Genomic DNA, 72,089 nt, shown 5'->3' on the forward strand with positions numbered 1-72,089 from the left:
GGTGGTACTGCGGGGCTGATCTGCAACCGCCGAGTCGTGCAAAGGCTGAGAATGCAAAACGTTGGCTGATTTGGAGTGGAATTGCAAAACGCTGGTTGTCTTGGCTGAAAACTGAAAACGCCAGGTTGATCTACTGAGTACCCAATGGGTTTCTTATATAGGAATTACATGCTGGGTAGGGCAAGCTTCCCAACAAACTTACAAAAAAGAATTCCAAAATTCACTGTTAATAAAATGACTTATAAGAGGTGGTTCATGTGATAAATTGCCGCCTGCATGATGAAATGACTGTTCTTGTGCAAGAGAGGGTATGCAACTATGACCGGCCTAGAAATGCACGTCCTGCTAGAGGCTCACAAAGTGCTAGGCTCAGTCCTAAGCTAGGCTATGACTGATGCTAGACTATGGTAGCAGCATGTCCACGTGTCGCAAGTGAAGTGTGCACGTGACATAATCTTTGAACAAGTCTTAATCAACCCACACGGCTTCGTGGGTTCCTCGATCTTTGAACTTCAAAAAGAGCCTGCAACCATTGCTTACCAAACTCGGAATCTGCATACTGATTCTTCATGTTGTCGAAAGAGACAGTCACAAACTGATGATGTGGTTGGCCCTCGGACACTGTAGCAGTGACACGTGGCAGACTAGATGGAGATCCCCGCATAATGCGCTGACAGGCTGACGTGGCCAATGGTACCGAATTTCGGGATTTGCGGTGGAAAACGCGTTGACATGACATGTGGCAGTTTTACGGATTTTCGTAAACTGCACTGGCTGATTTTAGCAGCTTTTGGGACAATTACTTTTTAAGATTATAAGCTTTTGAGTTTAATGCTTTTGGGGGCTCTGCTTTTGGGCAATCCCTTGTACTTATAGATAAGCAGGCAGGGCTTCACTTATCAGAGCATCTGGACGCAGAGTCTGAGAGTGAGCACCTACCCGCTCTCTTGTACTTTGAACATATATTAATACAAAAAGAAATACCGAAAGGGGCGCAAGTCTTTGGGGCCAATATCTCTAGGCACGGAACTACGCCGGGCCGTGTCGACCTAATTGTGAATTGTGAACTGTTTTGAAGTGAATCTCTGCTGTGTCGTGGTAGAATCTTGACTTGGGGTGTCCAAGTTTGTTATAGAGGTATCAGAGCACGATCTATTTCTCTTCTACCGGCAAAACCGATCCTTTTCTCGCAACACTTATGGATTCCAACAAAAATAAGTCGACTTCTTCTGCGTTTGCGAATGCGGGAGGAGATCACGGAGAAGATTCTCATGAGCAATCAGAGGAAGAGTACGGCCCACCTCGGCCTACTCAGTTCAAGATTGAAGAGATGGAATGTCTACAATTGGTTGACGAGGCAACAAAGCAGATGATTAAAATTGCGAAGGATCCAAAATTTGCAAAATTTTTGACTCTACAATCCCTCGCCGAAGTACACACCCAGTGTGGCAGAAGGCCACAAAACCACCCATCAAACCGGCAATCAAGAAACCTCCTTCTCCGAGGATGTTTACAAAGCAAGAATTACAAGAGGTGGTTTAGACACAGATTAGCCGGCTTTTGGACGCAAACAACAAATCCAGAAAGCATGAGAAAAAGCACAAGAAAGGAACTGACTTCTCGGGTTATTTGGGTCATCAATCTTCTTTTGCATCGGCGAGAAAGCAGAAGAAGCGTGTGCGATTTGAAGGACTACCCAGTTCTTCTTCTTCTTCTTCTTTTGACAGTTCTTCTAGCTCTTCTGATTCGAGCGAAGAAGACAAAAAAGCGAAGCAAAAAGCAAAGCTTCGGAAAGGGCAAAAAAAGGCAAAGAAGCCTAAATTTCGTTCAGTTTCTGACAGTTCTACAGAGGACTCATCCTTAGACAGTCCTGACTCCGACGATCACATGTTTTATGCAAAGAAGAAGCATTTTTATTAAGCCAACCAATATGACTTTTTCAAAGATAAAAGTAAGAAAGTAAGAGAATTCAAAGAAGGTGGACAATCAATTAAATTTGACTCTTTTTTTGGATTCCGAGATGCTCCGAGGGCTTTGGCTTTCATACAGCAGTTTGACAAAGCTTTCTCTGGAGGGCATTACTCAGAGCACTCCAAGATTCGAAGGGCTACATCTTTCTTCAAGGGAAATGCTCGAACATGGTGGTCCACCCTTTTTTTGAGAAAGGAAGCTCCGGTTAAATGGTTGAAATTCAAACAGCTTTTTATTTCTTCTTGGCTGACTCGAGAGTATGAACGAGATATACAAACTGCTTGGAATCATCTTCGGATGACCAAGGGAGATTCTCTGGACGCTTATTGCGAGAGATTTTGGAGCTCTTTTCTACTAGCCTCTTCATTTAAGAAGGTCTCGTTTAAAGAACAGATTGAGCGGTTTTGCTGCGGACTTCCTACAGAGATCCGAGACTACTGCTTGGAACAAAAGTCAAATTCTATTCAAGAATCGATGGGTCATGCGAAACTAGGTTTTGCGATACATTTAGGCAATTTGACTTACCCCACTGATGAGATCTTGACTCAGAGAATCCAACAGACTTCTAATAATGAAAGTAGAAAGAGAAAGAGTTCCCAAGAAAAGAAAGACAAGGATTCACGACCCCGGCTCACTCTTTGGGAGAGAGCCAACTACATCAAAGAGGGGAAGTGTTTTGGATGCGGGGAACATGGGCACGTCTCCGCAAAGTGCCCTAAAAAGGCATAGCAAGAATAGAATGAAGACAGGCCAGAGAGTTTGAGAGCAGCTGAGGAATGTGACAGAAAAGGCAAGATGAAGGCAGGACTGGTTCTAGATTGCATGGGTACTGACGCAAGCACGATTGATGAAAGTACAGAACTTTGTCGAGCTTGGGGCAAAGTGAAAGATCAAGAAGCCCTGATTTTCTTTGATGAAGGAGCCAAGGCCAACTTCATTTCACCTGAATTGGCGGCGCGGCTCGAGATTACACCCGATTGGATGGGACCACAAGCAGAGGCAGTTCTAGCGGCACCCGAACGGGACGTAGCCATTATACCTGTCATTGGCAAAATTCGGTTGCATTGTCAGGGGTATTTGGGGCACGAAGACTTTTACATAATGCCCTTGGAAGGTTGTGATGTCCTTCTTGGAGTCCCTTGGTACCATAAGAACAATACCGTGGTCGATTATCGGGCGAAGAAAGCGACATTGACAAATGAAAAGGGTCGAAAAATTTACTTGAGTGAAATTGAAGGGCAAGTCTGTCTCTATTGTATCGGCTTTGGCCGTTTCGAAATTAATGAAATCCAGTCTGTTTGTTTACTCGATCTATTTGAAAGAGTTAAATGATGAACACAGGACAAACATGTCTGAACTTGATAAAGAACGCCAAGATTTTCTCCACACTCATGCCGATTGATTTTCTGAGGGCTGGCCAGGTGAGTTGCCACCATCTCGTTCTGAGGATCATGCTATTGATTTGATACCTGGAAGCACACAACTGAACCGGCCACCTTATCGAGTGAGCTGAGCCCAGAATGAAGAGATTATGAACCGAGTGAAAGACCTTTTGGAAAAGGGTCTACTGCTCTCCGATGTCGTTAGTTTTTAAAGAAAGACGGATCTTGGAGAATGTGCATTGATTATAGAGCTCCCAATAAAATCACCATCAAGAACAAATTTCCGATTCTGAGGATCAATGATGTTGACAAGGATCCTCTTGTTTCAGCGGGATCAATTTGAAAAGCGGATATCATCAGATCCGAATCGTGCCGGGAGATGTCCACAAGACAGCTTTTCGGACGAGCTTCGGTTTATATGAATTTTTGGTGATGCCTTTTGGCCTTACCAATGCTCCAGCGACTTTTAACCGAATGATGGACAGGATTTTCAGAGAGTACAGATCTTTTGTTGGCACTTTCTTTGATGACATTATAGTCTTCTCCAAGGATGAGGTAGAACATAGACATCATCTGCTACGGGTCTTTCAAGCCTTGCGAGATCACAAGTTGGTGATCAATGCCAAGAAGAGTGAATTTTCTTATTGGAGATACACTTTCTGGGACACATCGTCTCAGCAGCAGCAATACAGATGATGGACCTGGCCAAGATTGAGACTATACATGATTGGCCCGATTTGAAGAATGTTCATGAAGTAAGAAGCTTTTTGGGCTTATGTTCTTACTACCGGCGGTTCATTTGAAAGTTTGCAAAGGTTGCTTCCCCATTGCATATCTTAACACAGAAAGGAGTCCCTTTCTTGCGGGGACCCATAGAGGTGACTGCCTTTCAGATTCTAAAAGAGAAATTGACTACGGAACCAGTTTTGACTTTGCCGGATTTGCAAAAGTCATTCGAAGTATATTGTGATGCTTGTGGTCGTAGTTTGGGTGTGGTCTTAACGCAAGAAGGCCATGTCATTGCCTATGAGAGCCGATTTTTTTTAAGGCCGGAATTGACAACACAGATTTATAAGAGCTTTTGGTGGTTATCCATGCTCTTACTCGGTGGCGACATTACCTACTCGGAGCCGATTTTATGGTCTTCACTGATCATCAGAGTTTACGCTACTTCTTGTCACAGAAGCAGCTTTCGGAAAAACAATTGTGGTGGACTAACATCTTGTCACAGTTTCACTTCCAGATTGTGTCACAAAGTGATGACGTGTCTGCCCGAGAGCATGCGGGAAACCCTAACCCTGATCGCTGCTGAAAACCCTAATTCTGCAAACGCTAACCCTAAAACCTGCAAACCCTAAAATCTGCCAGAAACCCTAACCCTAACCCTAACCCTAAAACCTGTCCTAAACCCTAACCCTAAAAAGCAGCAAATGATTTCCGGATAATGCGTTGGAATGCTGACGTGGCACCGTACGAAAAAAGCGGAAATTATGGCGCTGAAATCTCAGCTTTTGGCGATGCAAATTGGACGTGAGAGAGAGAGAAAGAGAAATTCCCTTGCTTTATTTTATTAAAAACTCTCTTGTGTGAGAGAGAGAGAACACTTTGCTTTTGATTTGGAGCTTTTGGGGCTCTGCTTTTGGGCATCCCTTGTAAGAACTTTAAATAAGTGGTTTTGGGTTCACTCTGCAGAGCATCTAGACGCAGAGTCTGAGAGTGAAACCCTTACCTCTCTCTTGTACTTTGACATTGATTAATGTATAAAGAAATACCGAAAGGGGCGCCAGTCTTTGGGGCCAATATCTCTAGGCACGGAACTTCGCCGGGCCAGTGCAAATCTATTGTGATCTGTGAATTGTTTTGAAGTGGTTATTTGGTGCTGTCGTGATTGATTCTTGAGTCTTGACTTGGAGTGTCCAAGTCTGTTACAGTGGTATCAGAGCACGACCGATTTCTCTTCTACGGGAAATCCGATCCCCACTTTTTTTTCCGCGGCACCTATGGCTCCACCCCACTTTTTTTTCCGCGGCACCTATGGCTCCACGCAAGGATCAGTCGACTCCCTCTGCATCCAGAGATGCGGGCAGGGATCACAACGAAGATTCCGGCAGAGAGTATGGCCTGCCTCGGGCTACTCAGGCGGAGGAAAGAGAGATGAAGCGTTGTCAATTGATCGGCGATGCAACAAAGATGATGCTCAGTTTTGCGAAGGACCCGAAATTGGCAAAATATATGAGCGAGACTTCTTTTCAAGAAGTGCATGCGCAGTGGCAGAAAACCACTACACCACCCCCGAAACCCGCTCTCAAGAAACCTTCTAATCACAAGCAATATTCAGAGAAGAAATTAGAAGAGGTGGTTGATGCACGGATTGCTCAGCTTTTTGACGTGCAGAAGAAAGCCAAAAAGCAGAAGAAAGGCACTAACTTCCCGGGTTATTTGGGTCGTCAGTTGACATTTGACAAAGCAAAGAAATAGAAGAAGCGTGTTCACTTTGAAGGAGTACCCAATTCTTTTTCTTCTTCTTCTTCTGACAGTTCTTCTAGCTCTTCAGATTTGAGCGAAGAAGACAGAAAAGGCAAAAAGCGAAGCAAGTAACAACGCTTTGGAAAGGGCAAGAAAAAGGAAAAAAAGCCTAAATCTCGCCCAGTGGGCTGACAGTTCTACTAAGGACTCGTCTACAGATAGTTCAGACTCTGATGATGGAAAATTTTATGCGAACAAGAAGAATTTTTATAAAGCGAACCAGTATGACTTTCTGGAAGATAAAAGCAAGAAAGTCCGAGAGTATAAGGAAGGTGGACAGTCCATCAAATTTGACACTTTTTTAGGATACTCAGATGCTTCGAAGGCTTTGTCTTTTATGTAGCAATTTGACATCGCTTTCGAGGGAGGACGCTACTCAGAGCACTCCAAGATTCGGAGAGCTGCCTCTTACTCTAAGGGGAATGCTCGAACTTGGTGGTCCACGCTTCTTTTAAACAAGACTGCGCCAGTTAAATGGCTGAAATTTAAGAAGCTTTTTATTTCTTCTTGGTTGACGCAAGAGTATGAAGGCGATATATGAGCTGCTTGGAACCATCTTCGGATGACCAAGAGAGATACAATAAATGCTTACTGTGAGAGATTCTGGAGCTCTTTTTTACCCGCCTCTTCATTCAAGAAGATCTCGTTCAAAGAACAGATTGAGCGTTTCACCTTGGGTCTACCTACAGAGATCCGAGATCACTACTTGGAAGAGAAGTCAGCTTCTATTCAGGAGTTGATGAGTCATGCGAAGCGGGGCTTTGCCATTCACTCTGGCAGTCTGACCTATCCCACCGATGAGGCCATGACACAACGAGCCGAACAGACTTCTGGGAATGAAAGTAGAAAGAGAAAGAGCAACCCAGAGAAGAAGGATGCACGACCCAAGCTTACTCCTCAGGAGCGAGCTCGCTTCATCAAGGAGGGGAAGTGCTTTGGATGCGGGGAACATGGACATATCTACGCGAAGTACCCTAAAAAGGCACCGAAAGTACAGAATGACAAGGACGACGACAGGCCTAAGAGTTCGAGAGCAGCTGAGGAATGTGGACGAAAAGGCAAGATGAAAACAGGACTGGTTCCAGATTGTGTGGGTATCGATCCCAACACCATGGACGAGAGTATAGAACTTTGCCGAGCTTGGGGCAAAGTGAAAGATCAAGAGGCCCTGATCTTCTTTGATGGAGGAGCCAAGGCCAACTTCATTTCATCGGAATTGGCGGCGCGGCTCGAGATCACTCCCGACCGGATGGGACCACTTGCGGAGGCAGTTCTAGCGGCACCCGGCAGGGACGTAGCCATTACACTTGTCATTGGCAAACTTCGGTTGCATTGTCAGGGGTATTTGGGGCATGAGGACTTTTTCATAATGCTTTTGGAAGGTTGTGATGTCCTCTTAGGGATTCCTTGGTACCAAGAACAACGCTGTGGTCGATTATTGGGCGAGTTAAATCAAGGTTTAAAGTAAAGTCTACCGCCCTTTTTGAATTGAACAGGCCGGTTTCAGCAATCGCCTCCCAAAAGGTGAAAATGTTGTCAAGGATGCGTTGCTCCTTGACAAAGCGTGTTTGTGTCTCATGTATGTCGCTCTCTAATAGCGACTGAATTCTCAAACTCAGAGCCTTCCCTAGAATTTTGTGGGCTGAGTTGAGAATGGTGATGGCCGCCACTGCCGAATCTTGCCCAAAGAGCTCTCCTCCTTGGGGATAAGATAGATCGAACCCTCACTCATGCTATGTGGCATCTCTCGAAGTGTGCAAAGTGTGTTGGTAAAACCATTCTTCCCTAGGCAGCTACCATGGGAAACTTGGGACACACGAGTGTTCTCATTTATGGCATTAATAGAGGATGTGGGTTCTGTGGGTTCTTTAGGTTTGTTAGATTCAATCTTAGGACTTGTTTTCTTTAAACGACCCTTGACGTGACAATGATAACATCGACCTTCTTTGAATAAATGACATGGTCTTCTGACGTGATGTATCCTCCTATGATTCCTTGTGCTGCTTTTTCATCTGGGGAGAGGTTAGGTTTAGCAAGTGTGTTAGCTTTACCCTTAGATTCATTTTGAGTGTTCTTTTCCGAAAGACTAGAGTCAGATTGGTTAGAAGAGTTACCATTCTTACCATTCTTACCGTTCTTACCGTTTTGAGGAGTCTAAGAGGTACTGTGAGAAGCCTTGTTCTCCTTAAGCTTTCCTTTGTTGTGCTTCATCTCTTGGGAGAGAGCAATTGCTACCGCCTTGTTGAGATCTACGGGGTCGAAGACTTCTACATCAAACTTGATATAGTCGTCCAACCCAAAAAGGAATGCCTCTTGCGCTCATCGTCCGATTTGCGTAATTGGCTGTCGAGCTGCAAAACACGGTTAGAAAAAGACATGACTAGCATACCATTTTTCTTGAGATTGCGCCAATCTTCTTTCAACCGCGCTAGGTATTGGGGTGGCATAAACCGTGCCTTGAGCTTGTCTTAGAAGTCGGCCCAATTGAAAGAAAGGGGCACGCCATCTTCGGCTTCCTCTAGGTGCGCGGTTAACTGTGCCTCTTGCCATGCGTGGTACCAATTAATGGCATCACCGGCAAGGTACATGGCTGCTGTCAAAACCTTGCTGTTTCCTGTCTTCTTAGTTGTCGCAAAATAAGCATTAAATTGATGCAACCAAGAATGAATAACACTAGCATCCATCTTACCATCATACTTACTGAATGTCAACTTCTCTGTGACGGGGTTGTTGGAGTATGAATCTCTGCTTGTGCCACTTGATGAACTACCAATATCTTTGACCTGCTCAGGCTTCGAGGTAAGTACCTGTAGGACTAACTCTTGCATGCGTTGGTCTCTCTGCGCCTCACGCTCTAACACCAAGGCCGCTCGTTTGTCTTTGGCCGCTGTGCGTTGGGCTTCACGTGCTTGCTCACGCTCAAGCTCAATAGCTGCCTTTCTTTCTTTGGCCGCCAAGTGTGCTTGCTCACGCTCACGCTCCAAGGCTACCCTTTTTTCTTCAGCCGCCAAGCGCGTTTGCTCGCGCTCACGCTCCAAGGCTAACCGTCGTTCTTCGCGCTCGCGATCCAATTCTGCCTTTCTTTCTTTGCGTTCGCGATCCAATTCTGCCTTTATTTCCTCGGTAGCCAAGCGCGCTTGCTTACTCTCGCATTCAAGGTTGCCTTTCTTTCCTCGGTTGTCAAGCGCGCTTGCTCACGCTGGCGATCCAAGGCTGCCTTTCTTTCGTCGCGCTCGTGCTCCAAGGCGGCGCATTGCGCTTCTTGCTGTAACATCATGTCCATCATCGTCTTGACCAAAGCCTCCATAGGATTTGGTGCAACCCTTGGCGTAGATGGGGAGGGGGGAGGGTCGGAAAAACCTCTTGGTGGGGAAAGTTCTTCTTCGCCACCTCCATGCTCCTTACCGTCACGCGAAGTATCCATTGCTTCAAGTGATGACCATATACTGAATTCTTGGTACTTAAGTCCACAAGGAACTTGGGTTCTCGAGGTTCTTGGGTTCTTGAGTCCTTGAGTCCTCGAGTTCTTGAGGTTCTTGAGGTCTTTCTTTAGCTTACAATCTATGTTAGAGAAGGATCTTCTCTTACCCTAGCTCTACTCTTCCCTGCGGGCGCACCCCTTGGCGGCCTTGCGCTCACACCAAGGTTGCTTTGTCCCACCTCACGTCGATTGGCCGGCCGCTAAGTGCACGGTTCGCTCTCAATGAGTGAAAAGAGGAACAAGGGGAGGCTGGACAAGCCCTTCTTTCTTGGGATTCTTGTTACTCTTCAAAAACACGATTAGGAATCGACACGCCCAAGTGGACTTGGGTTACGTGCGACTGCAACAAGCAATTTTTTTTTTTGTGGTTCTTTCCTTGAGTGATACAGAAACACTGCCAAAGCTCTGATACCAATGTAAGGTGCAGCGGATGTGAATGTTTAACTTTGCTCAGGATGAGTGCTCCGAGCTGTGCCCAAGGGTTCCTTTTACTTACGGAAGGAAGAGCCTTCTGTTCCTTTAATGAGAGAGTGCAAATGATCACAAACAAAGTGTAAGACACTGTGAATGAAGGTGCTGAGACTGAGAGATAGAGAGAGAAGAGAATCCGACACCAGAATGTTGTCAAACCCTCCTCCAAGGGCCCCACTCTCTATGGCGAGAGAGGTCTATGCTATTGATTGCACAAATCTGGTACAATGGTCTAGATGCAATGGACTTGCCGACGATGTCGATGACAATGATGACGGCGACGAGACGGGCTAAAAACTAAAAACGCTAGGGGTTGAAATCTGCAAATCTGCTATCTGCTGAATATTGACTCTATGTCAGTGACGACGGCGATGACGACGACGCGACGACGATGTGCTGAAAACGCAGATGCTGAAATCTGCGAACAGCGGGCTGAATCTGCAAACGCTGGCTGAACTGACCGTGCGGCGAGGATCTGTTGTGAGAAGGTGAAATCTGCGAGGTTTGGGGCTGCTGTGCGGAGTCTTAAGTGCTGAAAATGGAAAACGCTGATGCAAAAACTGGTTCTGTCGCCAAGAAACTGCAAACGCTAGGGGCAATCTACTGTTCCAAAAACGCTAGGCCTGATATTGTATCTGTTGCAGAAATGCTAGGCAATTTGTTGCAAAAACGCCAGAGGTCTTGATGGTTGGAAAACGCTAAGAGATCTTGCCGGTCTTGCTGAGAAGGTGCATTGCCAGATGTTGTGTATCCGCTGCCTCTTCTGCCAGAAAGTGCTAGCTTATATATTACCTTAGCCGATTTGCCCTACCTAGTTTCGCAACAAAGTCACTTATTAATAATAAGTGAAAAATGGCTAAAATAAGGAAAATGGGTTCTGTGCACTGTAAAATGCTCATGATGGTTTCTAAATGTAATGTTGATGTGTGCAACCGTAGGATATGCAACTACTCTTAAGTGCCTGGACATGAACGGCCTGCGAACAGACTCACAAAGGTGTCAGAACACTTCCTAAGCTGACTTGAACCCTAGACCTGAAGTAGCTTGTCCACATGCACATAGGATTAGATGTGCACGTGACAATCTAGGTCTTTGTCTGCTGTGCCTGGCAGCCTTGGGAGGTTGAGTGTGTGGTGCGGGTTGGGTTCTCTTGCAAGGACAAGCCTTCCCAAGATGGTCCATTTGTCTGCATATGAAGCATTGGTTTGTTTGGGAGTCCCGAATACTCCACACTTTGGTGGAACCATCCACCACTCACCTTAGGTAGGTAGGACTACCTTTGGGGGAAAGGGGGGGTGTCCCAAACCGAAATGCGTATGGTAGGTATACTTGCTGCCTTGGCAGTGATTGTACGCGGGGTCTACAAGATTGTCCCAATCTCGAAACCAATCTTGGATATAAGTGGGAGGTACTCTCTCCTCAAGCTGGGAAAGTAAACTGAAATGGGCAAATGTGCTTCCTCGGCAAGAACATCAGAGCTGGGTCGAAACCATGGCGCCACTGTCGAAAATGAGCTTTGACTGCCTGGATGGCCAGTGTCATCGAGATGACCTTAGAAGCCATCTCGGGAGTCTCAAACTCAATTTGGTAGTCCGAGGAGCTGTGTGTCGATGATCTTTCCCACCTCCCCAAGAAGGCGGGCCTGGAGGAGATTGCGCACCTCGCCTCTTCTGGCCGGGTGTCGACAATCTTGCAAATAAAGAGGTGGGCTGAAGGCGCTCTACCTTTGCTACAAGGCTCGCTTGCTCCGTTGGCGCTACAGCAAGTTGGATGGTGGGCTCCGTGGGGTTGGCGGAGGGGGACTTCATTTGAGTCCCTCTTGGGCGGAATAGGAGCCTCCATCTGCATTTGTTGCTGAGGAGTGTTTACATCCACATCTAGGGAATGAGGTTTCTTTGTAGCTATGCCTGGCATTGTGAGGCCAAACTTTGGTGATTGCAAACTTCGTCCAATCGGACCTGCTTTGGTCTAGGGTGCCCACATATAGTGTGGTGACTTTTCATATTTTCAGCCTTTCATCATATGGGTTGTGGGTGATATTAGGGAATGAGTTTTCTTTGTAGCTATGCTCGGCATTGTGAGGCCAAACACTGGTGATTCCAAACTTTGTCCAATCGGACCTGCTTTGGTCTAGGGTGCCCACATATAGTGTGGTAACTTTTCATATTTTCAGCCTTTCATCATATGGGTTGCGGGTGACCATGGACTCCCCTTGTATTGGGGGGGGGGTTGGTTTGTTTAGGCATCCTCGATTTCTGACTGGTTTTGATCAAGTTTCCTTTGTCAGTCATGACTTGGGAGCCGGTGAGGTCGCTTAAGAGTCACTTACCTTTTACACAACTTTGTGGTTTTTACCTCTGTTTCCATAACTCAAGGGAAACTCCCTTTTTGGACTTAAAAAGCTCAGTCATTCTCTATATTCCTTACGTTTCCATGGTCATTATTTGTTTCCCAAGGAAATTTGTCACAAGAAACTGTTTCACCCTACATAAAATGTGATTATTTCTATTGTGTCATGTGATTGTCTGCTGCTCTCACTAGCTGCAGACTAAGTACCTCCTAATGACTCTAAATTCAATACATAGTATTAAGAAATACCTAGAAAGGCCAAAGTGCAAGGGAAAGATAAAATTTAAACATTTTGAAAATGTGATTGTTTGTATTGTGTCATGTGATTGTCTGGCTCTCACTAGCTGCAGATTAAGTATCTCCTAATGGCTCTAATTCAATACATAGTATTAAGAAATACCAAGAAAGTCCAAAACGGAAGGGAAAGATAAAATAACGATGAAGGCTCGGAATTAGGTAGAAATACCAAATGTAGAATGTGAAAAAGGATTGTTGTCACATGTGGAACCTTTCTCGAATCTCATGAAGGGTTGCAAAGTCTTTTTGACTGTTTTAAATTTCAATGACATTGCTACCCACCATTGATTTTGAATCTCCATGTCATTGCTTTTGTTTATTAAGAATCTCCATGTCATAGGAGCTCCAGTGGAAAAAGACACACAGATACCATTTGATTTCTTGCATTGTGCGTGTGGTTCGAAATTTAGTCGCTTTTTCCAGTTATCTATGGTATTGCATATATCAACACAAAGTAGTGATAGTGTAAATGTTTTTTTTACAACAGGCTATCTGAGTCAAACCATGCTTAATAGAGGAGCCTGCTGAATCCTTCTTCTGCAACTCTTTGAACTTGCCTGAAGCTCTTTCGTTCTTTCAAACAGTGGAACAGATAATTAAGCGAGGGTAGTTCTCATGTGTGTTTTCTGGATAAGCTGGAGACATGCAGCTGTATCACCATGCTTTTTCGATGAACAGCCAAAAAGTAAGATTGGCCTTGGAAGAGAAGGGCATAGATTACATCTCACACAGTTTGAATCCCATAAAAGGCAAAGACTTGAATGCTGATCTATTCCATGTCAGTCCAGATGGGAAAATGCCCGTCTTTCAGAATGGAAATCTCATTTTGACAGATACGCTTGCAATTGTGCAGTAAGTGTTCAATGAGTTGCAAAAGTTTTGCACATTTTCTTTTCATACTAATTTGCTCCATTTAACTTTTTCTTTGCTTGTACTTGGCTTCAAAAATGAGCCAATTACGAGTAAAGTTGCTAAATTTTTTTCCCAAGCTTTTTCTAAAAGCAGTTTCAAGTAAAATGGTTCATTTTTATCTATTTTTTGTTTAAAGAGAAGTAAGGCGATTTAGTTTTTGTCCTTGACTCTTTCTCTTGTGTGTTTTGCTTTTGCCTCTTATAATTTGTAAGTTCGGACTTTTTCTAACTTCATGAAGGCATCTCTCTCTCTCTCTCTCTCTCTCTCTCTCTCTCTATATATATATATATATATATATATATATAGTGTGTGTGTGTGTGTGTGTGTGTAAAAATATATATGTAAATAAATAAATGTATATAGATATATATGTGTGTGTGTGGATGTATACGTATGCTACTGAATACGGCACTCTGCTTGCTCCAGGTTTATAGACTCCCTCAATGAGCCATTGGGGGGTTATGATGTGAACAAGGAGAGAGTGCACGAGTGGATGCGTATAGTTGATGAATGGGAACCAAAACTTTTTACCTTGAGCAGTATCCCGCTGAAGGTGCGGACATACTTTGGCAGGTTCAAGCGCCGAGTCATTATCTCCAAAATGGCTCGGAATCCTTCATTGGCAAGCAATCTCCGTGCAAAATTGCAGAGAGCCTATGCAACGGACGAGATGATGAAAGATACGGAGGCATTGGAGCAGAACAAAAGGCAGCTGGAAAGGTTATTAGACATGGCTGAAGAGCAGCTGGAAAGCTCCGAGTATTTGGCCGGCGAGTCCTTTACGATGGCGGATGTTATGTTCTTGCCTTTACTGGGGTGGATGGAGCTATTGGGGGTGAGTAGGGAGTACATCAACAAAAAAAGGAAGAATTTATCTCGTTATTGGGCGAAAGTAAAGCGACGGCCGAGCTATTATGCAGTCATTGGAAAGTATTTTGGGGGGGTAAACAGGTACAAGACATTGCTGACAAATTCCATCATTGTAAGCTTCCAGACTCTCATCAGAAGATATTAAACAGAGGGACAAGTGAGATAAGAGATTCTACGGAGTTTTACAAACCCTGGATTTACTCATTAGAATGAGAGAAAACTCCTTCCCATGGAACGGGTGATGATATGTAGCGAGCTGGGAGACTCCTTTGGTGTACACGTAGAGAGAGAGAGAGAGAGAGAGAGTGTGTGTGTGTGTGTATTTCCTACCTTCATAAATTAAATTAAACAGGGTAAATCTTTTACTCTCACCAAAACAGGGTTCTTATATGTTTGTACCCATTTGATTCTTACAGGATTTTTTTGAAACAGAGTGAGTTGGCAATACTCTTTCCTTTTAATGTTCCCTACGAGCATGGTCGTATAGCGCTTTGTTTAAAATAAAAGACACAAAAAGGCTGCAAACGCTTTTAGTACAGCAGAACCTGGTTTTGCTAATTCTTTTTGGGGATATGAGGCTGGTGTGAGCGTCTAGCACTCTAATAGACCATTGAGAAAGGAATGACCACATGCTCATCAATCTTCAAGAAATAGGGAGCAAAGGAAAATGTCTCTCTATTTCTAGCAATGATTTCTTTAAATTCTGTGCCCGGCTCTCACAAGAAGATTTAGAAATTTTCTCATGTAGGAAAATGGAGTCTTTTCCAGTGTTTTTCATACAATGCATAACATCATGAGCTTCTGCTCGGGAGGCACCCCATACCTAGCTAGGTATGCGGTGCCTCCCTCACAGAAGCTCATGATGTTGAGGTAAATCACAATGTGTGAATTGTTGTGAGAATTTGTCCAAAACTTCTTGTGATCTATAGACGACAAAAATTTCAAGTATTCAGCTCAAATTTCCCCTTGATCAGCATGTGAGCAAGGAATGCAAATAGGCTCCCAAAAATTTCCATTCTCAATGAAAGCCAACCATATCCTCTCTTCTAATGGCATTTGTTAATCAACTTCTCTAGTCACATCATTTTAGGCTCTTTATGATTGCACACCTAGGCTCTTCATGGTGAGAACTATTGAGCCATTAAGCACACTAACAAGTAAAAGCTCTCTTTCTTTCCCTTGCATTATATTCTCTTTCTAGTGTCCTACATATCAAATCTCATCCTCCCGATGTTTGTCAGAGTTGGGAGGCAGAACATCCTAGCTGTCTATTTGCTTGCCATTCCTGGCTGGAATTTAAGCTTGGAGCCGATTGATGATCGCCACATCAGCTTCCGTAATTCCCTTCAGCCATGACCAACACCTAACGCCGCTTGAGGGCTTGGAGAGAGCAGCACATCAGCACGCAGAATTTCTCGGCCACCAGCCAACAATTTGCTCCCTATTTGTCACTTGTTAATATCAATACGTTTTAATGCAAAACATGAAGTAAATACATCAATACTCCCACATCTTACTCTCAAGGTTAGGATTTTGAAAGTAATATTTTAATTGAGCTATTCTTGCGAGATGTCTAAAAAGTAAATACAGGGGTAATTTTAGAGGAAGATAGCATTTAAACATGAATTGATTCTTACTATCAAAGTATGTAGTGCAATTTTCTACATGGCCACCTAATCATGGTTGCCATCAAGACTTTTTGGTCATTCGCTTCCCGATACATCGTGCTTTTCCATTAGCACGGACTTGTAGATTCCAATGAGGTTTTACATGTGCCTAACTAATAGGAAAGACAACAAACATCTACATTGATCAAAAGAAAGCTAAAAGCATATACCATACTCATAAATGAACTTTTGCAGACATTTAAGAAAACATTTTTTTGTTGGACTGAACAATGACCAAGGAAAGAGCACCAACATTGGAAATGTGCTTTTGTTTTTCTTGGTAAACGTGCCTGCAAAGGGCGTCGAAGCCTTCAAAAGTAAGCCATTATTGTGCACACCATATATTTAAACATTCAAATCTTTCAAATGGCTCTTTTGCTTCTCAATACATTATCGTTTTAAGAATTTTCAAAGAGGGAACATGTTGCCCCTCTCTCTCTCTCTCTCTCTCTTTCGGGGCGTGGATAAGAAAAGTAAGAAGGTGCAACTTTTTTATCACCAAAATCAATTGTAGAATGGCAGCTTATTCCCAGATGTAAAACTTGATTTACAAGACCCGAAGATTGCATAACTCATATTGATCTTTGACAATTGTGCTTTAGAAAAAGAAAGAAAGAAATAATTTATGGAACATTGCCAAGAGAGAAGAAGAGAAACTTTAATATCATTATTGAACAATCCCTTAGAGACCTCATAGATATATCCCACGAGTCTTGAACTCAAGCCGTGATGATTAAGAGGGAAGCTAGAGAATTAAAGGAAACATTGTTTAGTCTCATTCATTTCTAATGAGAGTCACCCCACCCCCTGTTCGCCCCCAATCCCCCATAATATGTACGTGTGTATGTAATTTGACCAAAACAAAAGGAGTGTGAAGGTGATGATGGGTAATGATGGTGCTTCAAATGGACATGCCCTCACTCACATGTACTTCAACGGCTCTTAGCAACAGGGATTTAATATCTACATACTTACTTAACATTCTGTGTGATCACAAGGTCTTATTAACATATTTACATAATCACACTTAACATGATCACAAACAAGCTGGTTCGGAGCAACCTGGAAACCTACAAAAAGCCCACTGGGGAGATCTTAAAGCCCGGAAGGGCCGCAACTAAATATATATAGGGCCTCGAATGGGCTCGCTGGGTGGTGTTCTTTGTTGAGCCACACACACACACACACACACACACACACACACACACACACACAGAGAGAGAGAGAGAGAGAGAGAGAGAGAGAGAGAGAGAGAGAGAGAGAGAGAGATGACCACCTTCGCACATACATTGAGAGGAGAGAGGGGGTCGTGTGGGAGCATGCTTTGCGTCGCAGTGCACGACAACAACGAAGTATCTGCCCACACGGCCCGGGTGTGTGTTGTGTGTGTATGTGTGTCCGCGTTGTGAGGTAACGTGCCTTTTGCTGTAAATATGGTGTCCTTGTGCGGTAAGTATTGGCTCATTGTTTGGGTACTACATCGGTAACGCGGTGATATTAATATCTTTATAGTGAGTCAACTTCCCTTTCCCTTGCCAAAAAAACATATGGGTATCGATCGGTAACGCGGCCATATGATGTTCGTACAAACCATTATTGCTCTTTAGATTAGTGCAACACTCGGTTGGTACCACGGCTAATTTACTGCCTTTTGCTAGAAGCATTTGTTTTTGCATAAATGTGGCGTTCAAGCCGTTAACCCGGCCATATGAACACCATACAATTTGTATATGTATGTGCAATTTTTTTAAAAAAAGTATTAAATATATGGATATTTGATCTCATTAACGCGACCGTGAAGAGTATTTTATATACAAACGTTTGAATTGTCTGAAATTGTCATTTTTTAGTGTTCTTGTGAAAATATATACTATTTAACCATATTCAAAAGAAAGTTTTATTCATCAATCATTGTTGCTATTTTTAATGCTACTTTTATAGAAGTCATAAAAGATATAACATATATGATATCACTTTTATACAACCTCATCAGTATCTACAATAATGAATAAGATTCTTGCAAAACCAAATGCTACATTTTCTATAAAATTCACACTATGCTATTTCTCTATGTCTAAAAATAATATACTTTCAATTTGAAAAGGTATATGCACACATTTTGCATGTAAGACGTTCATTTTAATCTTTTTAAAGAGCAAGACGATGTTTTTGGTTTTAACTTGTATTGTTCGATCTAGATAGTTTTCATAAGAGTTACTTGTTTTTTTATAAATTTTATATGATTAAACATAATATTTTAAAGTGAAAATGGTTATCAATTTGTATTAATATAATGGTGCACATTTTTTGAAAGTCTTCAAGTCACGGTTATGGTTTGTTTGAACTAGTATGAGAGTGCAACGTATAAAATATGAATCCATGTCTTATGGTTTATCACAATATGCTGCAATGTGTTGAGATTTTAACCTGTATTGTTCGAGCTGTGGATGGTTTTCTTAAGAGTTACTTGTTTCTAATGCATTTTACACGATGAGACATAGCATTTCAAAGTGAAAATGATTATCAATATGTATTAATATAATCGTGCACATTTTTTGAAAGTCTTCAAGTCACCGTTATGGTTTGTTTGAACCAGTGTGAGAGTGCAACGTGTAAAATATGAACCCATATCTTATAATTTATCACAATATGCTAGAATGTTTTGGGTTTTTAACCTGTATTGTTTGATCTAGATGGATTTCTTCAGAGTTACTTGTTTCTAATGCATTTTACACAATTATACATGACATTTTAAAGTGAAAATAATTATCAATATGTGTTAATATAATCGTGCACATTTTTTAAAAGTCTTCAAGTCATGGTTATGTTTGAACTACTATGAGAGTTTCGGTACACCCATGAAACTGTTTCTGATATGTTGTTTTTTATTGTGCACTGCAAAAGTGACGCTAGAGCAAAACACAATTATTATGCGTGCCATTCGTAAAGAATGTATTTTGAAAATATCTTCTTGTGCAGAGGGTCGCATATAGTAGATTAATGAAAGTGATGTCTTCATTAAAGATCTCACTAGCGCTATTTGGGAGAACACATAGTGCAGGCTGCGAGGCGAAGGCCAGTATGATTTGCTGATTCCTACAGGGATTCAAGAATTTGACCCCCCACCACAAGGTCAAGACAGTGCTCGCACTATGAAAGTGTCCTGCAAAGACTTAAAAGAAGATCTTCCTCCCCCTTTTGATATTACAAAAATAGAGCTGTGGGATAAACAATGGGAGGAGCAGAAGGTCAAGATGAAGCGGGTGAAAGCTCAAGACCAAACCTCCTTACCCAAGAAATTGAAGATGGCCCAAGATGCGCAAGCGGCCGTAGGTGGTCAATCAAATGCCAGTGGCACCGGCACAATTATGCACACAACATTGAATGCCAAGTGCACTCATCTAATCGGCATTCCTCACGAGGCCCTAGTGAAAGGGGCAAGGATTGGAGTAGACTCTTTTAGTGTATGCACATTATAAACCATTAAAAGCATTTCTTTCTTTCCAGAACACATTACTTTGTATTGTTGTCTGGGTATTTTATTTACATTGAAGTCTATGTTCTGGGTTCTAGGCGGTTCACCTCATTTAAACTATATTTGGAGCTGTATGTCTTTAGTCAATTGTCTTGTGGTTCAATTGGATCAGTTGTGATTTTTTTTCATCAATTAAATAATGTTTGACTAAACTAAGATACACCAATTGTGGTATCTTTGAGACTGCTGAATCGTGAGAATAAATTTTTGACAAAAGATATTTAATTTGTCTGTTTGTCCATTGTAATTCTAAGATACTATGGTTGATGAAGGACAAGCTTGCGGTACACAAATGGTGCCAGATGGTCAACAACAAGTGGCTATTAATGCATTTCAGCGCATGAAATCTCTAGCGCACGGTATGTTGGCACAACAAGCGACGCTCACTGCTCATCGACTATCAAAATGGGCAAATCCAAACCATTTCAATGGAAATATATCAAGAAAGAAGTGACCAAGGATACAACTAACACAATATGGCCATGTGAGGATGTGGAGATAAAGAAAGAACGTGGAAAGTATCAAAGTGCCTTCACCAAGAAAGACGTGACCAAGAATATGATTAAAACAATATAGCCATGTGAGGATGCGGAGATAAAGAAAGGACGGTGAAAAAATATCAATAAAAAAGTGACCAAGGATATGATTAAAACAATATGTCCATGTGAGGATGCGGAGATAAAGAAAGGACGGTGGAAAGTATCGAAGTGCCTTCATCAAGAGATCAAAGATAACGTCGAGAGGATCTACTTGGAAGTTTTTGGCCATCCATTGCACAATGCCGATTGTGTATTATATTTTGCAAAATGTTGTATGTACATTTTTTGCAGCAATGACCAATACACTTTTCCTTGAAGGAGACAACTATAGCCACCCATTATATCAAGGAGAATTGTGTCACATTCACATGGGAGGAGCTGACATTGATAGTTGAAGGGGCCGATGTACAATTAAAAAGGAGAAAGATATTTCAACAACACAACTGAAAGAGAAAGATGCAAAAAATAACACAGCTATCTATAGCAACCCAAACACCCAAGCATCCCAGGTCCACATGGAGAAAAGTATTCATCGCTTAAGCCAGGATGTTCAAAATTTGACACAACAAGTCCATCCTCTACCTGTACAAGGCACATACATTAGTCACCTCGTCGTGCATCCAGAGTTGATTGCCGCATCACAATCAGATGCATCTTCATCTTCCCAGTGTCCAGTATGCTACAAGAATTTTGACGGATGGAGTGGATTCTATACATTGGCATGTGGCCATTATTATCACCTCTTGTGTTTAATTCGTTTAATGCAAAATAGTAGCCGATGTGCAATCTGTTCAAAAGATATTCCAGAAGGAATATATTATATGTTTGGCATGACAAATGAGTATAAATTCAAGCAAGCCCGCCAAGATACCCCTAGCACAATTAGAAATCTATTTGGTGATGAAGGTGCAGGTTTTGAGCACAACAATTGAAATTGACAAATTATGTATACTCGTTACTATGAAGCATTGTATATGATCAAAACACGTTGAAACAAGCTCTTAAATAATGGTTTTTGACACAATATTTATTCTAATCTCAAGATATATTGAATATGTGAAGTTGTTATCTTGTTCTGAGTCTGAGTGTTATGGGTCTTCTTGTAATTCAACTTTCACATCTATTGTCAGATTCTCTTCTATTTCATCTATAGTACATTGAGATACACCAACATTGAACTCTTTTTCGTCTTTGTTTTGACAATCATACACCCAAACTGGCATTTCCTCTTCATAGCAAGCACTTTTGATGTGATGAAATATCTTTTTTTTGTAAAATATATACACTAATTTTTATGCTCTGTCTGCTAATAATCTGTTGCGAATAGTGCTATTAAAATAATTGTACATACTCCAGTTTCTCTTCAAGCCTGAGTTTGCTGCACATTGTGCTAGTACTTTCATTGCAAAGGGACGTAAGGTCAAGTAATTCTCTCCACCATTCATCATCTACCACTTTCATGCAGGTTTCTCTTTTGCCATTGAATGTACAAAATCATTCGCAAAACGACCTTCTTTTAATTAAATGAACTCATTTCTTTGATACAATCAATTTGGTCTTGAACATTGGAGTAGAACATATTAACCACGTAATAGAAATTGCTGACCACTTTTGTATTGGACATCATATTTAAATTTTGATACTCTAGATCGAGCATGTAAGCCACACTATGGAGTGGACTATGAGCACTCTTTCATCTTGCATGAAAATACTTGGCCAATTTTGTGTTGTTTGACAGAGAATGGTAGTCGCCACTCCTTCTCTACTACACTCTTTTAGCTCCTTAGGATTTTCAAGACTTTGTTGGACTCACCACCATGTCATCCAGACTTTGCCCATATTTGGCACCTTCTAATCAAGGTTGTGAATTGCTAACATAACGGGCATCATTACATGGTATGTAGCCATTACATTCCTCCATCAAGCAGGCTTGTTTATGGACCCATGTAAATATGTAATTTTCTCTTTCACTTTTTCTTTCTACTTAAGCTTCCATTTGTGAAAGGTCGTGCAATTGAAAGTGCCAATCCCATCGTACTTATTGTGGAGGAGTGATTCCAATGTATAGAAGTGCTTGCAAAATCAAGTTTCAGCAAGAAGTTTCAACATCACTGACATGTGCATTCGGTACAAATCGAGCACTCTTTGTTGTTTCAAGATGAACTTCTTGTCGCAATTATTTTGGCGAACCATGTGGTTTCTTCACTAGTAAACCAATCCTTCAGCACCAAGTTTAAACTGTGTGTATTACAACCATTAATAAAAATGTATGAAAAGAACTTTTTTTATTAAATCTCTAGCATTTTTACAGTTCTTTGCATTGTCCACGACTACTTGAACGACATGTTCAATATAAATTTCTTTAATTATATTAATCAAGATCTCATAAATGTCTTTGCCACTTTTAATTGCACCAAAATTGTCAACCGTCTTTATGAACGTTTCTCCCTGATGCCAAACCAACATTACATTGATCAGTGGTCTTCTTGGAATATTAGACCAACCGTCACTCACACTTGTGCAGCTTGAAAGTGATATATAGTCCCAAGAACTAATTTGGAAACACGCTCTTTGACTTGATGTAACATTTATCCAAGAGATCATTTTGTATCGTATGATACGAAGGGGCTGAAAAGCTTGGGCCAAAATCATTGATTTTTGTCCAGGCGACCTTCCAATGATTGCCGTCTACCATGAAATTTGCAATGCACTCTAGTCAATCCACATATCAAACACATATGTTGTGAGCAAACATACACATTGCAACTCTCTACATAACATTATGCATACAACAATGCTATGAGTTTGTCAATGCAATTATAAATTTAATAATTAGTTATACATCCTCTTCGATTTGCAAACAATAAGACACATCTAGTTTCAAATGCTACAAAGAATAATAAATTTCTACATTGAAATGATGATAATTATTTGCAAAACACACTAAAGAAATAATATCTATGATTGGTCATCTCATGCACTAACAATCTTTCATAATACATAATGCACTCCCTCTATAAACCAATTCATAAAACAAGGCAATGAAATCTTCAATACAATTACACAAATGAGGACTACTTGTACCTAATCAAGGATTATAGCCTCCTTATGCATCCAATCCAATAGATAAAAACTATTTTCATCCAATTAAGGATTATAGCTCTCATGTTGTGCAGTGACAATGCATATCAACTCAAATCTATAATGGTGTAAAATACAAGACTTCAAGGATCTTTATATACCTAGTACACTAGTACAGGACATCTGACCCTTGACTATCAACTTCACATTTACATATGCTCATCTTCTAAGCCAACTTTAGCCCTCTTATGGATCAATGTCTTCGTTGCAATGAGAATGACTCTCCAAATTCTCAATTATTTTGGCTTTGTACCTTTATGTTTGGTGAAGGATGAAAATATTTTTAGAAGTGGTTATCGTATTAAGAATCATGCTCGACCCAAAAAAAGGACCTGTGACTCTATAACCTTAGGTCAATTCACAAGGAGATGATTGTATCCGGTGCTTAGATACACTCCCCAGGGATTTGCCTAGTAAGAATACCAAAGTTAGAAGAGGTTTTACCATATATAATTATGCTCGTTCTGTTTTTTTATTTTCCCGGTCAGCCCGTCGAAGAATTTCTTACTCTCGACGGACCCATCGGGAAAATAAAACAGCCCGGCGGGTCTGCAAGGAAAAGACTAAACCCGGTGGGCTGACTGTTGGGATTCAGGCTTTTTGTTGCATCTCTTGTGAGAACAATCTCTTCCACCTAGAAAAGTGTCATGTGTCAATAACCCACGTGAAAAACCCTTTACAACGGATGTGTAAAGAAAAGCCACGTGTGTTTGTGCATAGGCAGCCACATCTTATGCTCAAGTGTCAAAAGGCTGTCTCTTTTGTATATGCCTATATAGAGACACATTATGCTGAATAATATCAAGTCTATCATTTGCAATTATCCTCTACTATACTGTGTGCCCAATTTCAAGGTCCTAAGATAACTCTATTCTAATCATGTTTATGCTATGAATAGCACACTAACCTATCCATCTTAACCCTACAATTGGTATCAGAGCATGGCTTCGATTAACATCTCCTAATCTAATTAGATCCTAGGCATTTAATTTTCCTATGCTAGATTGCATTGATGCCTTCTCTTATTAGCCATTGCAATTGCTAAGTAAACACCCCTTCTACATTGCATATTAATCATGGCGTTAATCACATTGTTAATTTTTTTTCCTCTTTTAAAGTCCTTTGGTAATGGGATATGTACTATTCGTGCCACTTCCCATACTAATCGATTAGGAAGGGACTTTAACAATTGTTCATATTTGCTTCGTGATTGGCACATTATATAATCATTAGTTATATCGATTTTATGTAATTATGTGCATATTAATCTTGAATCCATTGCAAAATATAAAAAGCCTCATCTCTATTGGTTGTGTGCTTGCATTTTCTACACAAGCTTCGATAAAAGCTCTTATTTGCCAAATTTGTCCATAATTAGCTATCGCTAATTATCTTGACAGATTTATCTGTGTATGAGAGAGAAAGAAAGTAGTGTGTGTGTGTGTGTGTGTGTGTGTGTATTTGTCTTTGTGATGGGAACCACCTTCTGAAAAAGGCCATTAAAAAAAAAAAAAGGTGGACTGAGTCCCGACTTACTTCACGTGGAGGCTCTTGGTTTTTTTCTCTATCTGTGTGCTCCACCAAACCAAACGCCATCACACAATCTCTAGCCTCGTCATCTGCAGTTGGTTGTCCATGTCATCAGTGCTAGCAACACTCAAATAGAACCGACACTACTCGCAGCAGGTAGGTTGGCTTCTACTCAAGCTCGTTGCCTTGATATATATTATACCTACACATGCATCAATCACTTGTGATGCACTACATGTGACTAGAATAAGAAAATCATCAAAGGAATAACACAAATCATCAATGAGCACCACTAGTGCAATGTATGTGTATTGTACACCATTCGCCATGGAGATTGTATCTTTGTCAAAACAGACCAACAAGATGAATAAAGAAGATCAACATCAACGTGTAAATGATGAAGAAAATGTCGACACACCACGAAGCTCACGACATCAAGACGAAGGAATAGCAGTTGGGGAACTTTCTCCAACATATTCAAAATGATCCTTTTTGCATAACATAAATAATTCGAGGGCTATTTTTCAAGTGTTTTTTCCTCTATTGTACATATATGTGCATTTATCTTCCTTTGCATTTTTTAGCAACAACATTGGATCAAAACATCGACAACAACATCAAAATGTGGCAAGGACAACGACGAACGGCATTAAAACCAACAAGTTCTATAGTATATGTGGGGAGAAAATAGACAACAAACGACATGTACTGAGCATTCTCTCAATTGTACCTTACCCTCTATTTGTGCCAGGGACGGCTTGTGTGTGTGCCTACACCCTTTTCTGTCTAGGGGAGGTAGGTTTGTATTCAAGGGGAGGCTTGTGAATTGTGTGCCTCACCCTAGTGTGTTTTGAGGGGAGGATAATCTTGTGTGAGCGATATGCAACCAAAACCCACATAGGGGAGGATTGTTGGGATGCGGGATTTTGTTGCATCTCTTGTGTGAACAATCTCTTCCACCTAGAAAAGTGTCATGTGTCAATAACCCATGTGAAGAACCCCTTAAAATCCATGTGTAAAGAAAAGCCACTTTTGTTTGTGCATAGGCAGCCACATCTTGTGCTCATGTGTCAAAAGGCTGTCTCTTTTGTTTATGCCTATATAGAGACACATTATGCTGAATAATATCAAGTCTCTCATTTGCAATTATACTCTACTATATTGTGTGCCCAATTTCAAGACCCTAAGATAACTCTATTCTAATCATGTTTATGCCATGAATAGCACACTAACCTATCCACCTTAACCCTACACTGACCGGCTCTATTCGTTTTTGCAAGTCATCATCAAGATCACGTTAACAATTAATGTAATGACTTGTGCTATTCATGTAATCACACGATCGTGATCACGTCAGTGAAATCCCTGCAAGTTAGCAAGGTGCATGATAAGGGAGCAACACTCAAAAGGTATCATATTATACTTAGGACTCAAAACCTAGATTCAAAAGAGGCTCACATGTGAGGGTTGCTTACATCCACTTGGCGTTTTGGGGTGTCTCATGCACAAGCACACCAACGCGTGCACACATGCACATTTTCATACATTTATTTAACATTTATGTAACACCCATGTAGCAATGGCATGCACACACAAAAATATATACAAACATGATGTTACACACATATGTGCATCATTTGACTTGAGACATTGTAAACTTAAAAGTTTTGGAACAAAGAACTATGTTTTTGTTGGACAAGAATATGATTGTTGTGGGTTTTGACATATTGATAGCTTTCTTACTATTGCAATACATTTTTGCATGTCTATATGATCAAAAAAGATAAAATGCAAAGATTACTCAAATAAAATATTGAAACCTCAACATGCATTGGGAGGGACTTGATGGCTTACCGTAATTAAACAAGTTTTTATACCTAACACTTCATATCACAAAAGATCTGCACTGTAGTCTGTGTTTTAAAGATTGATAGGAATGAAAACAAGTAGGCCCAATGACACCCATTAAACGTATTCAAAACTAATTGCTTGATAGTTTTTCTTACATGGACATAGGTGAGAGTTAAATCCTTTGTTAAACATGCTTAGGGTAAGTAATGTTTGAGATGAAGGACAATAATATCTACTTTTATGATTTTAAACCCTTGCTATATAACGGAATTAGAGTGCACCTACCATATGTGCTTTGAAATAAAAATATTTTTAATACAAATGAAGTTTGTACTCACTATCTTGAGGTTGAGGGTCATGTGTCTTTTGAACATGTAAAAGTATTCTTTTGTGGATAAGTAATATAATTATACTAAAAAACACACACATATAAACACAAGGGTAACTTAATTTTCTTGAGTCAGCAGGGACAATGCCACCTTAGTACACTTTATCATAGAGAGATGTTGATGCCCACTATTAATAAATCATTTTGAGGAGGTAGACACGTGTTAGGGAGTAAGGAATCTGTTTGTGATGGGATTCCACACACAATCATTATCTTCTTTTGACATAACTGGTTTTCAGATGTAGGAATTACCAATTTGACTTTCACTCAAGAAGGATTTCTTCTTAACTGAAAAGTTGTGACAATACATATACTAGAACGATAGCTCACAAAGCTTTAAAACTCCTACAATACATATACTATAATACTGGCTCACAAAGCTTTAAAACTCCTATTGGAGTGAAATGTTTAGAGAAACATTGTCTAATACTTGCTCACAAAGCTTCAAAAATCCTACTTGAATACAATGTTCACATAACCATTGCTTGTTCTTATACAAATTTTGGGAGAAACTAAGCAACACTCTCACTAAGGTTGTTGTTAGAGATACCTACTAGCCCGACATCAAGTTTTACTTACATACTCATCATACTAATGAGGTAGTGGCCCTATACTCAATTGGCCTAAAACCTCATTGAGTATGGTGCATGGGAAAGGGCATGCACACATAGACACATACACACATACACATTGTCATATATTTAACATTCACGTATCATCCACATGGTAATGTCATACATGCATGTGTATCCTTTGATTTTAAGCATTATAAACTCAAAGGTTTTGGAAAAAAGAACTATGGGCTTTGATAGGCTTATATGTATAGATTTCTTGTTGTTGCAATATGTTTTTGCAGGTCTATATGAACAAAAAAAGATGAAATGCAAATAGTTAAAAAAAGGATTGAAATCTCAACATGCATTGTGACGGACTTAATGGCTCTTGATGGTTCATCATATATACCTGATACTTAAAATCACAAAAGATCTGTACTGCATAGGTTAGTAGTTTGTCTAGGTGTTTTTAGTTCAACATATATCACAATGGATAGGCTCAATGACACTTGTTAAACACATTCAAAACTTAGTTGGTTGATTGTTTTTTTTGCATGGATGTAGGTGAGAATTCCATCCTTTCTTGAATGTCCTTAGGGTAACTTCCATTTCCACATCCAAGATGAATACCAACGACACCTAATTTTGTAAATTTGAGTTCTTGATGTATAGAAAAACTAGAATGCACTAGCCATTTCTACTTTGAAGTACAAAATTTTGAAATACTAAAGAAGTTTTGTACACACTATCTTGAGGTCTAAAGTCGTGTCTTTTAAACATGTAAGTGTGTCCCTTTGTGGACAAGTAATCTGATTTGTTAGAGCTAGGGTAGGGGGGGCCAGGGCCAAGGACATGATACACATGTGGTAGAGGGGAGCCTATATCTAGCAGACCAAGGGATTACATTAGGAATGGTTGGGTGGAGAGTTGCATGTGCTAGTCCCCAGTGTCTCATATTGGTATCACGCTCTCTATGGTGGAATTGGGGTAGATGAAATAAGTGCCAAGGGAAGGAGAGAGAAGAGAGATAGACGGAGAGAGAAAAACATATTTATGGAATAGAGATAGGATAGGGATGTGAGAGTACTGACGAAACACACACACACACACACACACACACACACACACACACACACACACACACACACACACACACACAGAGAGAGAGAGAGAGAGAGAGAGAGAGAGAGAGAGAGAGAGAGAGAGAGAATGCCAAAGTGGAAGCGACAAGCAAGAGAGAAAATCATTTTCATAATAGTCAAAAGGTTTTTTCGTGCAATGATAGGGACATAATACTCATAGTGGATATATCAAGCATATATTCTTGCATGCTCACTAAAGCAATCAGTGGTGGTCACTCATGGCACTAGCAGATACTTTTTGAGATTTGGGACTACTCATGGTACTAGCAAATGCTTTTTGAGAATTGGGACCCTTCATGGAACTAACACATACATGTGAGACCCGGCGCCACTAATGGCACTAGCATATTCTTTTTGAGACCATGTTGCTTCAGCCTGTATAAACGGTATAGAGTCAGGCAACATATGCAGCATATGTGACTTTATTGTGCCGGTTTTTCTTTCTTTCCCCTCTTCTTATCACAATGCCTATAGGGTATGCAACTACGCGGAATGAGGTCATTGGAAAAAGACACAAATAACTTCATAAGCTTCCCCCCAATGCACCCCTTGATGAAAAAAATATGTTCACGTAGAGAGAGCGTGACACAAACAAAGCCATCAGAATGTTGAACCATCTAAACCGTGCTCGCAACATTGGAGACTAGGAACTCGAGCAAGGCTATGAAACAATGAAAAGTGCTCTAGCAGAGTGGGAGACATGGGGCTACATTGATAGCACGCAAAGAGCCACTTTGTTAACTCAAATTGACCATCTGCTCATGTGAAAACATACCATCAATCTAGTGGATATCTCTGGCTCAAATGTGGTGCAGGATTGACGCAAGATTTATTCTTATCTAATATATTTAAATAATTATGAAATAGCAATCAATAAATTGTACTTTCAAGTTTGATGCCTACGCCTAATAATTGTAAAGGACTTATTTTATTATATGATGCACTAAACAAATCTTATATATTTCTATGGATGTATTAATTCAAACCTCTTGCTTCCTGTTTCAATATTTATCTTGAAAGAATTAGGGGTGGGACCTGCACATAATACAATACTTAAAAACACCACTAGCCACACTTGATTGAGTTGAAGAATTGCTTATGTGCACAGACACACACATATAAATAAATAAATAAATAAATAAATAAATAAATAAATATACATATACATATACATATATATATATATATATATATATATATATATATATATATATATATATTCTTAGAGCAACATTGTAAAGCAATTTTTTTTTGCAACACACACATTAGAGCCAAAAATCGTGTAGACTTTTAAAAGCAAATAAGACCACAATTTATGCCATCAGAGTCATATACGTTCGTAGCGCATGCCATTAGAGTCAAAAAAGTCCACAACATATGCATGCCATAGAGTCAAAAATCATGCCAAATAGAGATAATACCATTTTTTTCAAGTTTGCAGATGTAAGTACATTCACTAATCTACCATAGGAGACCAAAGTCAAAGTTTGAATTTTGAAATCCTGCGCTGCGTAAACAAATTATTTCTAAGATAGATGATTGCAAGTGGAATAAATTGAAATAAATGATGAAAAAAACTTGAGTATGATAGAGCAATTATCTAGTATAGTGAAAGATGCATACCAAACTAGCAATATTTAAACGGGGGGAGAAATCCTCCTTGGTTGTCCAAGAATAAAGACGATATCCATTGGTGAGAGGGTTGGCTAATGAATAATCATGGACTCCTTAGGTTTAAGTTTGAGCACTTTCACGTACACATAATACATATGTTTGCATGCCAAAAATGATTTGTTTATCTTCTATCACTTTTGAAAATCTAGACATGTGCATGCTGGACTCCCTCTTATATGAATCTCATACATGTTTTTAATGAACACTCAAAAAACTACATGCTTTAGGGACTTTTTCACTTCCTCCAAAGATAAAGCCGTCATACAAAGGGGTCCCGGATTGCTCATGTGTATAGAGTACTTGCCCCACCCATGGGAGAAAAAACTTGTTGATCTTGTCAGGTAGTGAGACTTAGTTTGTAAGCTAGTCTTGTTCTGGTGTAGAGCCACAATTGTATTGATCAATACTTAAGAGTGTGTGTGTGTGTGTGTGTGTGTGTGTGTGTGTGTGCGTGCATGCGCATGCATCCACCTTTACACATGCAGCATACTCAGTGTTGGCAATAGCCCATACTCAATGGGTCTACTACCTCATCAAGTTGATGAGAGAGTCACATTGAGCCTAATACTAGGCCAATGGTTATGCTTTTTAGCAATGGTGAATGTTTGGAAGAGTTTCTATCTGCTAGATCCATAAGGGAAGTATTAAATAATAAGTTGGTTTAATCTCTTCAAAGGCAGTAAAAATGGTAGAATAAGAGTATAAAATTAGGTAAAGCATACCCAAAAATGTATTGATAGCGGCTCCAAAAGCTTGATCACTTTTTTTAAATGAAATTTTGCAGATAGAATGTTGAAATTATGTCTTCTCCAAATAGATTTGAGGTTGAATTTTAAAGAAAGTGAATAGAGGTGGAAAACTCTCTAGACACTATTTCTAAATTAAGAACATGAGTACATTCTATTTTCAAGATAAGATAACTCAAGATACTATCCAAACATTCGTAAGTTTATGAAAAGAGACAAGCCTTAGGGCTAACTAGTTAGCATATGTAATATGCATGTACCTTTCCACTATCTAGAAAATAGTGATCCCTATCATCAATAAAAAATGTTTTGGAATAACATCTAAAAAATTAGTGATTTTCTTTCGTTTGGATTTGTTGAATGAAGGATTTTTTTTTTCTCATAAAACCTTAATCTTCATGTTGAGGGTCTTATAAGGAATCGAAAAATTCCAAAGTACAAATAGATTGGTACCCAAATTTGGTCAAGACTACTAATATGACTTTGTACTACATTTTTCAGCTGCATTAGGGATACTGCAAAGTATACCAACAGAATATACTTGTGCTTAAGGGAGTGCCAACATATAAAAACCAATGTAGGAAGACTTTTCCAACCACAACCTATGAGTTTAAAAAAGCTCTTTTGGAAACTAGCTATTTTTCATGAAATACTTGCTTGATCATTATACACTATTTGATGTATTTAATTTCAATTTTAAAAATTTGAAGAAGGTGTCAATGCATCAATCTGATATCTAAAAGTTCTTATAAACCTAGCATGTGGCATGAGGGAGCCAAGGGGTTTTAGGGTGTTGTTTTGGTACCCTAAAAAATAGGGAGTTCGGTTCAACCTTTACATTTTGGGCAAGTATTTTGAGCCATATTCTTTGTCTTTGGTTGTACATGTATGTGAGTTTATGTTCGGTTTCCCTTTGTGTAGAACCAAGACTAGAGTTTTAGATTAACGTTCGTAGTTTAATACTTCCGGTAGAGATTGTAATGTAAGAAAACTACTATGAAAAAGATTAAAGAACACAATCACTACCACTAGAGCATGATTAAAGAACACAATCACTACCACTAGAGCATGATTAAACTACTATGATTAAAGATTAAAGAACACAATCACTACCACTAGAGAATGATTAGATCATTTTAAATAAAATGACATAGCATGAGTAAGAACCCCTTTTTTAATTATTTAAAAGATTAAACAGTCTTTTGTTGAACTACAAACAATTTATAATTACATCATTGCATAGACTCAAGACTCTTGGTACTTGATGAAGGCAAGGAAAAAGGTGTCTACCACTATCCACAAGAACAAGATAGTTAGAACATTCACCTTTTTTATGTGGGAGGACAAGTACTTGACTATCTCACCATGTGTTATTGATGTCACATCATATAAAGACATCCTATCCTACCAATGATTAATTTTTGGTTTTGGATTGATGAGAGAGATACGATTGAGTACATGCGTGTTTAAGATTTGCTACAGTGTCCCTAGCTATAGCAAGCTTATCTTTTACAAAATCAAGCTTAACTTGGCTAGTAGCATACATTATGGCAGTCATCCTTATAGCAACATGTTTATTATTCATGCTAATCATTGCATTGGCTAAGCATGCATTAGGTTACCGTAGGTTTTTCATAACAATCAAATGTGAAATGTGTGTTTTAGTGACTATACAAGACATGCAAGTATTGCTATTGAGTATGCTTATCCTTAACATATTTATCTAAAAACACAGTATTTGGTAGAGACTTTGAATGACATATATAAATTGGAGATCCTATAAATTTATTTATAACTTGTGAAATGTCATAGTCGGTATGTTGAGCAACTGAAAATCTCATGCTTTAGATGGACTAGATGGCCAATTATTACATGGAAGAACTCTTTGGATGGACTAAATGGTCCATTATTACATGGAAAGAAACCCAAACGCGTAGTTAATGAGAGCAAATATAGTAATCATTGAACTATTTCAATAAAAACCATTAAATTACTTGACAAAGATGAGTTGACGCCAAGAGTTTGGAAATCTATGTGTGTATGTTCTCTTTGAAATTGTGAGCTACCAAGTTTTTAAACCGTTTATGTTTTTGGTTTCAATAAAAGGATGGTTTAAACTTATGTTGCCAATATGCCCCGTCCAAACCAACTCATTATTGGTGCTCAATGTAGGATACAGATTAACCTCTCAATAAGGGATAAGTGATCTAGCTGACCACTTCATACTATAATTTAAAGGTGCTGCTAGACCAATGCTTATGATCATCACATGGCATCATTCACAAAAACAGCATGCCATGTATACACTTATTCGATGTGTTCCCATATACGCATATTCACACAAAAATTTGCAGTGAAGCAATTACTCGATGGCCGTTTAGTGTCTCACAAGACCATATGATGTACCACATAAGACTTATTATCATGCCCTTTTCTTCTTTTGTTTCCTCTCTTCCCTTTCAGAGTGACGAGGAGAAGGACTGTGTGTTGAACTTTTCCTCTTGGAAGGAGTGGACGATAGTGTAGACCTCCGTCTTAATGGAGCCATATCTTCAGAGGAACTTAAACTTTCATTGCTTTCTTGCTCTTTGTATCCCTCCTCTCGTATGGGAGAGAGTCTTCTTTTGGGAGTCTCTTCAAGAGGCCTCCTAAGCTCTCTCTCCTCTTGGAGAGGAAGGGAAATCCCATAAGCGCGAAGTTGTTGAGTAACGTCGGCTTGCAAAGCAGGGTTGCCCATAGCTTGCTGCAACCTACTTACGAGATAATTCACAAACATGGGGGCATCATCATTAGCACCTTCATGTGCAAAATCAAATCTATCAATGTTCATTCTAATCTCTTGGTTATTGTCATCCATGTTAACAACATTTTATGTATGTACTTAGTGTATGATTTGGCCATTCAATATCTTAGTTGCCACTCCTTGTAGCCTTTGAAAATTGTCTCTTAAGTACCTACACCCACAGCTCAAAGTGGTTAATTATAGAGAGTAGTGGAGTAAGTCTAACATAGCAGAGTTGCCGAGGGCTAGCTCCTTTTGGACTTCTTATGGATCAATAATGATAAAGCCGTAGGCAAGTGTAAAAATACTCCATTATTAAGTCCAAAGCTCCCAAGGTGTGCACCATATCCCACATAGTGGGCTCAACAAAACCGATAATAGATCCCAGTTCCACTTATCCTAATATAATTAACAACATCAACCATTTATAGGCTACTTAAGGACCTATCTTCTTAAGAAAGAAAAGAGAAACCAAATGCTCTGATACCAATGTAATGGAATTGGCCTATTAACTTGAGAGTAGCGGAAATTAATAAGAATACTTTTAAGAAATTACTTTGTGAGCATAGTGGGTGAACATAATCATAGCAATTAGTTAACTTGGCATGCACAATACTTTTGAAAGAGAGAGAATTTAGAGAACATGACCACAGTTGAGGACCAGATTTATGTGGAGCCAGTCTCCTCTCCAATAGGCATTTGTATTATAATTTCTCCCATCAAGAGAGACTTGTTACAATACAATCTTTGTGTTCCTTATGACCTAGGTGATGCAATGAATATGGAAAGCTTCATGGATCACAAGCATAACATAAACTTTGAAAAAAGATTTAACTATCCCAATCCTCAGCCCCAAGACCTCAAACACCTTCGAAGGTGGAGAGAGATAGCAGGGAATGAGGATCGGGAAGAGGAAGAAGAAACATTTCATAGGAGAAAAAATTAGTTCCTCACTTATCATACTCTTCTTGCTAGCATACATAATAGAATAGTAATGAAGATGGAAAGCTTAAGCATTGAAGCATGGCTCTTGGTTGGATTTGCAATCCATAGCCAAGAGTGTTGGTGTAGGCTCTCAACCTCTACTTGCTTGGAGAAGGAGAGGGATATCTTGCACTTTGCACAATGCATAATGAGAGTGTGTGTGAGTGTGTGTCTGGGAGAGTATGCCCCCTAAGAAACCCCCTAGCTTTCTTTGGTTGACCCCCCCCTTGTAGCTCATGCTTGAAGCTCATTAGACCTCTCCAAGCCTAGCCAATCACAAGCAGGAGGCATTACAAGCAACAAGGGTAGCCTTGGGACAAGAGTCCCCCTTTTCTCTTTGAGAGAGAGGACTTTATAAATGGAAAGACAATTAATTAAATCTCCTAAATTATCATTGGACCCCTTGGGTGGCCAACCAATAGGCTTCAGGCATACCATGAGGGCAACATGAGGAGGAACTTGACAAGTGTCCCTTATGCTTTCTTTGTACCAAGTATGCCTTGTGTGAAAGTGTAGGTGTTCTCTCTCATTTCCCCTCATGTAGGGCTCGCCCCCTCCTTGTAGGGATTGGATCTTTGACTTTTGACACCTCAAGCCCCTCAAGCTTAGGCCCAGTTCCCACTACAAGCTTGACCCTTAAGTACTTTAAGCTGAGGTTGGGTTCTCACCTCAAGTATAGCCTTAGCATCTCAAGCATGTCAAGCACCTCAAGCATCTCAATCATCAAGAACCTCAAGAAACTCAAGCACTTCAGTCATCAAGCACCTCAAGCTTGGGCTGGGTTCCCGCTACAAGCTCCCTAGCTTACCTAAGGTCAAAGGACTTTTACACTAATTATTGGAGGTCTTCAATGAAGCTAACCCTAAGGTCTTATGCTCCATTGGTTAGCCTTGCTCTTTGATAGAACATCTCTCATTTGGGCCCCTTTACCATTGGCCCCGTGTTGAGATAGATCTATAAGCACATGTCTATATCTTAACCCTTGTTCCCGTTTATTCTCCCACATTAAATGATCAGTTTAATAAGAGAAAATCATTTGGATTGGTTAGATATTAGATTTTATAATAGAATAGTCAAGTTTGAAGCCAAAGAGTTATATCATATCAAAAAATCCATGAGTCTCATTGGAGCTATAAGTGACAATATTAACAGAGAAGATTATACTCTAGACGGAGTTTTAAGGCTTTGTTAGCTTGTAGAGAATAGTATGGATGTTGTTCATAGTCAGTCATAGAAGCTTTCCATGATTTAACCAATTTTTATAAATAGTCCTCAAACAAACCGTCCATCCAAGAGTTGTTCCATTTATAGGTAAAATGTTCTTGAAATCATAAGAATCAAAATAATTACACAAGGGTAAATAATTTTGGATTAACATGCAACCTAAAACCAACAGAGTTAAAGACTACGATAGTTGTGAGCAAGAATCCCATATATAGACAAGGAAAGACTACCTAACACCAGTCATCAACCTAACAAGGAATCATAGACAGTGGGTCAATCAAAGCCTATACACAAAACTCTCCAAATCTAGTGTCTTGGTTTCCCAGCTTTCTTGGAGAACCTCGTGTTTAATATGTGTGTGTTGTTGTTTTTGGACTTATACACAAAAGAACATAACAGTTCAAAAATATAGCTAGCTTTAGACAAATGACAATAAATAGCACAAAAACAACTCAGTCTTGATTCATTTTGTACATCATAGTGAGAATGAGGTATCATTCTAGTGTTTTGTACATAAGATAGTCAAGAAAGACTTATTCTAAAGTGAAAGAGGCCAGGTTCGCTAGTGATGGATAACAACTTAGCCAAAAAGATCCTAAGTAAAGATAGACTTCTCATCTGCATCCATATAAACATGACAACAAATTCGTTAAACTTGAATACGTATTACAAGTGTCAACTAATCTATCAATTGCTATCTATGTTCCACTTAAAACCTTTTTAACTTGTACCTACCACCCATGTAGTGTTAGATATCAACAAAGTATCCACTCTAAAAAATGTAAGCCACAAATGAAAGTGACATGTGTGTGTGTGTGTCCACCCTAACCCAGGCACCATACTCAATGAGTCAGCAGTAGGCACATTGAGTATGGGCCTATTGCATCATCAAGTTGATGAGAACAGAATAGTCAAGTCTGAAGACGAATAGTTGTATCATATCAAAAAATCCATGAGTTTCATCAGAGATATAAGTGACAATGTTAACAGAGAGGATTATACTCTAGTCCCATTATTAAGGCTTCTTTAGCCAGTATAGAATAATATGGATGTCGTTCTTAGTTAGTCATAGAAGTTTTCCATGGTTTAATGAATTTCTATAAATTATCCTCAAATGAACCGTCCATCCAAGAGTAGTTTCTTTATAGGTAAAATGTTCTTGAAATCATAAGAATTGAATAATTACACAAGGGAAAGTAATTTTGGATTAACTTGCAACCTAAAACTAGTAGAGTCAAAGATTACAACAGTTGTGGGCAGGAATCCCATGTATAGGCAAGGAAAGACCACCTAACACCTATCAAGCTAACAAGGAATTATAAACAGTGGTTCCATCAAGGCCTATACACAAAAATCTCCAAAGCCAACATCTTGGCTTCCCAACTTTCTGGAAGAACCTTGTGTTTAATATATGTGTGTTGCTGCTTTTAGATAGAGTTATACACAAAAGAACATAACAAATCAAAAGACAATTGGCTTTAGACAAAGGACAATGATTAACACAAAAACAACTTAGTTTTTGATTCATTTTTGTACATCATAGTGAGAATGAGGTATCATTCTAGTGTTTTGTACATAAGATAGTCAAGAACAACTTATTTTAAAGTGAAAGAGGCTAGGTTCAACATTGATGGTCGACAATGATGGACAACAATTTATCCAAAAAGATCCTAAGTAAAGATAGAGTCCCAACTGCATCCATATAAACAAGACAACAGATTTTTTAACCTTGAATACATATAGAGGTGTCAACAAACCTATCAATTGTTATCCATGTCCTACTTAAACCCTTTTTAAGCTTATACCTACCATCCATGTAGTGTTAAATATCAGCAAAGTATCCATTGTCAAAATAGTAAGCCACATATGAAAGTGAAATGTGTGTGTGGGGGGGGGGATACGAGAGAGAGAGAGAGAGAGAGAGAGAGAGAGAGAGAGAGAGAGAGAGAGAGAGAGAGAGAGAGAGAGAGATAGAATCACCTTGTGTGGTTGTTGAGTAGCATAGAGGAAAAACGGGTAGAGGATGTATAGAGAATAAGTCTTGATCTCCTTGGAAGAGGTTGTTATGTGCACCTGGAAGCGAAGGGTAGCTGAGGGCAATAGTGAAGGGAGTATTTTGGAGCAAAAAATTCCAAAGAGAAGTAAGTTGATTGAATGAATAAGGTTTAATACCACCTATGACTTGGATGAATGATCATGTGACAAGATGGGTCATTGAAATAGTAGTAAAGAATTAGTAGGTAGCCTTTCACCAACCATAGAAATGTTAGTAGGCTTCCCATGGTGGGTGGTTTATGAGATACCTAGTGTAAGGGCTCATGAGAATCCAGCAAATCATGTGGACACTCATATCCAAGAACAAGAGAAGTAGCGAGTCATCATGTTGAGCATGCAAGTGAGTGGGATAAATGATGTCAATTGCCATGCCAGCAAAGGATTTGCTAAGTCAATATAGCAAGGTGCATGAGAAACCCAAAAAATACTCAATAGGTGAGATTCATGTATCACATATAGGAGAACTACTTATTGCATTAAAAGGTATTCATGTGATCCATTCATCCATACCACATGAGATCCTATGTAAGTGTGTGTGTGTGTGTGTGTGTGGGGAGGGGGGGGGGTGATTACAAGATAGATAGATAGATAGAGAGAGAGAGAGAGAGAGAGAGAGAGAGAGAGAGAGAGAGAGAGAGAGAGAGAGAGAGAGAGAGAGAGAGAGAGAGAGAGAGAGAGAGAGAGTGATAGGATCAGCTTGTGTGGTTGTTGAGTAGCGTAGGGGAAAAACAAGTAGAGGATGTATAGAGAATAAGTCTTGATGTCCTTGGAAGATGTTGTTATGTGCACCTGGAAGCAAAGGGTAGTTGAGGGAAATAGTGAAGGGAGTATTTTCGAGCAAAAAATTCCAAAGAGAAGTAAGTTGATTGAATGAATAAGGTTTAATACCACCTATGACTTGGATGAATGAGCATGTGACAAGATGGGTCATTGAAATAGTAGTAAAGAATTAGTAGGTAGCCTTTCACCAACCATAGAAAAGTTAGTAGCCTTCCCATGGTGGGTGGTTTATGAGATACCTAGTATAAGGGCTCATGAGAATCAAGCAAATCATGTGGACACTCATATCCAAGAACAAGAGAAGTCGTGAGTCATCATGTTGAGCATGCAAGTGAGTGGGATAAATGATGTCAATTGCCTTGCCAGCAAAGGATTTGCTAAGTCAATATAGCAACGTGCATGAGCAACCCAAAAAATACTCAATAGGTGAGATTCATGTATCAATATAGGAGAACTACTTATTGCATTAAAAGGTATTCATGTGATCCATTCATCCATACCACCTGAGATCCTATGTAAGTGTGTGTGTGTGTGTGTGTGTGTGGGGGGGGGGGGGGTGATTACAAGATAGATAGATAGATTGAGAGAGAGAGAGAGAGAGAGAGAGAGAGAGAGAGAGAGAGAGAGAATCACCTTGTGTGGTTGTTGAGTAGCGTAGGGGAAAAACGAGTAGAGGATGTATAGAGAATAAGTCTTGATGTCCTTGGAAGATGTTGTTATGTGCACCTGAAAGCAAAGGGTAGTTGAGGGAAATAGTGAAGGGAGTATTTTGGAGCAAAAAATTCCAAAGAGAAGTAAGTTGATTGAATGAATAAGGTTTAATACCACCTATGACTTGGATGAATGATCATGTGACAAGATGGGTCATTGAAATAGTAGTAAAGAATTAGTAGGTAGCCTTTCACCAACCATAGAAAAGTTAGTAGCCTTTCCATGGTGGGTGGTTTATGAGATACCTAGTATAAGGGCTCATGAGAATCAAGCAAATCATGTGGACATTCATATCCAAGAACAAGAGAAGTAGCGAGTCATCATGTTGAGCATGCAAGTGAGTGGGATAAATGATGTCAATTGCCCTGCCAGTAAAGGATTTGCTAAGTCAATATAGCAACGTGCATGAGCAACCCAAAAAATACTCAATAGGTGAGATTCATGTATCACATATAGGATAACTACTTATTGCATTAAAAGGTATTCATTTGATCCATTCATCCATACCACCTGAGATCCTATGTAAGTGTGTGTGTGTGTGTGTGTGTGTGTGTGTGTGTGTGTGTGTTTATGTATTTAATCCCAACCACAATTGGAATCATATGCTTGAGTACAATTTAGATTGAACTTTCAATACAAATAAATTATCTTTATGATCATAAATTACAAAAGAACATAACATTAATCAATTTTACAGAGATAATTTCAAAAAGAAATTGGATTTTCTATGAGTTGCTTTCTGCCATAAGCATTCCTAGTTGAGGGATGAGAGACTCACTTGCCAACCAACCAGACAACACATAGCTAGAATTAATCATGTATTGAATGGGTGACAAGTGTAAAGCGCCCCCCATCCAGATGTTATAATTGTCACATCTAGCAATGTGTAGCATCTTGCATTTCCAATAATGAGGTAAACTATCCATTGAGAGAGAGAGAGAGAGAGAGAGAGAGAGAGAGAGAGAGAGAGAGAGCAAAAAAGAATCACCATTTTAAAGATGAAAATTTTCTTGATAAGTAGAAATTCTCACAATCTCTTATTTTGTAATCACACATGTTGAGAACATCTTCTCCAGACACTGAATTCGCAACAAAAATATTATTGTGAATATGCATGTGTCTATAGATGTGGAGGGTGTGTCCATGGGACTTATAGATTTAAATCCATCACCATGTTTTTAGTATATAATCCCCTATTGTATTTATCACAAAACCCTAAATTTCAATTTTGTATGGATGTAAAAAATAAACCATTATACATATGCATATGTCAAAATGTCTTATTGTGTGTGTGTGTGTGTGTGAATTAGAAGCATATTTAGTTATAATCTCTAGCTTTGTTTACTTACATGTGTGTGCAGACACGCGTACACACGAGCACACATGGGCACATAAGTAAATACATGTGCATGCATTTGAGTAGATATAGTGTATTTTCAAATGAGGGTGTGTTTTAATTGTCTTGTGTGCGTGCACACACATACGTACACGTATATGCGTGCACGTAGGTATGTGTTGCACACGTATGTACCCATGGTTGTGTGAATACATATGAAAACATTTGTACAGTAATTGCAACAATTTCTTCACCAAATTCAAATTGAAATTGATGACAAAAATATGAATTAACAACTCTTGTGGCAAGAAGTAATGCCATATTGTAAATCACCTGCAAGACTATGATGTCCCAGGGGTACCTTGATGAATGATATGGTCCTACAATTTATACTTTGATTGTCTTTGCAACATATGTAGAGCTCTGTCATAGAATTATGCTAAATTGAAATTAAACAATCATCTTTCAAGCTCTACAATGTAGTACAACTCAAGCTTGTGTATATTCAAGGCTCTCTTGGTTTGCAGCCATCACTCTTCTTCTCCTTTTATCCTCATATGTCCTCAATTTGTTGAATGAACTATTATTAGATACAACAGTTTCTCTTTTGTATAGAGACAATATTGTAAGAATGTGTGTGTGTGTACATGTGAGAAGGAGAGAGAATGATAAAATACAACAAAGATGCAATCCGTTTTTTTCTCTTTTGGCAATACCTTTTTTTAACAATTGAAATGGTCAAGGTGGATTTCTAAAAAACTAAAAAAGTGATAATGTCATTAGGTTGAGTTGAATTGGAATCGGTGTTCAAGAAAGGTTGCCTTAACTTAGCCTTGAGCCGGTTGAAAATCGAGACTAGCCGGTTGCAAACCATGAGAAAGAAAAAAAAAACATTGAAATATGTGAGAAAATAGTTGGAAAAGCTTACAAATTTATGCTAGTATGTCGGATTCACTTCTTTGTGAGGAGGAAATGCGATCAACGACTATTTAATAAAAGAGACTTTCTCGAATTTTGACTAAAATTAATTTATAAAATGCAAGAAAAGTCAAACCATGTGAAACTATGAAATGAAATGTGAAATAAAAAGAACTCATCAATGTGTGTGTGTGTGTGTGTGTGTGTGTGTGTGTGTGTGTGTGTGTATAATTTACTAGAACTATGCAAGGTGAAGCTTCACTTTAACATTGTAAAACAATAGAATGCAAGAAAAGTCGAGACATGTTAGGATGTAAAATGAAAGGTGAAATAAAAAGATCAATTTACTATTTTAAAACTAAAATACCATTTAAGATAAGTCTCAATCATCTCTAAAAACATTGAAAGTATGCCTAACCCAACTCTCCTCTAAGGCTTCTCTTAGAAAGCCAAAAATCAATGCGTAGGAAGGAGTTGTGTGTGTGTGTGTCTCTCTCTCTCTCCAAAACTTCTTTTGTTTCTGGTGTGCATGAGAGCTAGAGAAAGAAGTTTTTCGCTTTCTAAAAGAAGCCTTAAAGGGAAGTTGGGTTAGGCATACTTTCAATGTTTTTAGATTGAGAATTACCTTAAATGTTATTTCAGTTATAAAATAGTAAATGGATTTTTTCATTTCACATTGACATGTCTTGACTTTTCTTGCATTCTATTGTTTTAAAATGTTATTTCAGTTATAAAATAGTAAATGGATTTTTTCATTTCACATTGACATGTCTTGACTTTTCTTGCATTCTATTGTTTTAGAATGTGAAATTGAAGCTTCACCTTGCATAGTTCTAATAAATTCTATAGATACACACACACACACACATTTATATTCACTCCCCCCCCCCACACACACACACGAGTTCATTTTATTTCACATTTCATTTCAAAGTCTCACATGGATTGACTTTTCTTGCATTCCATAACTTAATTCTAATTTTTTTTTGAGAAAGTATCTTTTATTAAGCGCCCGTTGGTCGAGTTTCTTCCTTACAAAGAAGAAAACAAGAGATACTAGCAAAAATTAAAAATTTGCATTATTGTTGAACTATTTTCTCACATATTTCACCAATTTTTCTTCCCTTTACCATGGTTTGCAATTGGCTAGTCTCAAATTTCAATGGGCTCAAGGCTATGCTGAGGCATTTCTTTCTTAAACACTAATTTTTTTGTTGAACTCAATCGAATGATTTTATCACTTTCTTGTTGTTTTAGAAAGCCATGTGACCCTTTCACTTGTTAGAGGATTGGGAAAGTAGCTTCCCATCTTTTGTCTTTAAAAAAAAAGAAAAAGAGTAGGTGATGGTTCTACATGTTTCCTTGTAAATGCGAAACATGTAAATGCAGCCACTACATTTCAAAACAAGTGGAAGTTTTTCAAACAACTGAAAGGAAAGGGTCACGGTGGCTTTCTAAAAAAATAAGAAAGTGATAAAGTCATTAAGTTGAGTTAAATTGAAATTAGTGTTCAGGAAATGATTGCCTCAAGTTAGCCTCGATCCGATTGAGCATGTGTGTGTGTACATGTGTAAAATCATACTCTTACCATTGTTGTGAATCAAATAAATTGGTATAAGTTTAAAATTTATTGATACAATTTCATATAATAATAGTAAAAAATAGTGGTGATGGCTAACTCACTCTTTATAGAACATGGGTATGTGTGTATGTGCGTGATGATTTTCATACATGAGGTCTTTTTTAGTTTATTTTGTGTGTGTGTGTGTGTGTGTGGCCCTCCCCCATCCCTAGGGAAGGGTCAACATGGTGGACGCTGAGTCCACCATTTGGACCCTCCCCCCCACCAAGAAATTCTATTAGCATATCTTTATCAATCTTTCAAATAGAGAATTCATTACGTTTCAAAAATTCAAGAATGGAGGAATGAGAGAGTCACCTGCCAACCAACCAGACAACACGTAGTTAGTAATCATGTATTGAATGGGTGACAGGTATAAAGAGGCCCCCATCCACGTGTTGTAGTTTTCACATCTAGCAATGCGTAGCATCTTGCATTCTCCAATAATGAGGTAAACTATCCAGTGTGTGTGCATGTGCGTGTGCGTGCGTGTGCATGTGTGTGTGTGTGTGTGTGTGTGTGTGTGTGAGAGAGAGAGAGAGAGAGAGAGAGAGAGAGAGAATTCACCATTTAATAGAGATGAGTTTTATCTTGATAAGTAGAACTTATCACAATTCTTATTTTGTAATCACACAAGTTGAGACCATCTTCTCAAGACACTGAATTCACAACAAATATGTTAATGTGAATATGCATGTGTCTATAAATGTAGAGGGTGTGTCCATGGGACTTATAGATTTAAAATCCATCACCACATTTTTAGTATATAATACCCTATTGTATTTATCACAAAACCCTAAATTTCAATTTTGTATGGATGTAAAGAATAAACCAATATACATATGCACTATGTCAAAATGTCTTATTGTGTGTGTGTGTGTGTGTGTGTGTGTGTGTGTGAGCGCGTGCGCGTGAGTGCATGTGGATTAGAAGTATATTTAGTTATAATATCTAGCTTTGCTTACTTACATTTGAATGAGTGATCGTGTGTGCACATGCGCACACACGAACGCACATGTACACAGGAGTATATACATATGCATGCATTTCTGTAGATATAGTGTATTTTCAAGTGAGGGTGTTTGGTTATTTGATTGTGTATGTGTGTGTGTGTGTGTGTGTGTGTGCATGCGCCCACATGTACCCCTAGGCATGTGAATACATATGAAAACATTTTTATAAAAATTGCAACAATTACTTCACCAAATTCAAAATTGATGACAAAAAGATGAATTAAACAACACCTGTGAAGTTGTGGCAAGAAGTAATGCCATACTGTAAATCACCTCCAAGACTATGATGTCCAAGGGGTACCTTGATGAATGATATAGTGCTACAATTTACACTTTGATTGGATTTGCAGAATATGTAGCTATTATAGAATTATGCTAAATTGAAAGTAAGCAAATATTTTTTCAAGCTCTAATGTAGTACAACTCAAGCTTGTGTATCCTCAAGTATCTCTTGGTTTTCGGCCATCACTCTTCTTTTCCTTTTATCCTCATATGTCCTCAATTTGTTGAAGAGTAGAGTGACCTATTATTAGATACAACAATTTATGTTTTGGATAGAGACAATATTGTAAGTGTGTGTGTGTGTGTACATGTGAGAAGGAGAGGGAATGATAAAAGACAACAAAGTTGCAGTCTGTTTCCTCGTCTTTTGGCATTACCTTTTTTGGATTTCCAAAAGAAGTCTTAGGGCGGAGTTAAGTTAGGCATACTTTCAATGTTTTCAGTGATGATTGAGACTTACCTTAAATGTTATTTTAGTTTTGAAATAGTAAATGGATCTTTTTATTTCACCTTTCATTTCACACTGTGACATGTATTTACTTTTCTTGCATTCTATTGATTTAGAATGTTAAAGTAAAGCTTCACCTTGCATAATTCTAGTAAAATTCTATAGATACATATATACATACTCACCCACACACATCTACATATATATATATAAAATTATTATTTATATTTACACACACACACATATATATAAATATTGATGGGTTCTTTTTATTTCATTTCATAGCCTCACATGGCTTGATTTTTCTTGCATTCTATAGCTTAATTCTTGTCAATATTTGAAAAAGTCTCTTTTATTAAGCGACTGTCGGTCGAGTTTCCTCCTCACAAAAAAGCGAATAAAAAATACTAGCATAAATTTAAAATTTGTAGGATTTTTGAACTATCTTCTGACATATTTCATCGGTTTTTCTTCCCTTTACCATGGTTTGCAACCAGCTAATCTCAATTTTCAATCGGTTCAAGGCTCAGCTAAGGCAATCCTTTCCCAAACACTGATTCCATTTTAATTCAACCTAATGATATTATCACTTTCTTTTTGTTTTAAAAAGCCACCGTGACCCTTCCAGCAGTGTTTGAGAAAGAATTGCCTTAGCTTATTCTTGAGCCGGTTGAAAATCAAGACTAGTCGGTTATAAAACATAGCATAGGGAAGAAAAATCAGTGAAATATGTGAGAAAATATTTCAAAAATTTTGCAAATTTCAAAAAAATTGATAGTATTTTTGTTTTGCTTCTTTGCGAGAGGAGGAAACTTGGATGGTGGTCTCTTATAAAAGAGACTTTTTCGAACACTAACTGGAATTAAGCTAAAAAAAATGCAAGAAAAATCAATCCATGTGAGGCTATGAAATGAATGAAAGGTGAAATAAGAATTACTCTTTAATATACACACACACACACACACACACATATATATATATGTGAATGTATGTATGTATATATATTTGTGTGTGTGTATGTATGTATAGAATTTACTAGAATTATACAAGGTGAAACTTTACTTTAGCATTCTTAAACAATAAAATCCAAGAGAAGTCAAGGCACGTCAAGATGTGAAATGAAAGGTGAAAAAGAAATATCATAAAGTATTTTAAAATCAAAATAACATTTAAGGTAATCTCAATCATCATTGAAAACATTGAAAGTATGCTTAACTGAATTCTACTCTAAGACTTTTTATAGAAAGCCAAAAGATTATAGGACCCATTGATAAACTAAAAGAAAAGAACATTTAATTGAATGCATAAGAAAAGGTAAGTCTACAAGCATAGAAAAAAATAGTATAGTTTAAGGAGATAGATCTTTAAGAGGCCCTTAAAAGAAAGCACTCTTTCACAAATAAAAAAATAGTAAAAGAATCACGATGGCTTTTTAAAATAATTAAAACGTGATAAAATCATTAGGTTGAGTTTAAGTAGAATCAATGTTCAAGAAGGGATTGCCTCAGCTTAGCCTTGAGCCGATTGAAAATGGAGACTACCTGGTTGCAAACCATGGTAAAGGGAAAAAAAACTGGTGAAATATGTGAGAAAATAATTCAAAAATCCTACAAATTGAAATTTATGCTAGTGTTTTTGGTTCGCTTCTCTTTGGGAAAGAAACTCAGTCAACGTTTGCTTAATAAAAGAGACTTTTTTGAATATTGACTAGAATTAATTATAGAATGTAAGAAAAGTCAAGCTGTGAAATAAAATGTGAAATTGAGAAAAGTCATTAATATATCTCCATAGAATTTACTAGAATTATGTAAGTGAAGTTTCACTTTAACATTCTAAAACAATAGAATGCAAAAAAGTAAAGACATATCTTGCTATGAAATGAAAGTGAAATAAACATTTAAAGTAAGTTTCCATCATGCACTCAAAACAATGAAAGTCTCCCTAACCCATCTTACTAAGGTTTTTCTATGAAAGCAATAAACAAGGTGAAGCTTCACTTTGGCATTCTAAAATAATACAATGCAAGAAAGTTCAATCCATATCAAGTTGTGCAATGAGGGTAAAATAACAAGGTGATGTCTCACGAGAGAGTAAGAGGAGAAGAGATTTTTGGGGAGTATGTTGAAATTCATCATTTTTGTTGTGTTTTAACATAAAATCATATTGTCCATTTTATATACATAATCACAAATTATTTTTATATTACGAAGAGTCCCACTTAAACAACAAAAAATATGGCATTGTAAAACAAAATAGAATGAAAACAAAATCAAATAAAAATAATAAAATAAAATGATAAATTTAAACAAAAAAACATCTAATTGAGTGCATAAGCAAGGGTAGGTCTACAAGAATAGAAAATAATAAAAAATTTAATAAAATAGATCTTTATGAGACCCTCAATTAAAAGCACTCTTTCACAAATAAAAATAGCGAAAGAAATTTCCTTGAGTCAATACTTCACATCACTATTCAAGACTCAGAGGATCAAAATCTTATAAATGCTCTCCTTAATTTCTTGTTTTTAAAGATGTTTTGAGTTTGCAAAAAAGACCCATTTAATATATAAATCCAAAAGGACATTCATCAAGGTAAATCCAATCATCACTGAAAACATTGAACATTAGAGGAGAGCTCAACTCTCCTCTAAGGCTTCTTTTAGAAAGACAAAAAAATCATTGAATCATACTTCACATAACCATTTAGAGAATAAAACTCCTATGAATGAACTCCTTAATTTCTTGTTCTTTAAGGCCTTATTGAGTAGGAAAAAAAGACCCATTTAATATAGTAAATACAAAAGGAAATTTAAGGTAAGTCCCAATCGTCAATGAAAACATTGAAAGTATGTTTAGCTCAACTCTACTCAAAGGATTCTTGTAAAAAGCCAAAATCAATGGCTAGGAGGGAGTTGTGTATGTGTGTGTCTCAAAAATTTCTTTTGTTTGGTGTGCATGAGAGCTAGAGGTTGGCAAAGTAGTTTCTCATCTTTTGTCTTTGTTTTAAAAGAAAAAGTATAGGTAATGGTCCTACATATTTTCTTGTCAATGCAGCCACTACATTTCAAAACAAGTGGAAGATATTCAAAAAAGTATTTGGATATCCTATTTATAGCCTTCCAATTTGTACAGAAAGAAAATGAGAGCCTCTTCAAGGCCTTCAACGGTTGAACTTATATGACATTCTTTTTGGCTTTCCAAAAGAAGCCTTAGAGGAGAGTTAGATTAGGTATACTTTCAATGTTTTCAGTGATGATTTAAACTTACCTTAAATTTTATTTCAATTTTAAAATAGTAAGTGAATCTTTTTATTTCACTTTCATCTCACATCCTGACATGTCTTGGCATTCTATAGTTCTTGATTGTTAGATTGAAGCTTTGACTTGCATATTTCTAGTAAATTCTATGGACACATACACACACATGTGTGTGTGTGTGTATATATATATATATATATATATATATATATATATATATATATATATAGTTCTTTTTATTTCACATTTCATTTCATAGCCTCACATGGTTTGACTTTTCGTGCATTCTATAACTTAATTCTAATCAATATTCAAAAAAGTCTCTTTTTATAAGCAGCCATTCGGTTGAGTTTCCTCCCCACCAAAGAAGCGAACCGGAAATACTAGCATAAATTTAAAATTTGCAGGGTCTTTGAACTACTTTCTCACATATTTCACTAGTTTTCTTCCCTTTACCATGGTTTGCAACCAACTAGTCTTGATTTTCAACCGGCTCAAGGTAAGCTGATGCAATCCTTTCTTGAACATTGATTCTACTTAAACTCAACCTAATAATTTTATAGAAGGCCACCATAACTCTTTCACTTGTTTGTGCATCTAGTGAAAGGGTAGTTTGAATGAGCCTTCAAAATGAAAACTAGGGCCACCATTGAACTTTGAGGGTTGGGTGAAAGTCACATCTAAAAAATTTCCTAAACAAAATAATAATAATAATAATAATAAGATATTAAAAAAAAGTAGTGGAGAACCACAAGTTTTCTTGTTTTCTCCTAATTTTGAGAGTGGGAGTGTCCTTTGTGTATGTATGTTCTTTTTTGCTTTTAAAAGCCTTAGTATCCATATGCCATGAAGGTCGTTCAATTTTTGTTGCTAGACATGTGTGCCTTTGAAGAGCTTATTTAAGTGTCGAAGAGAATTGAAAAAGAAATCATGTCCTTTCAAATGAAAATTTTCAAAAGCTTGCATTGTTTTTTGTGTATCACAAATCATTTTAAAATTAAGAAAGTAAACTAAATTCCAAAAAAGCCTTGCACATTGTATATAGACAAAGCCATCTCTTTATATAGAATAAAAGTCTTTCACTTCCCAATGGCAAGAAGCTTTTCATTTTCTAGACCCTTCATTTTACATTTTAGATGTTTTAAGAGGAGTTATTATTTTTTTCCAATTTGTGTTTGAAATTAAGATATGTGGTGAAGGGTTTTGATTTCTAATTGTAACCGATAAGAACCAAAAATGTAAAGTTTTTTCTAGTACAAGAAAAAGAATGAGGCAGGTTAAGGCACTACCTTCTGTACATGCCAAAAATTGGTTAATGTCAAATTTCATCTCATATTCTAAATGTTAAACCAAACATTCTTTTAAAGTAGATTTTTAAATATATCTCTCTACACACACACACACACACACACACACACACACACACACACACACACACACACACACACACACACACATACACATATATCTATTGTGGTGTACACGGGATTAGGCTCAAACTGAGTTTGCCTCTACCTTGAGAGGGCACCTCCTTATATTATGCCCATAACATGTCCGACCACACTAGGTGGCCGAACTCTACCTACACGACCACACACCACACCTCCCCTCTTAGGGAGAAAAAAGATGGACATCTTTTTTACAATTTGGGCTGAGAACGGACTTGATAGGAAGGGATCAACTCCAACGCCTCATGCGGGGGGAGTGATCATACAAAGGCTTAGGGGCTAGGGATTGAATTTGGGGGCTAGACTCCTCATCATTCAAGACATGGAACTCAAACATCTCTCTTATGCAAACATTAGGTCGCTATCCCAATGTAATTGACAAGACGAGGAAGGACTAATTGAGGATTGGGTGCGAAATTTTTGTGACATACATTCATTTCCATAAGAGATTTGGTGTGATTGTGAGTTTATTTGAACAAAAACTAAAAAGTCCAAGAACTGAAATCAGTAGCAAAAGGCACCTCTGCAACCAAGTTGCAGTAACTCCGTTTGCCATCAAGAAAACTCCAACTAAGTGCAAATTTAACTTGATGTCTGTTGTGCAGGGAAATTAAATGTGGATTGTTGAACAAAACAGTCATGAAAGTTGAGCTGCATTAAAACCATCGCCATTGATTTTCCCTGAGGAGGTTGCATGGGCTGCGGGGGAGCATCAGTATCATGGACAACTGCAAACATGCTCCAGGCGGAGGATTTGAGTTTCATGCAAGGGTAAGAATCGTAGGGGTCATCAGCGTAGAGGCCATAATTAACCATTGGCTTGGGAGGAGCAAGCTGACGCCTGTTTGCACAACTCTTTGCAGTTTGATGGACTTCCACTTTTCGGAGTGAACTTGTCTCTTTGCAAAAAACTGCATGCTTGCTGAAAATCATTAGAGCTGACCTTGATGGTGCAAGCAACTAAATTGGCCAGACCATGAAAGCGGGCAACTATGAATAAGAAAGACATGTTACGAGCATGTAGCATTCTACTCTGCATTTGGATCGCATGAGGTTAGCAAGATTATAGGGGAGGTCATCGACAGTGGACTATGGTTAGCAAACTGAGAGGCAATTAGTAGATTCCAAGCACGTGTTATCCACGCGTCACCGTAGAAGCAGCTATGAAAACAAGAAAGTAGAGCTACAGATGTTGGGCTCGTGAGCAATACCAAGGCCTTGACGCCAACACTACCTGGACAAAATGAGGTGAAGAAGAGGTATGCATTGGGCGCCGCTTGATGTAGGAAATGGATCCGTACCACGTCAGTTACAATCGAGAGGCTCACGTACAAGGTGATCATCATGATGCTCATGATGGAGAAGCTATTGAGTGGCAGCTACTGCCTCTACTACGAGTGAAAGAGCAACAGCGTATGGTCATTGATGCAGATTCGCCATAAGAGAGAAGCTCCTCATGATGCAGCCAAAACTGAATGGCGTAGAGCAGGGACAGAGAAGCGTGGGCGACCTGCTGTAGCTGAAGAAACATCAGAAAAGCCCGTAGGCTGCGTGACATGCTCTTCTTGTTGGGCGCCTTACTGCCATGGCGAAACTCTACAGAATAGGCAGCTAGGATGCTGAGAGTTGTCTTCATTGTCTGAGAAGAGAAGGGCTCGGTGATAAGGGGAGCAACAAAAATGTGGGAGGTGCAAGGATGCTGCAGAAAAACTCCCTGCAAAGAGATAGTACTCTCTCGCTCTCTCTTGTCCAGTATCAACGGCGAACTCCATCATGAATTGGGGAACCCAAGAAACTAAAGAAGAGAAAGAAGGATTCCTAACAGCCCATCTCCTCCACCAATGTGGTGTACACGAGATTAAGCTCAAATTGAGTTTGCCTTTACCTTGAGAGGGCACCTCCTTATATTATGCTAGAGAGTTGGTTACAACCATAACATGTCCGGCCACACTAGGTGTCCGAACTCTACCTACACGACCACACACCACAATATATATATATATATATATATACACACACATATATATACATACATATACATATATACACATACACACACACACACACACTATATATATATATATATATATATATATATATATATATATATATATATAGTGTGTGTGTGTGTGTGTGTGTATATATATATATATACACACACACACACACACACACACTATATATATATATATATATAGTGTGTGTGTGTGTGTGTGTGTGTATATACACACACACACACACACACACACACACACACACACACACACACACATATGTATATATGTGTGTATGTGTGTACGTATGTATGTATGTATGTGTGTGTGTGTATATATATACGTATGTATGTATGTATGTGTGTGTGTGTGTATATATACATATATATATGTGTGTGTGTGTGTGTGTGTATATATATATATCTAATATGTTTGGATGTTTTTTTTGTGAATGAAGACTTTTATATAGTGACGTGCATGATTCTTAAGAGCCTCCATGGCAAATGAGATAAACAAGATGCATTGTAAGAAGGCAAGCTTTTAGATCCTTTTTAATGAGATTCGCTAAGAATGAGTAGACAAACAATTAATAACTCAAAGTTTTAAAAAATGAAAATTTTTAAGCTTTGTAAGTAATTTTTTTAATTAAACATGATAATTACTCATTTCTATTTTTTGTACTTTAATTGTTATGGCTGAAGTTTGCACACTTTTAATCATAAATAGAAATTAATAGCTTAAATATTGTAAAAATGGCTTTTATATTAAGGGCTAAGTAAAAGATTTCTTTTAAACACTCCTCTCTCTCTCCCCCCCCCCCCGTCTTGTCCCAGATCAATATGAGTTTTTACCTTTTAAAATAGCTTTTTAACTCTCATGACCCCTCAATAGTCATTTTGTTGCCTTTTAAAGGCCCCTGTGAAGGTTTCAGTTTGTTTTCTTTGTAAAACATCAAAACCTAGTGTGTGGGTGTGGGTGTGGGTGTGGATGTATGTGTGTGTGTGTGTGCATGTGCATGTGCAAATCATACTCTTACCATTCATGCATAATCATCCTTATTGCCCCAATATGTGAACCCGAGTTTGTACCTCTGCAATTCGTATCAAGACAGTGCATCATACACATGTGTATGTTCAAAGTGTTAAGCTCACTAGATCAAGGTGTGGATCTACCTTTGAAGTCTTCATCACCTTGTTTTGCTGTGGGAGATGCCACTTCAGGGAGTGCTTTACGCTGAGTATCTTCCTCTCTCTTTGGTTCGGGCCAGGCCAGACCCCAAATGTGTTGGTGCTCTGATGACTATGTGTGCGCAATGGGCAATGATGCAAGTTTGATGCATGCTACTGCTCACGCGGTGTTTATATATCCACTCAGAAGTGCTTCCTATTTCTCACGCTCCCGGTGATTAAAGTGAGCCCATGTGCCTGCCTCGGCTCGGAGATATCCCCTTATGTTTAGCATTAATACTATCCAATTTAATATCATTCCATTTTTAGTTTTAATTCTTCACAGCTCTAGCACATGAGATCATTTAAATGTTATCATGTGCCCAGAATACATTAGACCTTATTCCCATGAAAATCATCGAGTACACTTGTGTTATAGCACCAGGGTAAAATGCTTTATTCCTTGACAATTTTTTTTTGGATACAACCATATGCAGAACAATCTCCACAAGTATGGCATGAAATATTTCCAAAAACTTCTCGGGAATAGTTTTACATTGTTCCTCCACTGCTACCTTTGCCTGACGGGGTATGTTCGATTGATTTCTGCATGAATAAAAAGTTACAAGCATATCAACATGGTTCCAATACATTTGTGTAAGGTATGTGTGTGTGCATGCATGCACTATCAAAGGTGTAGTGTATGAGTGCATGTATCCAAAGGGTACAAGAGGGGGATCTTCACCTCATTTTTGTTATATACAGTACAACTCCGTCTACCCCATGGTGCTGAGTTTGGCATCAATTTTGTTGCTTGGTGAATTCATAAAATAACCCAAGGGGACAATTTGGCAAGTGGAATCCTTAGTAAGCACAAATATAGAGATTTGATTGGTTCAATTTAGGTGTTCACTAGTATAAGATAGGAATCTTTTGTGTGCATGTTATCAAAGGCATTAGCTATCAATAAACATCACATGAACCAATAAAAGATATTGACTAACAAAAAACCATGTTTAGAGCAAGGAGGGATCCAAAGCTGCAATATGTCCATTGATTCTATTCATAAGGTACATCGAGATATAAATGCCATAATGCTTTCTTATTATAGATTTCTATATCTCAATGAAGGTGGTGAGCTAGGTACAATTGTCATGAGAGGATGGGGCCAATCTAGGGACTTTTTATTAGACCATTGTTTACTAAATATAGCATCAAAAGTGTTTCTATAAAGAGATTACTCAAGATAATACTTTGCCAAAAACTTGCAAGGACATGATGGAATAATCGTGTAAGCATGGGTGAACATTATACACCATAACAAGATATTTTCAAAAGAGCGATAAAGAGAGATCTTAAACAAGCCAGCATGTTATTCGTCCCGATGTTGTGGAGACTTAAAGGCTTTCAAACATTGTATTTTTTCAATGTTCAATTCATCTTGCTATTCGATCCTGGGTACAATTAATATCGTTGCTTCCATGTATATCATTAAATGAAGTATTGTCAAAACATAAACAGAAATCTTGCGTAATCATCTCCCTTTTTTACTATGCTTGATGTATGTTGCCTAGGAGTGTGTACAAACATGTGTCCTAGTGGCTATATGTGTTATGTGATGTGCATATGATACTGTAAAAATATAATATTGTGTGTGTGTGTACGCGTGCACGTGTGTTGATGAATTAAGGATAATACTAATATACAAAAGAATGACATGTTCAAAAAGCAATAGGCTTTAGACAATAAGAAGGTATTTGCACAAAACCAATTCTGTATTAAATTCATTTTTGTACTCTCTGGTCAAAATGAGGAATCATTCCAATTATCCTACACACTAGGATTGCAAGTGTTTATAAGGATACATTGTAAAGGTGTCAAAGAACCTATCACTGGTAATCCATGTCTTACTTAAAAGATTAGACTAGCTATTGTCCTAAATTACAAGAGTTTTGCCTTAATAGGTGAAGGAAAAAAAAATTCTTTTTTTTTCCTCCTTTTTTAAACATTTTTATATGTTTTTTACGTATTTATGTTTTTCCAAAAAACGTTTTTTATTCAGATAAGGAATTATTTGTGCTAAAAGATGTAAGAATTATTTTTAAAACATAGTGTCCCTTGTATTTAGAATGAGTCTATCTCATACTTCAAAGCTATTCTTGTCATAATAATCAATATCTAATTCTCCTAAATGATTTTCTCATATTAAACTGATCATTTAATGTGGGGAAGGCCAGGGGAGAAAAAGCTAGAATATTGGTTAAGCTAGCAGACCGGCCACAATAGGGATCCAAAGGAGGGAAAATAGGGATCCAAAGGGGGGGCCATCTGCAAAAGAGCCATGTGAAACAATGGGCTAAAAAGACCCTAAGGTTCAGCCCATTAAGACTTCCAAAATGCTAAGGTTCCAAAATTCAAAGGTTGTGTCCAAAAGGTCAACCCTAGGGAAAATTGGATGCTTACTGTGTGTACAAAAGTCTTCTTCAAAGCCTACAAAGGAGGGGGCGAGCCCATTTAGTAGGGGATGAGAGAGAAAGCACACACACACACACACACACACACACACACACACACACACACACACACACACACACACAGGCTCCCTTTACACAAAGGGAATTAGGGACACATGTCAGCTCCCTAGGCCAGATGCCCACAAGGTGTGCCCAATTCCTATTGGAAGACCCTTGAAGTGGACCAATGAGAATTAAGCTAGAGTAAATCTAGGTTAATTAATTTAAAAACATTTAATAAAAGAAACCAATGAGAATTAAGTCTCCTAGAAGACTATTGGGCAGTCTCCCAAGGGGTCCAATGAGCATTCAAGAGCCCAATGGCTTGCCTGATTCCTATTGGCCAGGAGGCAAAGGGGTCCAATGAGAGTTTAGTTTAATTATTTAATTACCTAAAGCTCTCACAAAAGGGGAAAGGGGGACACATGTCAGAAGGCTATCACTTATGCTGCTTAACACCCATTGGCTTGACTTGGGGAGGTCCAATGAGGCAAAAGCTAGACCAATTTAGCAGGAAGGGCTCGCCCAAGAGAGAGAGGGGGCTGATTTTTTCTTGGCATTGACACACACATACTCACACTGGACCATGTGTGAAGAAAGAATACTCTATCTCCTCCCAAGCTTTAATGGAGAGCTCATCACCTACTCCAAGCTTGTGAGATAGAAGCCTACATCAACACTCTCTTGGCATGTGGATGCAAATCCAACCAAGAGCCAAGCTTCAATGCATGCTCATCTTCTCTACCAAGATAATTACTAAGCTAAGCTATGCTAATATGAGTGATTATGTGAGGAGATGTACATCTTTCTCATAAGATACTCCTTCTTCCTCTCAATCTACTCTCATACCCTGCTAGCTCTCACCATCTTCGAAGGTGTGTGAGGTCTTGGGTCTGAGAACGGGGATAATTCAAGTTGTGTTTGATTAAGTGTTTTGCTTAGTGCATGAAGCTTCCATCTTCATTGCACTAGCTAGTCTTGAAGGAACACAAAGAATTTTATTGTACAATGTCTCTCTTGATGGGAGAAACCATAATACAAAGCCTTTTGGAGGGGGGACCGGCTCCATGCAAATCCGGTTCTCAACTGTTGTCAATAGCTTAATTTCTCTCTCTTTTGAAAGTATTGTTGATGCTATCTAACTAGGTGTTATGCTTTTTGTTGCTCTCTCCACCCAAGCACTCTTGTAATTCTCATTAGGAATCTATTCTAATGAAATGCCCACTATGTTCATGCTAATTTCCGCTACACATAAGTTATTAGGCCATTAAATGTTACATTGGTATCAGAGCTCAAGGTTTCTCTTTTCTTGCTCAAGAAGGGAGGTCCTCAAGCTAGCTACAAATGGTTGGTATTATTAATTGCCTGTGAGTAAGTAGAATAGGGATTTTCTCAGCCTTGCAGTGCGCCTGCCTTCGTGCAGTTAACGGGGCATCACCGTCGAGAGCTATGGTCTTAATAGTGGAGTCCTACGGGGCTTGCCTACGGCTTAACCACTATTGAGCTATTAGAAGCTTGACAGGAGCCGGTGCTGTTTTGGTGTTGAAAGACCCTCTCTTCTACTCCTTGCAATTAATGGTATTCGAGCTGCGGGTACAGTAGCTTGAGTGCTTTTTCTAAAGGGGTAAAGAGGAGTAGCAACTAGGGCTTGAAGTGCCAAAGTACACCTTAAAAGTTTACACCTAAAAGTTGTTAGAATGGCTGACAATAGTAAAGAGAGTGAAATTAATGTTGATAACTTTGATTTTGCTCATGAGCAAGCTACTAATGATGATTCAATGCTTGTTAACTATCTTGTTTCTAGGCTTCAACAAGCCATGGGCAATCCATCTCTCCAAAGTGAAGTGCAACGGCAGCTCCGTGCTCATGGGATTCTCCAAGCTCATCACCATGACGAGAGAACACCTAGGAAGCCTCCTTGTGAGACTACCAAAAGAGGTCTCTCTCCGATTCGGGAAGAAGAAGAGAATCCTTATGAAGGGCTCAAGAATTTACTTCTTGATGATGTATCTCCTTCCCAAAGGAGAACTCAAGAGCCTCCACCGAAGGAACGAGAAAGAAGCGAGTCTCCCGCCACCTCGGCGGAGATGGCTCCACGAAGACGGCGGGCTAAACGCTCTCCATCACCACCAAAGCGGAGAAGACCATCATATTCTTCTCCCCACCACAATTCAAAGAGGGATGATAAAAAGCAAGAGAAGAAAAAGGCGAGAAAGAGGACACCCTCTTCTCCATCTTCTTCATCCTCTTCCTCTTATGAAAGCTATGGTGAAGATGACAAAAATCAAGACAAGAAAAAAGCGAGAAAGAGGTCACCCTCTTCTCCACCTTCTTCAAATTCTTCACCCTCTGAAGAAAGTGATGGTGCAACCTTTGAACCATAAAAAAGAAGAGGCCATAGGAAATCCTATGTCGCATGGAAGAGGTCGTCCAAGTTGAAAAAATTCAAAGAGGGAGGGAAGAGCATCTCTTTCCTTACCTATGATGGTACCTTTGGTGCTACGGACAAAGTCTTGGCCTTTATCCAACAATTTGATGTGGCGTTTGGAGATGAGGGCTTCATGGAGTCCTCTAAGCTACGCCATGTAGCTATGCACTTTCAAAAGTCCGCCAGACAATGGTGGTCTAGCCTACGAGCCAACGGTGAAGCTCCACGAACATGGAAGGCTTTAAGAGCTTCCATTATGAAGCAATTTTTGGCCACCGATGCCAAAGACAAAGTACTCACCGAATGGCGAAGCTTAAAGCTCTCTCCCAATGAATCCATCCACAAATATGTAGACAAGTTTTAGGACCTACAACTCAAAGCCACTGTCTTCAAAAGGTTGGATTTTGGAGAGCAAAAGCAACAATTTTGTGCGGGCTTAACCGAAGAAATGGCGGAGTATGTCAACTCCCAAAGACTACGTACCATATCGGTGGTAATACACCACACTATGGTCGCCTCTCGAATCAATTTCCAAACGCGGGCAAAAAGAAATAATAAGCCCCCAAAAAACAAGGGTTCCAATGAGCCTAAGGGGAAGGACAATGTCCAAAAGTCTCCTAAGGGCAACTCCAACAAATCTAAAGAGAAGGGAGTTTACAAAGGTAAGAATAAACTCTCTCCTGAAGAGCTTGAGCTTAATCGTAAAGATAACCGGTGTTTCAAGTGCGGCGAACAAGGGCATGTGTACCGCGCTTGTCCCCAAAAGAACAACCGCCAGGATCCTCCTAGAGCTTCCTTGGTTGAAATCCAAGAGGAGGAGACTCACCAAACTCACCACAAAGGATCTCCTCTATGCCATGCTTGGGGAAAGGTAAGAGAACATGATGCTTTTATTCTCTTTGACCCTGGTTCTACTCACAATTTTATATCTATGGAGTTAGCCACCAAGCTAGGCATACAATCCTACGAGATGGGAGATGTCCTACCGGCAGACAGTGCCTTCAAGGGGCAAGAAGCTTCAGTCACTCCCTTAATTGGGAAATTGAGGCTTCATGTCCAAGGCTATGTGGACAAAGAGGACTTCTTTATCTCTCCTCTCAAGCATGAGGATGTAATCCTAGGGGCACCATGGTTTGACCGCATGGTTGCCGATGTTAAATTTCCTGAAAGGAGAATCTCCTTTAAGTTCAGGGAAAAAGACATGTATATAGATGCTAAGGAAATGGGTAACACCATCCCCATTGTACATACACCAGCTTTCAACAAGTCAATAAAGAGATCTATTTCCGTGTACATGATTTTTGTTAAAGATTCTCAAAATGAACCTAATGCTTTAAGAAACGAAAATAAAAGCAACCAAAAGGAATTAGAGTTATCAAATTTTCTCAAGGGGTTTCAAGATGTTTTTATTGACGACATCCCTTGTGAGCTACCTCCTAAACGAGGTAATGATGACCATGCAATTGAACTTCTTCCAGGAAGTTCACCGCCTAATAAACCTCCTTATAGAGTTTCTCAAGCTCAACAAGAGGAGATTATGCGGCAAGTGCATGAGTTAGTTGAGAAGGGCATGGTTAGGCCTAGCTGATCTCCATTTTGCTCACCTGTGCTATTAGTGCAAAATAAAGACGGCACATATCGTATGTGTGTCGACTATAGAGCACTAAATAGGATCACTATCAAGAATAGGTTTCCCGTTCCAAGGGTAGAAGACCTATTTGATAAGCTACAAGGATCGACCTACTTCAGTAGGGTTGACCTAAAGAGTGGCTATCATCAAATAAGGATAGTTGATCAAGACATTGTAAAGACCGCGTTTCACACTACATTTGGTCTTTACGAATACATTGTCATGCCTTTTGGCTTGACCAATGCACCAGCCACATTCAACCGCTTGATGGAGAAGCTGTTCAGGCCTCATCGAACCTTCACTGGAGTGTTCTTTGATGATATTATCATCTACTCTAATTCATTGGAGGAACACAAGCAACACCTCCAGGTAATATTTCAAGTTTTAAGAGAGAATAAACTTTATGTTAATCGAAAGAAAAGTGAATTTTTCTTGCAAGAGATTCAGTATTTAGGTCACATTATCTCTCAAGATGGCATCCAAATGGATCCATCCAAGTTAGAGGTAATAAAAGGATGGCCTAAACCAAGGAATCTTCATGAACTAAGAAGCTTTATAGGTATGTGTGCATACTATAGACGCTTCATAGAAAAGTTCTCACAAATTGCGGGACCATTACATGACCTAACAAAGAAAAGCGTTAGGTATACATGGTCTGCTAAGGAGAACAATGCTTTCGAAAAGCTTAAAGAAAAGATTATCTCTCAACCTGTGCTTACACTACCGGATCTCTCAAAACCATTTGAGGTCCAATGTGATGCTTGTGGTGATTGCCTTGGAGCTGTTTTGTTCCAAGAAGGGCACGCCATAGGCTATGAGAGCCGAAGGCTCGACCTTGTTGAGCAAGCTCTAGGCATATACGAAAAGGAACTCCTTGCAGTTCTACATGCCTTAGACTCATGGAAGCACTATTTATTGGGGACTCCTTTCATTCTGCGAACGGATCACCAAAGTCTTAAGTACTTCATGACACAGACCAAGCTCTCCGACAAACAAATGAGGTGGGCAAATTTCCTTTCGCAATTTCATTTTCATATTGCTCACATTGCTGGCAAGCATAATCAAGTAGCCGATGCACTCTCAAGACGACCGAGAGTGAATGCGGTTTCCATAGCAACTCACAATGATCTATCTTCAATGATAGATGAGTATGCTATTGATCCTGATTTTAGAGATGTGATTTCAGCCCTTACATTAGGGAAGAAAGAAGAACCATTTACTTTACAAGATGGTTATCTTCTCTATGGCAATAGACTATGCGTTACTAACTCCCTGCGTGAGAAAGTAATGTATGAATCTCATGCTCCCCCGTATGCGGTTCATAGAGGGATTCAGTCTACCTTAAAGGGAATTGAAACATATTTCTATTGGCCTACCATGAAAATGAACATACAAGAGTATGTTTCCAAATGTGTGGTATGTCAAAAGACAAAATTTGATAGAGGGAAGCAACCTGGATTGCTTCAACCCTTGCCAATCCCTAATTCACCATGGGAGAGCATATCCATGGATTTTCTCTTTGGATTGCCTAAGTCTATCCATGGGAATACGGGAATATGGACGATAGTAGACAGGTTCAGTAAACAAGCTCATTTTATACCTGTCAAAAAGACTATCAAAGCCCATCAAATGGCAACCCTCTTCATTTCACAAATTTTCAAATACCATGGCTTGCCAATGTCCATAGTGTCGGATAGAGATCCTAGAATGACCAGTAATTTCTGGAAGGGTCTCTTTGAGAATTTAGGGACAAGGCTAAATTTATCTTCGGCCTATCATCCACAAACGGATGGACAAAGTGAAATAGCTAACCTAACAATTCTCGATCTACTAAAAGCCTATGTAACGGAAGTAGATCAAAGATCCCAATGGGAGAAGTACTTACCCTTAGTGGAGTATGCTTACAATAACACTGTACATACTTCCACGGGAAAAGCACCTTTCGAGGTAATTGAGGGAAGATCAAAAAGTCCCTTGCTACTTAAGGTACATGGGAAGATCTTCGCTGCAGATGAGTATAGCCGAGACCTACAAGAGCCTTTTCAAAAGATTAAAGATGCTATCTCTATCTCACAGCAAAGGCAAAAGGCTGCCGCTGACAAGCACAGAAGAGCCCAAGCCTTTAAAGAAAACGATTGGGTCTTGTTAAAGTTTCCCAAGGCTCAATTAAGGCACACGACGGGCAAGAATCCTACGGGCCACCAAAAGTACTATGCTAAACTAGCAAAAAGGTACTATGGTCCCTTCCAGATTCTTAGGCCAATCAATGACATGGCCTATCAACTTAAGTTGCCCAATCATTGGCTCATACACAATGATTTTCATGTGAGCCTATTAAAGCCTTACAAAGGAGAGCCACCTCAAGAACCAACTATTGAAGACCCACCGGAGATCGAGGACCAAGAGGAGGTGCTGCAGCCGGAGTCCATTCTCCGACATGAAGACAAGGTATTAAGAGGCGGTAAGACTATCCGACGATATCTTATTAAGTTTAAGAATTATCCTTTTGAAGATGCTAGATGGATGCAAGGCATACAATTAAAGGATAACCTAAACCTTGTCAATGCTTACAATGCTTCCCAAGAGTAAGCAAATGTACAAAATGTTAAAAATGAACAAAATTTTTGTCTTATAAGACTCTCTTTTTCTTTATTTGTGCACAAAAATGAAGTAGTATGCATGCTTAGATCAAGTTTGTGGAGACGACGTCTCACAAACACCAAGTAGAGCTTGTCACTCTACTATGGAAGACTGATAGGACTGATGTGCAGACATGCTTGCGGCAGCCTCAGGCTCTCAAGCGCCAAATGGACTAGTCATCCATTATGGAATGATGTCGTAGGGTAACATAGGGATCCTCTACCCGCTAAGAAAAGGACTCATGAACATGCTTCATCTTCTCTACACCATAGTCGAGGTCGACTATGATTTCAAGAGAGAGGTAATGTCATAATAATCAATATCTAATTCTCCTAAATGATTTTCTCATATTAAACTTATCATTTAATGTGGGGAAGGCCAGGGGAGAAAAAGCTAGAATATTGGTTAAGCTAGCAGACCGGCCACAATAGGGATCCAAAGGAGGGAAAATAGGGATCCAAAGGGGGGGCCATCTGCAAAAGAGCCATGTGAAACAATGGGCTAAAAAGACCCTAAGGTTCAGCCCATTAAGACTTCCAAAATGCTAAGGTTCCAAAATTCAAAGGTTGTGTCCAAAAGGTCAACCCTAGGGAAAATTGGATGCTTATTGTGTGTACAAAAGTCTTCTTCAAAGCCTACAAAGGAGGGGGCGAGCCCATTTAGTAGGGGATGAGAGAGAAAGCCACACACACACACACACACACACACACACACAGGCTCCCTTTACACAAAGGGAATTAGGGACACATGTCAGCTCCCTAGGCCAGATGTCCACAAGGTGTGCCCAATTCCTATTGGAAGACCCTTGAAGTGGACCAATGAGAATTAAGCTAGAGTAAATCTAGTTTAATTAATTTAAAAACATTTAATAAAAGAAACCAATGAGAATTAAGTCTCCTAGAAGACTATTGGGCAGTCTCCCAAGGGGTCCAATGAGCATTCAAGAGCCCAATGGCTTGCCTGATTCCTATTGGCCAGGAGGCAAAGGGGTCCAATGAGAGTTTAGTTTAATTATTTAATTACCTAAAGCTCTCACAAAAGGGGAAAGGGGGACACATGTCAGAAGGCTATCACTTATGCTGCTTAACACCCATTGGCTTGACTTGGGGAGGTCCAATGAGGCAAAAGCCAGACCAATTTAGCAGGAAGGGATCGCCCAAGAGAGAGGGGGGGATGATTTTTGCTTGGCATTGACACACACATACTCACACTGGACCATGTGTGAAGAAAGAATACTCTATCTCCTCCCAAGCTTTAATGGAGAGCTCATCACCTACTCCAAGCTTGTGAGATAGAAGCCTACATCAACACTCTCTTGGCATGTGGATGCAAATCCAACCAAGAGCCAAGCTTCAATGCATGCTCATCTTCTCTACCAAGATAATTACTAAGCTAAGCTATGCTAATATGAGTGATTATGTGAGGAGATGTACATATTTCTCGTAAGATACTCCTTCTTCCTCTCAATCTACTCTCATACCCTGCTAGCTCTCACCATCTTCGAAGGTGTGTGAGGTCTTGGGTCTGAGAACGGGGATAATTCAAGTTGTGTTTGATTAAGTGTTTTGCTTAGTGCATGAAGCTTCCATCTTCATTGCACTAGCTAGTCTTGAAGGAACACAAAGAATTGTATTGTACAATGTCTCTCTTGATGGGAGAAACCATAATACAAAGCCTTTTGGAGGGGGGACTGGCTCCATGAAAATCCAATCCTCAACTGTTGTCAATAGCTTAATTTCTCTCTCTTTTGAAAGTATTGTTGATGCTATCTAACTAGGTGTTATGCTTTTTGTTGCTCTCTCCACCCAAGCACTCTTGTAATTCTCATTAGGAATCTATTCTAATGAAATGCCCACTATGTTCATGATAATTTCCGCTACACATAAGTTATTAGGCCATTAAATGTTACAATTCTTTTGAGTCAATAAATCAAGCATCATATCTCACTCTTAGAGTATTACCACAATAACCATCAAAGACTTCACTGAAACTTTCAATCATCATAGAGCCCAAAATTTTCAATTATCTAGTCTTGTGTAAAGTCCTTATATATTGGTTTTCATGAGAGGGAAAGCCAAAAATGTGTTTGGAAAAAGATTAAATGTGTGAGCCCTACTACCATGGCCGGTCAAAATAAGAAAGCATAGTAAATCTTTTAAGGACTAAATACTCAAGCTAGAATATAAACCCTATGAATACTAGAAGTAATATAGTAATGCTTTAGTTGATAAGGCCTCGGTGCGTACATAAAAAATATAAACCCTTTTCTGGTGACAAAAGGATGAGATAGAGCTGAAGCCGAGGCATGCAAGAGAGAGATCACAAGATAACCATTGAGAGTATAGGGGTGGAAAAGTCAAGCTCACATGTATTGGTTGAAAGAAATACATGCAAAGTGGTAAATACAAAGGATAAAGCTCCATCACTCCAAGCTAGAGGAATCAAAGACTTATCACAAAAGAATTGCTAAGGTTACATGTATCAAAGAAGAATAGAAGTAATATTTGACAAATTTTATTTGATCAATACTTGATGCATGATCCTAGAACAAAGCAGTAGCTCAACAATCAAAAGTCTTAAGTCCAGCAGTCGATCAAAACCCCCAGGTTATCATATGCAAGAGAGGATACAATAGCATCATTGAGGCCACATAATACCTAATGCATATACCTAAGCAATCTACTGGTTTTGGTGGTTCATTATATGACTCTGAATTGGCCTCCTACATTGGTGTTACTGGTACCTCTTTTGATATGGTACAATATAGCTTAATCTTGGCCCCATTGTCAACACCTAGCAATAATAGTCTTGATAAACCCTCAGCCTTATTGTTCCATTAGAAAGCACCCAATTTTCTTCATAAGGTCGTGACCATGCAATTTCAGATTAGGCTTCTTGGGCCCCAACTTTGACTGATAAAGAAATACCAGATCCCCTTGTGACCTTGTAATCAGCTCTATAAGCCCATAATGTCATTTGAAGATTTTCATCCCATTGATGTGGTTCCTTCTAAGCTATCTTTGTCAGGATTGTCTGCTTTTTGTTGGTCCATTGCACCTAAGAAAGTATGGTGTGGATTTTGGTGCTTAACTTAAAATATCTCAGTCATGATTTGAATGGTCTCATTCATGAAATGTGTGCCTTGGTCTAGGACTATTTCAATGAGCCATTTGTCTCTACAAATGATGTTTTCATACAAAAATACTACCATCAATTTTGCAGTATTATTTGGCAATGCCTTGGCTTCAACTCATTTGCTCACATAGCAAGTAGCCATTATAATGTACATGTTCTTTCTAGAATAACCTTCTTGAATGAACCCACTAAGTCCAGTCCCCATGTCATGAACACTCCCAATGGCTATACTAGATTCAAAGGTGTAATGTCAGATGTTGTCGGTCTTTCCATCCGCTGACAAATATCATGGGTCTTGCAAAAGGCTCTAACATTGTCCATCATGCTTCTGACGCCAAAGGCCTACTTGTTGGATTTTCTTGTAAGTAATACTAGTGGAGAAGTGCCATTTTCATTCCCACTATGAGCCTCAATGATAATTTTCATTCTTCCTTGCATCATAGGCACACATGTCCGAAGTACCCCATCAATACCTAGCCTATATAGAGCTCCTCCAATGACGATGAACTTCAAACTCTTTATTATTAGTGTCTTTTTTTTTTCTTGGGACCAATCCTAATCCTCTGAACTAAAGGAAATCATATACATCCAGCTATTCTAAGTTTGGTCCTTCCATTGCTGCATTTTGAAAAAAGTTGACATCTACTCGTTCATCCCTCAGTGACATATCTAAGATGACCTCTATACTCCTTGAAAGAAAATTTTCACCACAATGTGTCTTTCCTAGCTTATGGAATATTCTAAACTCAAACTCCATCAAAAATATCATCCATCTGATCGGTCTACCCTGAGAGATTACTTTGTTGATGAGGAAGAGAAGTGCTTGATGATATACATTGAAGTGAATATCTTTGCCAACAAGTAGTGTCTAAACTTTGTGGTCTTAAAAACCATTCCTAGTGCTTCTCTCTCTGTAGTAGAATACCTTTGTTTAGCTGAACTAATTCAAATGCTAGTAAAGTAGACTAGATAGTTTGTCTTCGACTAGGCTAGTACATTCCCCATTGCCATTCTAGATGCATCCACATGCGCATGGAAAATCACATCCAGTATGGTTGACAAAGGACTGTCTTACTGTTGATCACCTCCTTCAAGCACTAGAAACTTTGTTCACATTTGTGGGTCCAAATGAACTTCCCCTTCTAAGTCAATTCATATAAAGGAAGTGCCTTAGCTACAAGCATATGCATATGTCTTCGATAAAGATTAACATATCCCATAAAACAAATGTTTAGATACATTTGTGGGCACTCTAGCTTGTCGAACACACTTAATTTTATCATTAGTCATCTCAATGACATTCCTCGAAACAATATGTCCTAGATGCTAGCCTTTCCATACCATGAATACTGATTTAAATGGGTTCAAGCAAATCCTTTTCTCTTTGCATCTCTCAAAAACCATTTCCAAAAGGAGTAGATGCATTTCCACAGTAGAGAAGACAATGAACATACATAACCATTGCCAAAAATATGTACAAGAACTCACTAAATATTTCCATTGTACACCTCTTGAAAGTTGTTGGGAGCATTACATAGTCCAAATGGCATGGCCAAGTACATGAATGCTCCCCATTCAATGATGAACATTGTTTTCTCTTGGTCCTCCGGTGCAATCTTCAATTGATTGTAGCCATTGTAACCATCCATAAAACTATACATCTTGTGGCTAGCAATCTTGTCTAGCAGCATATCAGTAAATGGGAGTGGAAAGGTATCTTTGATAGTCTAAGCATTGAGCTTCCTATGATCCACACATACCCTTAACTTCCCATTCTTCTTTGAAACCACTACAATTGGGAATAACAACTCACTACTTGCCACTTTAGTAATGAACCCCGCCTTCAAAATATTGTCAATTTCTTCCTTGAACTTCTTAGCACAGTTGGGGTTCATTCTATACCTCTACGGTCTCACTAGTATGGCTCTGGTTTCAGCGGTATCCAATGTTGACACACTTCTAGAATGACTTCTTGAAAATTAATGATTTCACATGAAAATACATCCTTGTATTTTTCAAACAAATCACTGGATTTCTCTTTGATCTTTAGCTTTAGATGCTACCATTCTAGGTTGCTCATATGTGTTGAGATTCCACTCTTCGATTTCCTCATCATCTGGAACTAACCAATTTGAACCACCTCCTTTTTGTTTTGCCAATGGATCTGCTTCCTTCTTAGTACAAATAATTGATGCATATTTATTAAATGGATTTGCTAGCTCCACAATCCCTAGCTCCATCTCTATCCTTTTAGCAGCTTGATCTAATTTTTTTGTTTTTGTCTAAGTCGCTCTGCTATCTACTGATTTGAAATTAAACTTACACTGATTTGATTGTTTTGGTGCACGCCCATCTAGTTAAATTGTCCTTTCCCAAGTGTTTGACTTAGTGAATTGATCTAGGTACTGCTTTCTCTGCTTATTACCTAGCTCCTTGTCCATCATAATAGCATTCAATTCTATCTCTGCAGTGGAAAAATATTCATTGAAGCCAACATTCTCTCAATTTTCTTGGTGTCATATTTCTTGGAGAGCTCCTTTGGTCTTAGTGCCTTTTTCCAGCTCCTTGTATTGTCTATTTTAATCCAAACTCACCAGTTGGATCCCTTGATGGTTAATGTTTGATTGGCATAATCATGTATAGTTTCACCAGTTCTAAGCCATGGTTTGCCCAAAATCATTCCATACGCTTCTTGTACGTCCAAGATAAAGAAGTATTTTTGAACTTTACTTTACCCACTCTGATTTGCATACTCTCAATCTATCATGTGGCTTGCACTACCTTATGCTCAACCATTTTCACTTTGAATGGTGTTAGTTTTAGGTCTTGAACCCCCAAATTTTGTCTTAGATGTTCATTGAGAATATCAATTCCAGCCCCTCCATCTAGTATTATGCTTGACAATGGTTCCCATTACTTCTTGAGTTTGTAGTCCTTGAATGATTGGAACCTCCTCGTCCCTACTAGCCGCCAAATTTATTGTTCTTGCCTCAACATTTTATTTCCTCTTTTGTCTAATGAATTTTACAACTTCTATGTCTGTCTCTGATTTCATCCAATTCTACTATCAACTTATGGATCCTTTCATAGACTTTAACCTATATCTCATCTTGTTCATTAATAGAACTATTATTTAAACCGAAGATCTTTCTTCCAACTAGTTGTCCTCACAGTTCCACTGAGTTTTCCTTCGTCTGGTAGCTGACTCATCTTTTAATGGACTCTTTGATCTATCACCAAGTCAATATCTCCAGCCTCAATCAAGTCTGATCTGACTTGCCTTACCTCTTCAATTAGGCTCTCAACTGCAACTATCATAGACTCTCAATCACATCTATCATAGACTCATCCAATCTAGTCGTTGCTTTGTCCTCACTTAATTCACTGAGCTACTTCTCTTCCTGAGTCCCTGAAGGCTAAGGCTACAGTTTTTAAATTACCCTAGCATCTAAGCATTTTGGATTTTCTAGCATCTACTTTGCCAGGTCTCATTGTTCTTGCCATTTATCAACTACTTTTGCTTTGCCTTTTTCCTTCCATGTGTCTCTCTGCTGCTCCCATTTCTTGGTTTTAGTAGCCTCCTTCGTATCAGGTTCTTCTAAAATCTTCTCAATTACTACATCTCTGCTTCTGGTCATTGCTTTATTGGCATTGGTTCATGTGTTTTCTGCTCAGATCCTTCTGGTTTGGCAGCGTCCGAGCACTGAGCTGCATAATGGCCATATTTTTGGTAAGTATAGCAATTGAAATTCCTTTTCCCAAATTTAGCTCTACCTCTACCTTGTCCAATACCCCCTTGGTATCTACCTTTTCCACCTCCAACACTCGTGCTAAGATTAGCACTCGTGCTAATCTCATTCTCCTTGGAGCCACTTGCTCCATTTGGTTTCATCGCCTTTGGATTCCTCACTGCAATCATAGATAAGTCCTTCCCCTTCTTGAAGTGATGAATCCTTATTCCACACTTGTTCCTCACATGCCCATAAGAATTACTGTACATGAATTGGGAACATTTATCTCACCTGTGATCTCTAGATCTGCACTTTGAACACCAGGTCTCCATCTTTCCCACTTAAGATCTTGTTTTGGCCATCTCAGCTATCTGTTTTGACATTCTTCTAACTTCCTGCTCCACGACCTTTTCTTCTTGCCTTTAACTTTTTTATCTCTATCACTATCAAATGAGCTAGAAGTCATGCTAGAATATGACCCTTCAGTCAATGTTTCACTACTATCATTAAAATCTCTTCTCTTGTGGATCCTTTCCTCTTTTGTGTGATGTACCAATTTTTGGGCTCATTGAACCAAATCATTGCATTTCTTTGTATGGGCTAGAACTTCCTGTTCTCTTAGAATTTTACATCTAAACAAGCACTCATTCTTTTTTTTCAATAGGGGTTCCTGCAATTGTGTGGTCAGTTCCTTAATTTTCTCAACATAGATCTTGATTGGAAATCTTCCCTACTTTATCTTGTCTAGCTCACATTATGTCTTCGTCCCCTTGATTGTTTGAGTAATCCATGCAAAATACTTTAATTAATTTGTTGTACGATCTAAGCTAGCACAATAGATAATGGTGATACCACTTCCTAGATACCTCTTTTAGTGTTTTAAAAAATAATCTCCCCATTCATTCTTATCTATGTCCTTCACCTCAATGTATTGTTCAAATGCTTGAATGTGCACATATATTCCTTCTTTCCCCCTTTGAAGGCTAGAAATTAAATCTTCAGATTAGTAGAGTGTTCATGATGCTTGAATGTGAACATATGTTCCTTCTTTCCCCCTTTGAAGGCTAGAAATAAAATCTTCAGATTAGTAGAATTTTCATGATGACTAGATGGGTTTCTAAACTAGTTTCCTATCTTTGGACCATTGTTTATTGTAATGATCTATGCCTAATTCCCAATTGTCATCGATCTCAATCATTGTATCCATTTCAGTCTTCTTTGTTGATTTTTCTCTACCAAATTCGATACTTTGTGCTGTTGCCCTCACTGTCATCAATATTTTTTTTGGTTTTATGAGATCCACTGGATCAAGATCATCAATTTGCTCTCTTGACATGTCTCCTCCTAGAATGGGTCTAAAATTAAATATTGAATAGGAAAAGGGTGTATTTTATTTGTAAAATTCATAAATAAAGAGTTTTATAAATAGTCCTTGAACGCACACGATATACACAATCTATACATAGTGATCCCCCCCAGGTGGGAATTTAAGATTTGAGAGTTTTTCATTTCAAGTTATTTCAACAATTTCATCAAATTTTTGAGTTTTTTAACCAAATATGTGTCATAGCATAAAGTATCTATGTAATGTAACTTTCAATCATCATAACACTCCATATATGTGTGGTTGACAGAGAGAGAAAGTATAAATTCTAGTGAGATAGTACCTATTGCATGTTACCATTGGAAGAAGAGATTATAAACCCTAGAGAGAGAGAATGACTTCTCTTCTAAAATCTTTAGAGAGATAAAGTAAAATTCAAAAGTTGTATATCACTGTGCACGCCAATTCAAAGCTTATATAACTTCCAACTAGCCAAATAAACCCTAAACCTTGACTACATTGGTAGACTATGAAAATTTTGGCAGCATAACGATGTGAAAATACAAATATAAAAAATAATCCCCCATTCCTTACTTGCTTCCATGTAGCAACACAATGCTTACGGAAAGAAGAAAATATATACACAAGAAAAATATCTCATGGTATATCACTACATTGACAAGCTATCAAAATTTTGGCTCCATAACGGTGTGAAAATGAAAACCAAAACAAATCCCTATTCCATACTTTCTTCCATGCAGTAGCCCAATGCTCACAGGAAGAAGAAAATATGTACCCAAAAAGATATGTGCTGGTATATCATTGTCCACACCGATCCAAAGCTTGCCTAACTTTCATCTAGCATTGTATACATGAAACCATGATTACATCTCCAAACATGATCAACACCAAAAAGCATGATTATATTGACAAGCTATCAAATTTTGGCAACATAACGGAGTGAAAATGCAAATTAAAAAAATCCCCATTCCATATTTGCTTCCGTGCAGCAGCCCAATGCTCACGAGAAGAAGAAAATAATTACACAAGAAAATATGTGTTGTTATATCACTTTGGTAAATCCAAATCTCTCACTAGCATAATAAACATGAAATCATGATTGCATTGATAAACATGGTCAACACCAAAAACATGTCTTCAATTAAACAAAAAAAGTGGCACCCAAACACCATTAGTCTAATGTGGTCCCATACATATCAAAGTATTGAAAACACCATAGACAACACCAATGTAGATGGCAATCAAGGGAAATGTGATCTGGGCTTGTATTGTTGCCAATCGGTCTCCTCGTCGCTATATGCATCAACCATTGAAATATCACTTACACATTGAGCCTTTTAGCTTGCAAGATGTTGCTGAAAGACCCGTGGATCATTATTGACGTAGAGGCAGTGTCTAGACAATTCAATGCATACATAGCCCAAGCCACCACATCCAAAAAAGATATCAATGATATCAACGACGAAGGTGTTCTGTAGTACATGTTCGCATGAGCTATCTAAAAAGAAAAGAAACATGCACATATTTACTTTGTGTAACATAGTCTAACAAGACCTAGTAGTATGCATATCTTCTTATCGGAAGAATTCAAGGCTACGCTCAGTGGCACCTTCAAGAGCGCAT

At 38.7% G+C, this 72,089-nt stretch overlaps 1 protein-coding gene, 1 long non-coding RNA gene and 1 pseudogene across 9 annotated transcripts in view; 1 reads left to right on the forward strand and 2 right to left on the reverse strand.

Moving 5' to 3' along the window:
* Positions 1-14,720, forward strand: part of LOC147435591 (Glutathione S-transferase family protein) — a 39,618-nt gene extending 24,898 nt beyond the window's left edge. For all 8 annotated transcript variants that reach the window (XM_086488605.1, XM_086488601.1, XM_086488604.1 and 5 more), the window contains 2 exons: positions 12,965-13,329; positions 13,816-14,720. In XM_086488605.1, the coding sequence (XP_086344731.1) occupies positions 13,121-13,329; positions 13,816-14,404 (798 nt within the window). In that variant the 5' untranslated portion in view covers positions 12,965-13,120 and the 3' untranslated portion in view covers positions 14,405-14,720. The remainder of the gene's footprint in view (positions 1-12,964; positions 13,330-13,815) is intronic.
* Positions 14,721-33,160: 18,440 nt separating this feature from the next.
* On the reverse strand, positions 33,161-39,333 carry LOC147435592 (uncharacterized). Its single transcript, XR_015185091.1, has 2 exons — positions 37,997-39,333; positions 33,161-33,776 (listed from the first exon to the last, which is right to left on the reverse strand). It is a non-coding gene; the product is annotated as an uncharacterized LOC147435592 (long non-coding RNA).
* Positions 39,334-50,584: 11,251 nt separating this feature from the next.
* LOC147435593 (uncharacterized) lies at positions 50,585-51,861 on the reverse strand (annotated as a pseudogene).
* Between the last annotated feature and the right edge of the window lie 20,228 nt (positions 51,862-72,089).

Source organism: Adiantum capillus-veneris, chromosome 18 (genome assembly GCF_014529385.1).
Source record: "Adiantum capillus-veneris isolate H3 chromosome 18, ASM1452938v2, whole genome shotgun sequence".
Lineage (NCBI taxonomy): Eukaryota > Viridiplantae > Streptophyta > Polypodiopsida > Polypodiales > Pteridaceae > Adiantum > Adiantum capillus-veneris.